Below are 72,089 nucleotides of genomic sequence, written 5' to 3' on the forward strand. Positions count from 1 at the left end.
GCACGCTCCACCACTCAGACATCATTTACAAACGAAGCATGGGTTTAGTGAGTCCCTCAGATCAGAGGCAGTAGGGATGACCAGGGATGTTCTCTTAATAAGTGTGTGAATTTGCTCATTTTCCTGTCCAGCTAAGCATTAAAATGTAAAGAGTACTTTAGGGTGTCAAGGAAAATGTATGGTGTAAAAAGTAAATACTTTTCTTTAGGAATGTAGTGAAGTAAAACTACTTAAGTAGTACTTTCAAGTATTTTTTACTAAAGTACTTTACAACACTGCATAGGAGCAGGTTGAGAAATTGAGTTTTATATGAAATATGTGACTCTGTGATGTGGTTTCCTCTATACTGACTTTTACTAGACATGTTTTGCTTAATTTCAAAGGTTACTGTGACACATAAGTGATTATATGGTGAAAGCAACTGTGATGAAACTACTCATCAAGCACATCACAAGGTTTGTAACAATCAAGACAACTAAAGACACAATCAAGACAACAAGGATTTAATTTCCCTTTTTATTGGTGGTAAAAACATAATCATAAAAAGTGAGGGAGCAAAGGGTCAAGCATACAGAACATTTAAGAGATATATGAATGATGAGCACCAGGGTTGGGGTCAATTCAATTTCAAATCCAGTCAATTCAGGAAGTACACTGAAATTCCAATTCTCTTCAATGCTTATCAATGATAATTTGGAATTTATATTTGGTTTACTATATGAATTGACTGGTATTGACAAAAACCCCGATGAGCACTACAGTTTGGGCACATTACAGGGACAAATCAAGACCCCTTGATAGCTGTCAAGACACAGACTAACCTGTCAGGCCAACTTAGCGCAATGATGCATACATTTTTTTGCCTTTGAAACACAGCATCCCATGTCTCTCAGTCTCAAGCTTTACACAGTACTTGTGCGCATGCCTTTACAGGGCTTTCAATATTGACAGACTAGTCGCCGGATGTCAATTTACTGAAACCGTGACAACAAACTAGTCCAGCCCTCATTCCTCCACTGTTAAAAGACAAAGAGTCAGTAGAGATCCTCCGTCATGCTGCAGTCTCACACAAGGGCTTGGTTCATACGTCTAAATGCTTCACAACAGCTGTAAATATTGTGGTCTCAGAAGGAGCTGCAGTCTCTATCGTTTATTCTCTGAGGCCAGATAAACAAAGTAGAGAATTGCTTTTATTTTCATTTATTTTATTTAACTAGGCAAGTCGGTTAAGAACAAATTCTTATTTACAATGACGGCCTACCCCAGCCAAACCCTAACGATGCTGGGTCTGTAGTGACACCTCTAGCACTGAGATGCAGTGCCTTAGACCGCTGCGCCACTAATTGTTTGTGTATTTGAGAGAAAATGTATACACCTGAGTGTCTTTGAAATGGAGAGAGTATGCATGTTTTGGCCAGAAAATGTGTGTTGGATAGACCATCTGGAAAGACATAATAGCCAGTGATTGCATGAGGTAATAAATAAATAACAGAATATACTAATATATGCATCCTAAAGACAGAGAGAAAAACAAAAACAGTTTTCCCCTAGCCTCAAAACCCACAAAACATCCTCATCACTTCTTCTTCTTCTCCTGTGTGGAGTCAAACCAGGCGTCCAGCAGCTTCTTGCTGTAGTAGATCTGCCAGGCGTGCACCTGCACCGCCACCACCATCACCAGGTACATGACGGTGACCGCCGCCCAGCCAAAGATGAAGCGGTAAGCCTTGCCGTGGCGGTACAGCTGCTGGGCCTCGCCGAGCATCTCCATGGAGCCGTAGAAGAGTGGAGCGATGGAGAACAGGCCTGAGCTGATCATGGAGATCACCAGGTAGCTGATGTTGTTCTTGGGCAGCGACAGGCTGCCGGTGACCAGTGGAAAGAGACTGATCAGGTAGGGGTACTCCCATCTGTAGGGCTCAGCCACTGTATCGCTTGGCACCAGGTCAAGTTTGCTGACGATCACCTGGGCCGCCACCAGGAGCCAGAGCAGCAGGTGGACAAAGTTGAGTTTCCGGATCTCAGACTTTAGCGAGGCGCTGGAGACACAGGGAAAAGGGGGAAAGGGAGTTGAGACAGTATGGTTAATGGATAACTATAAACAATATGGTAATAGACAGGCAGGCACACTCAGACAGACAGAAAGGCAAGCGCAGACAGACAGACAGGCAGACAAACAAGCGCAGAGACAGACACAGGCATACAGCCAGCCAGCCAGCAGACAGACATGACTGATTACCTCATCTGGTAGTGTGAGGCCACCTTCTCTCTGTGTTTGAAGTCACTCCCATCAGTACCTGCAGCTCGAGGGCCCACACGAGACGTCATGGTAACAACCTGCTTACCCAAAAACCATACAACAATAATTTGTCTTATTTGACTTGTTGTACATTTTATAATTTATTTTGCCCACATCTGATTAATCAATAATGAGCATGCGTTCTTTACATGCATTTAATCCATGACAATGACAAAGAGTTGATCCATGCAGACAGACTGAGATGTGATGATCAGTCTTCTATTTCTACACTTAAACAATTGAATATTAGAAGCTCGTCTATTATTTAAGTTGTTTTATCAACCGTAATATAACATCAATAGATATGAATAGTAGCTAGTTGTATATTTCTCTGCCTCTGGCAACTGGGAAAGCTTTGCTAACGTTCGCTATTTAACGTTAGCTAGCATAACTTTCACAAGCAGTTGGTCAGGTTAGCGAGCTATGTTACGCGGATTCATTCATTGTCCTCTTGGAAAGGAGGTTACCGAGATCACACTCTCGCTGCATAAATGTCTTTGTATGCAAACATTTCACCTATTTATCGGTTCATCCATGTGTCATCCATATTTCACCTGCTAATAAATTGTAATGCTAACGTACGTTAGCAATCGCTAACTGGCTAGCGTACTGAAAATTGCCTTGAATGCAGTAATTCACCGTACAGTAGTTTAAAAATAACAATTAATTGAGGATTCTTACCGTTTGTTACTGAGATGCTGAATGAACGTAGTTAGCGAGCTACTACAGTACCTAAATATGCCTAAATGCCAAGATGAATAGAAGCTGGGTGAATAGATAGAAGCCGGCTGAATAGAGGACAAGACACACGCTTTGTGCGCACTGCGCACGCGCATCACATCAGTCGCAGCATCCTTTTTCTCTCAACATCCTTCGTGAGCCTTTCGAGACTGGTCCATTGACTATTTTTTTGTCTGCTTCGTTTTCCATCACGGAAACATAATTGTTGGTAAGACACCAGACGCGTTTCCTTTTGTGTTTTGCGGAAAAAAGAAAGCACCTCTTTAAACGACGAAATACAATAACACATTTGATTAAAATGAACATTACGTTTTGCCACACCCTCAAGTGGTACTCAATAGATGTGCCAAAAAATGTGTGATAGAAGAAGCTATAGGATGAATCCTATTTACCTTATTCATCTTTGTCTTGAGCATATGATACCATTTAATAACCATGGGCGAGTCAACTTAGAGTATCTGTCTGTCTCTGGCAGCACAGAATGCTCATCTCTTCTCAATATGGCATATCAGTCAAGAGCAATATGATCAAGACAGAGCCAGAGGATATTTACTGGCCATCCGGGGCAAGTAAAATTACTTTATTGAATTTTGACTGGTGAACTGGACTAATCTGATATGCACTTATCAGTATCACACAATAAAATTATACATGTTTTGATATATGTTAAAATAAGAATAACGCATGACCTTTTAGTTAAATCATCTTTATTTAAAAAACAACATCTACAGTATAACAGTAAAAACATAAAAACGCAAGGTTTTGTTTGGTTATACTGTGTTTAGCTTGAAAATAAAAGAGAGCCGCACACTCTAGGAGCTCAGATGCAAAAATGTAATTACCAATGTTTCGACAGCCAAGCTGTCTTCATCAGGGTATAAACAATAATCTGATATGTCAGCGATGTGTCGCACAAACTCAGCCAAGTTGTCTTCATCAGGGTATAATCCTTGGCTGTCGAAACGTTGGTAATTACATTTTTGCATCTGAGCTCCTAGAGTGTGCGGCTCTCTTTTATTTTCAAGTTTTCTACTCCGCTAGCCAGCACCTCGTCTTAATAGGTGTTCATTTATTTTTCTTCTAGATTATACTGTGTTTAGCACCATTGAGTGAAATAAAGATAGAAAACAGAATTGATACCTGGAGTCAGGGGAGGGGTAGAAGGGTAGGGATGGGTAGAAAGGAAGGGTAGACTAGAGGGGTGAGGTATAGGGATATATAGGTGGGTGAGAGGTGAGAGAGGGGGCATGCAGGAAGGCATTTTCACCCTTCCCCCTCTCTCTTTTGACATTCTATTCTTTGTCTATATTCGTTGTCTATAAGTCTCCTCACTAACTTGTAACCACAAACACCTCCTCCTGGTTTATTTTGGGCATTATTCTCGCGAATTGACATCAAAGTATTTATTAACCTTCAATCTTAACCTCCACATACAGTACCTTTAACCCAATGACTTAAATTCTGTACTGCTGAACCCAGAGGGAATAGGCCTACACACCATTTTCCCCAGAGTAATTTATTCATTCAATTCTGTTTTTCAAAAGTTATTCACAATTGATTATCAATTCCTATCCTACTTCCATAACCGTATAGGCCATCTAAATGAGTGTCTATCTGTTGGTCAAACTTGTTTCATACCTCTGTCAGTATAGTACTCCTGCTTCATTCAGCTGACAACAGACACATACAGCAAGAAGGGGCTTTGTAATGAGAGCAGTGGTTTTCATTTTTGTGGGCTAGTCAGTGTCTGTTGGAGCATTACTCTTTACGTGCCACAAGAGGCATCGCTTTGAGCCAATACACCCATAATGCATTATATTCCCATCCATTTCATGCAACAAAATCACCCCTATAAACATCACAGATGATGCTTGTCTGCAAAAGTAACAGCAAAAAATAATCACACAAATCAAACAAAAACAAAACAACAAAGTTATGTAACAAACTAAAATGTCACATAAATGATAGAACCACTTTATGTGAATCTTGAACTGTCTCTATTGGTTTTCAATTGCCATTTTATAAGTACCGTAATACAAAAGTTCAGGTGCCAACATAGCTATTCATTTTATTTTCTTTAGTTTTCTTTTTAAAGTTATCCAATTTACATTCTTTGCCACAGTTTTGTTTATGGCAGCTGCCAGTTTGAATAGGAACATGTAGGGGCTGGGGAAAACACAATACTAAATATATACCTCAGATATCCCATTCTTTCTTCTACAGTCTCCACATCAGTCTGTGCTGTACTATAAATCAAACCAATATATATCACCACATTTTACAATATATGAACCCAGTTGCTGTAATGGAATATTTTAATGCAGTGTTGTTGTGACAACTTCTCAGACCAGTAAATAGATACAGCAATCTTTGTACCCCAACATAAATTGTTATTAAAAACTGCATATATGTACCCTCACACAAGCACACTCCTCTCTCAGAATTTCCCTGGGATGGTCCGACATGTCCTCCCGTCACTGTCGATCTCAACAGCGTCAATCTCAGCAGATAATTGATGTTTTTAAAACAACATATCAATTTAAAGAATTCTATAATCAATGTTTACATTTCTCCAACATTCTCTCTCTTTGTGACCATCTCTTCTTCTCTGGAGGTTGGTGTTCTTACATGGGGTACAACAAGTACCCAGAGAAGGAGGAGTGGACATATTGGCCAGCGTATAGTCCTGCGGCCTGGTCCGAGGGTAGCTGGAGGTACACAGTGTCCCCGGGCTGTAGAGGCAACACTGCGCTCCCCGATGCCTGATCCAGGAAGCCCTTTTTATACTCATCATATGTGTACATCACAGGCTCATCGTTCCTCATCAGCGCCACCCACACGTTGGCCCCTTTGCAGCTGATGTGGTAGGCAAAGTAGTAGATCCCGGGCATGTCGCAGGTGAACACGCCTGTCTGGGGGTTGTAGTTCTGACGGCCGTTGTACAGGATTTTGTCAAACACCACAGCCGTGCCCACAGGTGGGAAGGGCGTGGTCACCAGAGCCGTGAACGCGGGCATCTCCAGGCCGTTGGGGCCCATCACTTCTCCTCCGTTTCCTCCATATTTTCCCTTCTTGCCATAACCGGCAGTCTTGACTCCGTCCAGCTCAGGAGGAAAACCCATCTCAGGGAGGACTGCTCCCATGTCAGTGGGTCCGGGAGGCCCTGGGGGACCAGGTGGACCTGGCTGGCCTGGGCTTCCCGGTGGTCCTCCAGGACCTTCTTTACCTGGAGGTCCAAGAGGACCAGGGACACCTGGGTTTCCCTTACCATCAACGCCGGGAAGACCAGGAGGTCCGCTGTCACCTTTAGACCCAGGAGCACCAGGAGGTCCGATCGGCCCACCTGCACCTCCCAGACCTGGAATGCCCTTAGGACCTTGGGGACCCTTCTCGCCTGGAAGTCCTCCCTCTCCCTTTGGCCCAGGTAGGCCTGGAATGCCAGGGGCGCCTGGTAACCCTTTGTATCCGCCTTCCCCTTGGGGTCCTACAGGCCCAGTGGGACCCCTTGGCCCAGGCTCTCCTCCCTCTCCAGGGAAGCCATTCTGACCAGTCAGTCCAGTAGGACCAGGCTCCCCTTGCCCACCAGGCAACCCCTTATGACCTCCTTCTCCAGCCTCGCCTTTTGGCCCTGGTTGACCCAGACCTCCAGGGGGTCCCATAGGGCCAAGGGGACCAGCTGGTCCAATTGATCCAGGCTGTCCTAGGATACCAGGCAGTCCTCCATGGCCCTTGTCTCCCTTTGGTCCTGGGCCTCCAGGCATCCCACCCATCCCCTTATCTCCTTTGGGTCCTGGGAATCCTGGTTTTCCGAATCCAGGCAATCCAGGCTTCCCTGGAAAACCTGGAGGGCCTGGGTGCCCTTTCCCACCGGGCATTCCTGGTTGTCCTGGCAGACCATTCTGGCCAGGTTTTCCCTGCCCTGGCAGCCCTGGTGGACCGGGCTCTCCGCCCTCTCCTGCTGGTCCAGCCAGCCCCTGCTCTCCAGGGAGGCCTGGTTTCCCTGGTCCTCCTGGTGGCCCTGACATGCCATTCATTCCAGGCTTGCCCACACCAGGCATCCCTCCCTGTCCTGGAGGTCCAGGAGGTCCTGCTAGTCCTTTGTGGCCTGGCTGTCCTGGCTGTCCAATCCCCTTGTCACCCTTGGGTCCTGGTAATCCTGGTAGTCCCGGCAGGCCTTTGTGTCCTGGCTCTCCTCTGGATCCTGGTTGTCCTGGCAACCCCCCAGCCCCTAGTTTTCCTATCCCTGGAAGACCTGAAGGACCAGGGGACCCCTGAGGCCCTGGCTGCCCCATCGGACCCTCCCTCCCACTGGGGCCCAATTCTCCAGGTACTCCTGGCTCTCCCATGCTGCCTGGCTTGCCTGGAATTCCTGGGAGTCCTGGTTTTCCTACTCCAGGGAATCCTGGGGGACCAGCGTGGCCTGGTTTTCCTTCCCCTCCTGGCTGTCCTTCCCCGGGAGGTCCTGGAGGCCCAGAGGGACCCTCAGGTCCGGGAGGCCCAGCTGGGCCCTGCTCTCCTGGCAGACCCCCAGGGAGACCTCCCACTGCCCCACTGGGGATGGTTTGACCTGTGGGGGATAAGATGTCCATTCAGTCTAAACATTCCAAGATGGCAGAGTGTGTGTGTCCTAACTCGAGTTAGGTTAAGGTAATAAACATTGAAGATTGACATAATTTTAATATAAGTAACATACTACTGGCCTACTTTTGACCCGAGTCACATGTCATTTGAGATTGCCCTTCGGTCTCACCTTTATCCTGTCCACTGTTGACTACTCCACCCTTGTGGGGGTTCGTCTTGCCCATGTGCATGGACATCTGTGGGATCTCTTTTCTGTACTGGGGGTACTGCATGTGTGGCATCTCTTTTCCCGGCCAATGCTGCTGAGGGTGCTGCTCCTTACCCCCTATGCCCATGTGGGACAGGTGTGGCGTGGGCTGATGCTGCTGTGGGTGCTGCTTGTGTCTGTAGTACGCCCCCGCGTGGACAAGAGGTAGTACTGCAAGCTGAAGCAGAGCCACTAGGAGAGGGAGGGGGGCGGAGAAGGGAGGTACAACCATGGCCTAGGGAAGTCACCAGAGGAGAAGTCTGTTAGTTGATCAATTGATCACAAAGTCAATCAGTTAATAAAGTGAATATAATTCACAATGCAAACAATCAAACATTCAAACATGGCGATAAAATCCATAGGCCTGTGACTGGTACTATGATTCATACCCTGGTAGATCTTTGCATTGCTCTGCCTTCACCTGCTGGACACTAACGTGTAATGCATCCAACATGCATTATATAAACCACCACCAGCACTGGTGGAAAAAGTACACAATTGTCATACTTGAGTAAAAGTTAAGAAGTATATGTTTATTGAGTCTGCCAGAACATAGGCAGTAGGGATGACCACGTTCTCTTGCTAAGTGTGAGTTTCACAATTTTCCAGTTCTACTAAACATTCAAAATGTAACGAGGACTTTGGGTTGTCAGGGAAAATGAATGGAGTAAAAAGTATAATAGTAAAAGTACAATGGTAAAAGTAGAAGTTGTCAAAAATATAAATAGTAAATTAAAGTACAGATACCCCAAAAAACGACTGAAGTAGTACTTTCAAGTATTTTTACTTAATTACTATACACCACTGACCACCAGTCACGCAACACTCAACAAAGGTGCCATCCTTTTTAAACAATGGAAAGTGAAAAAGGAGATTATGTTGCAGGATATTCTTTTTAAACATGCTCAATCTTACAACAACACTGCTGACTGACTACACTTTTCCTTGGATTTCAAACAGCAGAGGAAGCAACATGAGAAAATGACAAATAGCCATTTTACTCAAGATAGGGAGGCGGTAGAAAGTCTTGTCTGTTATTTCTCTTAACATGTTGTTTCTTTGATAAAATAATGAACAATACAATGAGGCTGATTTTGGCTGGGCTTTTACTGTGAACCTCCCGGATCTTCCTATGAGGGCGCTCGATCACAGGAGGTTAGTGGCACCTTAATTGCAGAGGACGGGGTCGTGGTAATGGCTGGAGCGTAATTGGTGGAATGGTATCAAATACATGTTTTCCATGTGTTTGATGCCCTTCCATTCTCTCCATTCAAGCTATTATTATGAGCCCCTCAGCAGCCTCCGCTGTGCTCCATTAAGACCCAGCTACACTATGACATAGACAGACAGTAGATAGTCCTCAAACTGGGAGTTGTTGTATCTTGGCTTAGGCCCTTTTTCGTGTTACTGTAGTCGAGTAAGTTTCTATCAAAACACATTTAAAATTCCATGCTAATGTTTGGGTTTGACTCTAATAATGAGGATTGTGTGAGAAGTAATACTGACTGATTGGTATGAAGGTTATTATAATTTTGTGTTTTTCTGTTATATTTATATATATATTTTTATTTGAAATTATGTTTAGTTTCAGTTAGTTTTTAGTTTCAGTTTTAATGTTAGGGGCAGAAAGCATGCTTGGGAAGTTAGGAGCACTTGGTTGGCATAGTTTCTGTGTGTCTTCTGTGATGTCACTTTAAAGGGATAGTTTGAGATTTTGAATTTCAGATTAACTTGTGGATACCATGTTTATATATCTGCATCCAGTATGAAGGAAGTTAGAGGTAGTTTTGTGAGCCAATGCTAACTAGCGTTAGCGCAAAGCAATTGCACAGTTTCTTGTCAGCAACTTCCTTCAAACTGCACACAGATACATCAAAATGAGTTCATCTGAATCTGTGGAAGTAGATAAAGGGATTCATTGCCAAAAGTCAATCTCAATGTGACTTAGATTTAAAAGGAATAGAGCCAAGACTGGTGCAAAACAATGTGTTGGAAAGAAACTCTGTTTACACCAGTTCGATGCGTTTTAACTTTAGTAGTACATGTAAGAAGAATCAAGTTAGCAACCTAGATGTGTTGTTCACATACCCATGGTTAGCAGATATTATTGTTCACATACCCATGGTTAGCAGATATTATTGTTCACATACCCATGGTTAGCAGATATTATTGTTCACATACCCATGGTTAGCAGATATTATTGTTCACATACCCATGGTTAGCAGATATTATTGTTCACATACCCATGGTTAGCAGATATTATTGTTCACATACCCATGGTTAGCAGATATTATTGTTCACATACCCATGGTTAGCAGATATTATTGTTCACATACCCATGGTTAGCAGATATTATTGTTCACATACCCATGGTTAGCAGATATTATTGTTCACATACCCATGGTTAGCAGATATTATTGTTCACATACCCATGGTTAGCAGATATTATTGTTCACATACACATGGTTAGCAGATATTATTGTTCACATACCCATGGTTAGCAGATATTATTGTTCACATACCCATGGTTAGCAGATATTATTGTTCACATACCCAGATATTATTGTTCACATACCCATGGTTAGCAGATATTATTGTTCACATACCCATGGTTAGCAGATATTATTGTTCACATACCCATGGTTAGCAGATATTATTGTTCACATACCCATGGTTATACCCATGGTTAGCAGATATTGTTCACATACCCATGGTTAGCAGATATTATTGTTCACATACCCATGGTTAGCAGATATTATTGTTCACATACCCATGGTTAGCAGATATTATTGTTCACATACACATGGTTAGCAGATATTATTGTTCACATACACATGGTTAGCAGATATTATTGTTCACATACCCAGATATTATTGTTCACATACCCATGGTTAGCAGATATTATTGTTCACATACCCATGGTTAGCAGATATTATTGTTCACATACCCATGGTTAGCAGATATTATTGTTCACATACACATGGTTAGCAGATATTATTGTTCACATACCATGGTTGGTTAGCAGATATTATTGTTCACATACCCATGGTTAGCAGATATTATTGTTCACATACCCATGGTTCAGATATTATTGTTCACATACCCATGGTTAGCAGATATTGTTATTGTTCAGATATTATTGTTCACATACCCATGGTTAGCAGATATTATTGTTCACATACCCATGGTTAGCAGATATTATTGTTCACATACACATGGTTAGCAGATATTATTGTTCACATACCCATGGTTAGCAGATATTATTGTTCACATACCCATGGTTAGCAGATATTATTGTTCACATACACATGGTTAGCAGATATTATTGTTCACATACCCATGGTTAGCAGATATTATTGTTCACATACACAGATATTATTGTTCATGGTTATTGCAGCAGATATTATTGTTCACATACACATGGTTAGCAGATATTATTGTTCACATACACATGGTTAGCAGATATTATTGTTCACATACACATGGTTAGCAGATATTATTGTTCACATACACATGGCAGATATTATTGTTCACATACACATGGTTGTTCACATACCCATGGTTAGCAGATATTATTGTTCACATACACATGGTTAGCAGATATTATTGTTCACATACCCATGGTTAGCAGATATTATTGTTCACATACCCATGGTTAGCAGATATTATTGTTCACATACCCATGGTTAGCAGATATTATTGTTCACATACCCATGGTTAGCAGATATTATTGTTCACATACCCATGGTTAGCAGATATTATTGGTTAGCAGATATATTGTTCACATACCCATGGTTCAGATATATTGTTCACATACCCATGGTTAGCAGATATTATTGTTCACATACACATGGTTAGCAGATATTATTGTTCATATACACATGGTTAGCAGATATTATTGTTCACATACCCATGGTTAGCAGATATTATTGTTCACATACACATGGTTAGCAGATATTATTGTTCATATACACATGGTTAGCAGATATTATTGTTCACATACACGTGGTTAGCAGATATTATTGTTCACATACACATGGTTAGCAGATATTATTGCGAGTGTAGTGAAATGCTTGTGCTTCTAGTTCCGATAGTACAGTAATATCTAACAAGTAGTCTAAAAACTCCACAACAACCACCTAATACACACACATCTAAGTAAAGGAATGGAATAAGAATATATACATATAAATATATGGATGAGCAATAACAGAGCAGCATAGGCAAGATGCAATAGATGGTATAAAATACAGTAAATACATATGAGATGAGTAATGCAAGATATGTAAACATTATTAAAGTGGCATTAATTAAGTGATAGTGGCATACTCTCCATACTGATGGAAGGATGGAGAGGCTATTATTCATTTCCAATGGTATTTATCGCAACCTGTTCACCAATTGCTGTGTGTGTTTGTACACCTCTCTCTCTCTCTCTCTCTCTCTCTCTCTCTCTAACTCTCAGTCCTTCTCCGCAGGTATTTTACCTGTGTGTGTGTGTGTGTGTGTGTGTGTGTGATGTTATATTTAACCTAGACCCTGTGTGTCAGTGGGAGGAGGATTGTGACATTTTCCAGGGTGAATGAGTCTGTAGGAGTCTCCCCAGGCTAAATCGAACGCACCTGCACTAACACCTCTCAGCCACCAGGGGGACACACAGGATATGGCATGGCTCTTTCTCTTTAGCCTGGTTTCAGCAATACCCTACATTCCAGGTTGTTTCTGTCTATTCCGGTGTTGGATAGTAGTGAGCTACATTAGTAGTGAACACCTAATTCAACTAGTAATATAACTACAATTTTCAGTAGCTTGGTGGTAGTTGAACTAAATTAAAATCTGTAGTGGCTGTAGTGTAGCAGGTTGAGAGCTTCAAGTTCTTTGGTGCACATCACCAACAAACTAGAATGGGCCAAACACGCCAAGACAGTTATGAAGAGGGCACAACAAAGGCTATTCCCCCTCAGGAAACTAAAAAGATTTGGCATGGGTCCTGAGATCCTCAAAAGGTTCTACAGCTGCAACATCGAGGGCACTGGTTGCATCACTCCCTGGTACGGTAATTGCTCGGCCTCTGACCACAAGGCACCACATAGGGTCGTGCGTACGGCCCAGTACATCACTGGGGCTAAGCTGCCTGCCATCCAGGACCTCTACACCAGGCGGTGTCAGAGGAAGACCCTAAAAATTGTCGTACCAGGGAATTGTCCCAACCACCCCAGTCATAGACTGTTCTCTCTACTACCGCATGGCAAGCAGTACCAGAGTGCCAAGTCTAGGACAAAAAGGCTTCTCAACAGTTTTTACCAGCAAGCCATAAGACTCCTGAACAGGTAATATTTGCACTGTGTGCCCCCTCCCCCACCCAACCCCTCTTTTACACTGCTGCTACTCTCTGTTTATCATATATGCACAGTCACTTTAACTATACATCCATGTACATACTACCTCAATTGGCCCGATCAACCAGTGCTCCCGCACATTGGCTAACCGGGCTATCTGCATTGTGTCCCACCACCCTCCAACCCCTCTTTTACGCTACTGCTACTCTCTGTTCATCATATATGCATTGTCACTTTAACCATATCTACATGTACATACTACCTCAATCAGCCTGACTAACCGGTGTCTGTATGTAGCCTCAATACTTTTATAGCCTCTCTACTGTATATACACCTGTTGTATTCGGCGCACGTGACAAATAAACTTTGATTTGATTTGATGCAGTGTAGCTAATTACTGGAACTACACACTACATTTCTGACAGTTTGCCTAATTCTCACTTTTTGTGTTTAATAGGCTGAATTACACATTCTGTTAATTAACATATACAGTCGGGTCAGAAATTATTGACACCGGATGAGCAATAATGACTGTATACATTTTTTTTTAAATTTATTTTATTTATTTTACCTTTATTTAACCAGGTAAGCAAGTTGAGAACAAGTTCTCATTTACAATTGCGACCTGGCCAAGATAAAGCAAAGCAGTTCGACAGATACAACGACACAGAGTTACACATGGAGTAAAACAAACATACAGTCAATAATACAGTATAAACAAGTCTATATACAATGTGAGCAAATGAGGTGAGAAGGGAGGTAAAGGCAAAAAAGGCCATGGTGGCAAAGTAAATACAATATAGCAAGTAAAACACTGGAATGGTAGTTTTGCAATGGAAGAATGTGCAAAGTAGAAATAAAAATAATGGGGTGCAAAGGAGCAAAATAAATAAATAAATTAAAATTAAATACAGTTGGGAAAGAGGTAGTTGTTTGGGCTAAATTATAGGTGGGCTATGTACAGGTGCAGTAATCTGTGAGCTGCTCTGACAGTTGGTGCTTAAAGCTAGTGAGGGAGATAAGTGTTTCCAGTTTCAGAGATTTTTGTAGTTCGTTCCAGTCATTGGCAGCAGAGAAAATAAATCATACTGAGCTACAATTTCTCAGAGAAAGAGATTTTGTTTAACAAATAAATAAATAAATTAATTACAGAGTTTACATGGTGAGTGCAAAAGTTACAGAGGGTCAAAGATCACACCACAGAGACATTCTAACCTCTCACCAATACCAATAACAGGGGAGGTTAGCATGTCCTGGGGGTATGATCTTTGACCCTCTGTAATTTTTGCACTCACCATTATTCAAGATTCATTCAGGATTATCCATAACAAACTTTTGGTAAAGGATGCAGTGATGAGTAATACAATTGTCTCCTGTGATAAAACGAAGGGTGCTATGATAAATGGAATCCAGGGGTTTAAGAGTAGTGACAACAAATGCAACCAAGTGCCTATGCAAAGCCCTCCCTCGGTCAATCAGAATTTCTTCCACTGTCTGCCTGTCACCTGAATATCTTTGCCAGTGTGTGTGCGCGTGTAGGCTACCTGTCCATCCCCCTCCGACGCATAGCTGTAGCCTACTGAAGTTACTAGCCCCTCCCCCTCCAAAGCATAGCTGTAGCCTACTGAAGTTACAAGCCCCGCCCCCTCCAAAGCATAGCTGTAGTCTACTGAAGTTACAAGCCCCTCCCCCTCCAAAGCATAGCTGTAGCCTACTGAAGTTACAAGCCCCCTCCAAAGCATAACTTTAGCCTACTGAAGTTACAAGCCCCTCCCCCTCCAAAGCATAGCTGTCGCCTCCTGAAGATACAAGCCCCGCCCCCTCCAAAGCATAGCTGTAGCCTACTGAAGTTACAAGCCCCACCCCCTCCAAAGCATAGCTGTAGCCTAAAGAAGTTACAAGCCCCGCCCCCTCCAAAGCATAGCTGTAGCCTAATGAAGTTACAAGCCCCACCCCTCCAAAGCATAGCTGTAGCCTAAAGAAGTTACAAGCCCCGCCCCCTCCAAAGCATAGCTGTAGCCTAATGAAGTTACAAGCCCAGCCCCTCCACAGCATAACTGTAGCCTACTGAAGTTACAAGCCCCGCCCCCTCCAAAGCATAGCTGTAGCCTAATGAAGTTACAAGCCCTGCCCCCCTCCAAAGCATAGCTGTAGCGTTGTGACGTGATTCAGAAGATAGGGAGAGAGATTTTTAATTAGAGAAGAATGCATTAACTTTTTAAATGCTAGTTATGGATACTATAGTTATTACATTTTACATTGGATTTATTATCTACAAAAATCTAAGATGTGTCCATAGAAGCCGCTCCTCCGTAGGTATAATTCTGTGGGCCTAATTCAGACAATGAATGTCATCACAAGATGCCAGTGCTTCAAGCCAAGCCTCCTCCTCCTCCCTCTCTCCCCACCCGAAACATTTCAAATGCATCTCGAGCCCTACTCGTCTTGTTCTTCGTCTATGATATGGCGGTTCGCAAACAATGTTAGAGGTGCATGCCGCCACCTACTGGATGGGCTGAAAACTTATCAACATGAATGCTAAATAATAGGGAGAAGAGAAGGGTGAAAAAATATACTTCTAATATTCAAAAGTTTTTAAAAAATAACTAAAAGTACTCCAGTTAGATTCAAATGTCTACTCAGATCCCTACATAGGCTCAGGAACCTGGGAGGAGGAACCTCTTCATTCCCTATTCCCTGCAACATATAGGCTGTAAAGTCCTGGAGATCCAGAAATCTTTTTGCCACCTTCACAATGTCTAGTTTCTTAGATTTTATATCAGTTTGTCCAGTGCATTTCATCACTTGCGCAATAAATGCAACAAAGTCCACCTACTTCACTGTTAATGTTTCAGGATCCTTCTCCTGAATGGCATTTACTGCATGCTGTGGGCCATCCACTACCATCTCATCTACACTCACTCCTTCAGCTATTTTCACTGCCTCCACATAGGAGACCTGCTGGATAGCCCTGATCCTAGCTACTGCAACCTCCTTCCTCTTTACTGGGCACTCCGGGAACTCAGGAACGTGATTCCCATCACAATTACAGCAACGTGCTTCATCTTCAACTACGACATATTTATTCCTTTGACAAACACTTGCCACGTGTCCATACTTTTTACAATTGTAACACTGCAGTGTCTTCTGTACATATGGTCTCGCTGCAAATATCACATACCCAAGTTTCACGAGTCAGAAGAAACTCTTGATCAAACGACAACAAAACCGATAGGATTTCCTCTTTTTTTCGATCTATAATTCAAGTCAGTAGACATGTGTCTACCACTTCTGGCATGTTCTTCCAAAGCCACGAAGCCTCGATATCCTTCAAAACGCCAAAATAAAATGCCTTTAATTGGTGTCCTACTCTGAAAATCATAGCTTTCCACATCATATGTTGATCTTTGTAGAGCCACAACGCTTCCTCCTTTTGTTCTTTTGACTCAGACAAAATCTCCATTCCCTCAAGCCCTTGTCCTTGTTCTTCCAGCTCTCCATGCGCCCTACACTTGTCTTTCCATCACGTACAGAGGCCAGAAAAAGTATGTGAAAACCTTTGGAATTACCTGGACTTCTTTATAAATTGGTCATCAAATTTGATCTGATCTTCATCTAAGTCACAACAATAGACAAACACAGTGTGCTTAAACTAATGACACACAAATTATTGTATTTTTCTTGTCTATATTGAATACATCATTTAAACATTCACAGTGTAGGTTGGAAAAAGTATGTGAACCCCTAGGCTAATGACTTCTCCAAAAGCTAATTGGAGTCAGGAATCAGCTAAGCTGGAGTCCAATCAATGAGATGAAATTGGAGATGTTGGTTAGAGCTGCCTTGCCCTATAAAAACATTCACAAAATGTGTGTTTGCTATTCACAAGAAGCATTGCCTGATGTGAACCATTCCTCGAACAAAAGAGATCACAGAAGACCTAAGATTAAGAATTGTTAACTTGCATAAAGCTGGAAAGGGTTACAAAAGTATCTCTAAAAGCCTTGATGTTCATCAGTCCACAGTAAGAAATGGAGAAACACAGCACTGTTGCTACTCTCCCTAGGAGTGGCCAACCTGCAAAGATGACTGCAAGAGCACAGCGCATAATGCTTAACGAGGTTAAGAAGAATTCTATAGTGTCAGCTAAAGACTTACAGAAATCTCTTGAACATGCTAACATCTCTGTTGACGAGTCTACTATACGTAAAACACTAAACAAGAATGGTGTTCATGGGAGGACACCACGGAAGAAGCCACTGCTATCCCAAAAAAACATTGCTGCACGTCTGAAGTTTGCAAAAGAGCATCTGGATGTTCCACAGCCCTACTGGCAAAATATTCTGTGGACAGATGAAACTATAGTTGAGTTGTTTAGATGGAACACACAACACTATGTGTGGAGAAAAAAAGGCACAGCACACCAACATCAAAACCTCATCCCAACTGTAAAGTATGGTGGAGGGAGCATCATGGTTTGGGGCTGCGTTGCTGCCTCAGGGCCTGGACAGCTTGCTATCATTGACGGAAAAATTAATTCCCTAGTTTATCAAGACATTTTGCAGGAGTATGTTAGGCTACCTGTCCGCCAATTGAAGCCCAACAAAAGTTAGGTGATGCAACATGACAACAACCCAAAACACAGAAGTAAATCAACAACAGAATGGCTTCAACAGAAGAAAATATGCCTTCTGGAGAGACCCAGTCAGAGTCCTGACCTCAATCCAATTGAGATGCTGTGGCATGACCTCAAGAGAGCAGTTCACACCAGACATCCCAAGAATATTGCGTAACTGAAACAGTTTTGTAAAGCGGAATGGTCCAAAATTCCTCCTGACCGTTGTGCAAGTCTGATCCGCAACTACAGAAAACGTTTGGTTGAGGTTATTGCTGCCAAAGGAGGGTCAACCAGTTATTAAATCCAAGGGTTCACATACTTTTCCCACCCTGCACTGTGTATGTTTATACTGTGTGTTCAATTAAGACATGAAAACATATAATTGTTAGTGTTATTAGTTTAAGCAGACTGTGTTTGTCTATTGTTGTGACCTAGACAAAGATCAGATCAAATTTGATGACAAATTCATGCAGAAATCCAGGTATTTCCAAATGGTTCACATACATTTTCTTGCCAATGTACACAACTCACTGAGCTATAGCTTGCCGGTTCTATAGCAAGCTGCTCTGTCTGCACTGCATGATTGGTGAAGTAATTTAATGTTGAGCTAAAAGTAAAAAAATATTTCAGAGATTTTTGAAAGGGACAACATAAACCAGTACTTTTTTGGGTTTGAACCGGTTCAGAACTTTATTTTGCTGGTCGGAACCAAAAACAAATAATTGCACTCTTCAGAACGAAACAATTGGAAAATAATTTTGTTTCAAACCCCTGGCACACACTGGTTGAATCAACATTGTTTCCACGTCATTTCAATGAAATTACGTTGAACCAACGTTGAATTGACATCTGTGCCCAGTTAGTAGTAGCTTGTTAAACTACTGTATATTTTCAGAGTAGCTTCCCCAACACTGGTCTATTCATAGTTCAAACGTTCTGAAGAGAAATACAAAATAATTGCTTTTTTTCTGAGGTTTTTTGGTGTTTACAGTAGGGTTCCTGCAAAGCCTTTGAACCGCAGAAGCTTTATTTATAAGCGTATCATTTTAGAATAACTAGGCTAGTACTTCAAAATACTAATTGACCGAAGGCAACTCGGAAGGGATATCCCTGGTCACTTCACATGTTAGGGAAAAACACCTAGGCTAACGTAAGTCCTTTTAGGTGACCCTAGAAGTCCACCAAAAAGAGTGTCCACCTGATCTGTGTGTTTTTCAGGTGTGTGTGTGTGTGGTGCATAGATAAAAGAGTGTGTGTGTTAGCATGTATCAGGTTGTGTACTGCGTGTCAATCATTGGTCATTTTACAGTAGTGAGAGGTATTTTTCTCACCTTAAAGCCAAGTGGAAATAAAAACACTTCAGTGCCCACAACCTTCGACCCCATCACTCTCTGATCTTGAGATGCTTTCTTCTCCTAGAGGTATCTGTTTGAGGCTGCTGTGTGTACATGAGAGGAACTAGAATGCATGCGTGCGTGCATGCGTGCGTGCATGCGTGCGTGCGTACGTGTGTGTGTGCGTGCGTGTGAGCACATGTATCCAGTATGGCGTAGACAGAACATTCTAGACTCTGATCCAGTAGAGGTGGACTGAGGACATGCTCTGTTAGCTGGTACAGCAGAATTGAGAGATTATTGCTGATGCGTCTGTTTATTTTCTTCTCATTTTCACTCACATCCACGACCCAGAAGTGGCGTCCAACAAGCAGAGCTCGGGTCAAACAGACAGAAGAATGGTCCAAGGAGTCAGTCCTGCAGACCACCACCTAGTCTTATAGTCATGTTCACCCTCCTGTGCGTTCCCCTCTGAAGGTCAGTAACACAGACAGACTTTTGAGTTTTCTTTGGTTTAGTTTAGTTTATTAACTCAACCATTTAAAAAAAACAAGCAAACATAAAAATGTAATATGTCTTACATGCACATGAGTTAAATCATGGAGGATAACACACAAGAAAGTCTGGGACTTATTTACATTGTTAAATCATGGAGAATAACACACAATACAGTCTGGGACTTATTTACATTGTTAAATCATGGAGAATAACACACAATACAGTCTGGGACTTATTTACATTGTTAAATCATGGAGAATAACACACAATACAGTCTGGGACTTATTTACATTGATAAATCATGGAGAATAACACACAATACAGTCTGGGACTTATTTACATTGTTAAATCATGGAGAATAACACACAATACAGTCTGGGACTTATTTACATTGATAAATCATGGAGGACAACACACAATACAGTCTGGGATTTATTTACATTGTTAAATCATGGAGAATAACACACAATACAGTCTGGGACTTATTTACATTGTTAAATCATGGAGAATAACACACAATACAGTCTGGGACTTATTTACATTGATAAATCATGGAGGATAACACACAATACAGTCTGGGACTTATTTACATTGTTAAATCATGGAGGATAACACACAAGAAAGTCTAGGTAGGTAGCCTGGTGGGTAGGAGCGTTGGGACAGTAACCGAAAAGTTGCTGGATCAAATCGCTGAGCTGATAGATTTTTAAAAAATCGTTCATTCTGCACCTAACCAAGTCAGTTAACCTACTGTTCCCTGGGTGCTGATGACATGGAGGTCAATTAAGGCAGCCTTCCCCACCTCTCTGATTCAGAAGGGTTGGGTGAAATGCGGAAGATGCATTCAGTTGTACAACTGATAAGGTATTCCCCTTTCCAAGTACAGTTAAAAAATGTGATCTTATTTCCTGTGGTCCTCTGATGGTCCTCTGATGCAGCTAGGGTAGGACTGTGTGTGTGTTTCTTGTGTGTGTGTCTTTTTCTATTTGAGCTTGAAACAAAGGCAGTCCTGATCCTGTCTAGATGGGCCAGAGGGACGGGATTCTGCTCTGTGGTTGGGTCTGGGTCAGGCCGACTGGTTCTGGGAGAGCTGGTAATGCTTTATTTTGCATTATTATTTTTATTTCTAAGAAAAAAGGCTTCCAAAAGGGTTCTTCGACTGCCCCCATTGGATAACCCTTTTAGATTCCAGGTAAAACTATTTCTGGTTCCATGTAAAAACCTCTCTGGAAAGGGTTCTACATGGAAGCCAAAATGGTTCTACTTGGAACCAAAGGGTTCTACCTGGAACGAGAAAGGGTTCTTCAAAGGTTTCTCCTATGGGGACAGCCGAAGAACCCTTTAGGTTCTAGATAGCACTTTTCTTTCTAAGAGTGAACTGGTATATAGTATTAACTAAGAGATTGTGGGTTCTAGTCCCATGCCATCCAACCTCTGTACACCAACACCAGCTCCATTCCAAGCCCTAGCCCCAGCTCCAGCCATATACCTATGCCACAGGAGGCTGGTGAGGGGTGGATGGCTCATAATAATGTCTGGAATGGAGTAAATGGAACGGTATCGAACACATGGAAACCATGTGTGGGATGTACTTGATACCATTCCATTTGTTATATTCCTGCTACTTCTCTGACCCAGTCCTCCCAAATTAAGGTTCCACCAGCCACCTGTGACCTATACCCATATCCCATCCCCTCTCTCCTAGTTCCAGTTGCAACCCTTTTCCCCCACAACCAACACTCAGCCACAGACTCAGCCTCATGCCCTACCCCTACCCCTACCCCAGCCCCTAGACCTACCCCAGCCCCAGGCCCTAGCCCTACCCCAGCCTCAGCCCTACCCCTACCCCAGCCCCAGGCCCTAGCTCTACTCCAGCCCCTAGCCCTAGCTCTACCCAAGCCCCAGACCGTAGCCCTACCCCAGCCCCAGCCCCCAGCCCTACCCCAGCCCTACCCCAGGCCCTAACCCAGCCCCAGGCCCCAGCCCTACCCCAGCCCCAGCCCCATCCCTACCCTAGCCCTACCCAAGCCCTACTCCAGCCCCAGCCCCTAGCCCTACCCCAGCCCTACCCCAGCCCCAGCCCTACCCTACCCTAGCCCCAGCCCTACCCCAGCCCTAGCCCTACCCCAGCCCCAGGCCCTACTCCAGCCCCAGCCTCAGCCCTACCCCTAGCCCAGCCCCAGGCCCTAGCCCTACCCCAGCCCCAGAACCTAGCCCTACCCCAGCCCTACCCCTGCCCCAGCTCCAGCCCCAGACCCTAGCCCTACCCCAGCCATACCCAGCCCTAGCCCTACCCCAGCTCTAGCCCTACCCCTAGCCGTGCCCCAGCCCTACCCTTACCCCAGCCCCAGCCTCAGCCCTACCCCTAGCCATGCCACAGCCCTACCCCTACACCAGCCTCAGACCTAACCCTAGTCCTACCCCAGCCTCCGCCTCAGCCCTACCCCTAGTCCTACCCCAGCCCCAGCCCCAGCCTCAGCCCTACCCTATCCCTAGCTCTACTCCAGACCCAGCCCCAGCCCTAACCCTACCCCTACCCCAGACCTACCCCAGCCTCAGCCTCAGCCCTACCCCTACCCCAGCCCCAGGCCCTAGCCCTACCCCAGCCCCTAGCCCTATCACTACCTCAGCCCCAGACCCTAGCCCTACCCCAGCCTCAGCCCTACCCCAGCCCTACCTCAGACCCCAGCCCTAACCCAGACCTACCCTTACCCCAGCCTCAGCCTCAGCCCTACCCCAGCCTCAGCCCTACCCCAGACCCAGCCCCAGCCCTACCCCTACCACAGCCTCAGCCCTACCCCAGCCCCAGCTCTATACACTAGCTCACCTATGATGGATGACAACCAAGTTGACCCTTGACCTTTTCTCAGGCGGCTGGCGATTCTAACGTGGCTGTGCCAGCCTCTCTCCCCCCATGGGAGCCGGCCATCTCCTGCCTTTGAATGGGGCCCGTCTCGTTTCTGTGGCAATGGGAGCCAGACTTGCCAAAGAGCCCTCACTCTACATCCTTATTTCTTTCTTGGCTCTCAACGCCTGCGATATGGAAATAGATCCATCAAACAACCAAAACATAGAGTGGGAGAAGTGGGGGGGCAGTGGTGATCTCACTGCAAACTGTGACTTCACACGTTTGTCCACAGAATGGATCTACCACCCACATGCATCCGCAAATTAATACGTACACGACCCATATGGGGGTCCCGAGTGGCGCCGCGGTCTGAGGCATTGTATCTCAGTGCTAGACGTGTCACTACAAACCCTGGTTTGATCCCAGGTTGCATCACAACCGGCCATGATTGGGAGTCCCATATGGTGGTGCACAATTTGGCCCAGCGTCATCTGGGATAGGGTTTGGCTGGGTTAGATACTGTGTGTGTGTGTAAGTGAGTGTGTGTGAGTGTGTGTGAGTGTGTGTGTGTGTGTGTGTGTGTGTGTGTGTGTGTGTGTGTGTGTGTGTGTGTGTGTGTGTGTGTGTGCGTGTGCGTGCTCGTGTGTGTGAGCACATGTATCCAGTATGGCGTAGACAGAACATTCTAAACTCTGGTCCAGTAGAGGTGGACTGAGGTTATGCTCTGTTATAGCAGAATTGAGAGATTATAGATCATGTATGTTATGTTCAGTTTTGGCCATCCATGCCTGGCTTGGGTCGCATTGCTAATGACGCAGATGTCTTTTATGATGCAGTTACATCTAAGCCATTTAACAGACTCTTGTATGCATATTGATTTGGAGTGTGTATTCAAGTAAGAAAGTCGGAACTGAAACATAATACCATCCTTATTGTAGCTTTCCAGGACCAGGTTTGGGACAAATGTCTAGGTGCTGATACATTCCACAGGTCACTTTAATTGTCACACACACTTCCGTCACCAAATTGCAACTCAGAGAGTAAATAGATTCAGCTGACGTCTTTAAGAGTGGGAATGTGTTTGGGGGATTTGTGGGGTAGGTGGCTGTCTATTATTAGTATGCCATGTGCAGTGACAGACTGAGCTCGTCGCCTCATTTTAACAAAGGATCAACTGTACGAGAACAGCTAGAGTACATACCATCTGACAGAAAGCATTAAGATGACCCAAAGTGATACACATTTCTACAGTATATTATGGCCATCATTAACTTAAACCATAGTGTATGTGTGTGTATATCTGCATATTGTATGTGTGTGCATATGTGCGTGTGTGTGTATGTGTGTGTATGCCCGCGTGTGTGTGTGTGTGAGCGTGTGTATGTGTTTGTCACGGGCCACACTCGGGAGGGTGGGAAACATTTTGACAGAACATAACAGATACAGAACATGATTTCTGTTTAGTGTCAGACAAGTCCTGTTGTCATGGAGATGCCATGACAAGTCAGAGTTTGGACACAGATAGAACAATGAGACAGGTATGTCTCCCGGATGCAAAAGCTAATTGAGTTCACAGAGTAGGTGTTCCCTAACGGAAATATGCAGATAATAGGATCTCGCGCCAGTAGAATCTCGCTAGCTTGTGCTTGGCTCTGCCCACCTTCTTGCTTGTTCTGCCCACTATGACTCATTTGTTCCCATTTGAAATGACAAGCTGTGGACTTTCTTGGTTTAGTTGTAAAAAATCTTTGGTTTAGATGAGCAGCGAAGGCAACCATAACAATTGGATTTCACAGAGTTCCCCCTAGCTGTCAGACATGTGTAGACCTACATTATGCGAGTCCTGCTGTATTAAGGAAGGTGTAGGGTAGGCAACCTCAAGACATGATGCAGCTTGGTTCCGAAAAGTATAGGCTACGCTATGCAACACACCTGTCATTCACTGGCATTGTATTTAGCTACAGGATCCACTGAATAAGGTCCTTTCAAACTGCTTCCATGAAATCTATGTACAGAAATGTCAGTTTGGCTTAGAGTAGCCTCGGACACCAAGGCTTCGCTGACGTAGTCAAGTCAACGAGACGCGATTTGTAAGGAAGGCCCCTTGTGACTATAGGGTTTCGAAGGAAGTGCCGCCATCTTGGTCACACAGACCTACTATTAGCTAGTCATTAGACAAGATGACATTGTTCCTAACCTATAGCCCCCTCAGTTTGACTCTGTCTGAATGATTACGTGGTGAGTTCAGGGTGGAAATGTCTTCATGAGATCCTCCTCACCCTCACAGAGGATCCCACACTCAGTCACACACTCACACAGTCAGTCACACAGTCAGTCAGTCACACAGTCAATCAGTCAGTCAGTCAGTCAGTCACACAGTCACACAGTCAGTCAGTCAGTCACACAGTCAATCAGTCAGTCAGTCAGTCAGTCACACAGTCAGTCAGTCAGTCAATCAGTCAGTCAGTCACACAGTCAGTCAGTCAGTCACACAGTCACACAGTCAGTCAGTCAGTCACACAGTCACACAGTCAGTCAGTCACACAGTCAATCAGTCAGTCAGTCAGTCACACAGTCAGTCAGTCACACAGTCACACAGTCAGTCAGTCAGTCAGTCACACAGTCACACAGTCAGTCAGTCAGTCACACAGTCAGTCAGTCAGTCTGTCAGTCACACAGTCACACAGTCAGTCAGTCAGTCAGCCACTCAGTCAGTCACTCAGTCAGTCACTCAGTCAGTCACTCAGTCAGTCAGTCAGTCAGTCACTCAGTCAGTCAATCAGTCACTCACTCACTCACTCACTCACTCACTCACTCACTCACTCACTCACTCACTCACTCACTCACTCACTCACTCACTCAGTAACTCACTCAGTCTGTGGTCCTGCCCATTAACCACATGTGGTTGGCCACACGCCACAGTGATTTCAGCTGCCCTGCCTGCCCAAGACTCACAAAACAATTATTCAAAGCTGTCTGATGTTTGCATGGGTGAGTGTGTGTGGGTGAGTGTGTGTGTGTGTGGGTGAGTGTGTGTGGTTGAGTGTGGGTGGGTGAGTGTGTGTGTGTGAGTGTGTGTGTGTGAGTGTGTGTGGGTGAGTGTGTGTGGGTGAGTGATCCAGTGTCTCTTTAGCCCTTTACTGCACCGGGCGAAATCATGGTCACACAGAGTGTTTCTTGGTAGTCTTAAACAAATCTACTTTGAAACGAAAGTATACACCTCACACACCTGGTTATGGGCTTAAAAAGAAGAAGACACCTGTACCATGTCAGATATAGAGTTGAAATGTATTACATTTTCAGTTTGTATCACAATATTTCACTTTATATACACCACAGAAGACTGAAATATAACCAAATTGTTTGACATCGAAACACCAGATTTGTAGTTCTTTTGTAAATAACATTGGTTAATGATGAAATGATGAAAATGATGAAGAACATTCCAGCCATGAGGCCACTACGGGGTGATTTGGTCTTTTGACTGCAGGAAAGGGCTACCAGGGTTGTTCAGGGTTGCATCAGTTACACAAGTCAGAATGGCTGTTTACAACTGGGATGCTTTTATTTCTGTAAACATTGACAGCGTCACTCTCTCTTCCACATAAGATGTGTTTCCGTTGTTTAAAAAGGATAAACAATCTGCAACAATGACGCAGTACAGTCTGACATGCACAAGATGTGTTTTACAAAGAATGCTAAAAGTGTAAGCTATTGCAATATGAACTTTGTTAGTGTATAGTCAAAACATGCATGATCTAATTGTTTGCAATGCCAACAGCTGTAAAAACCGAAGAAGTGACCTATGGGGGAAGAAGAGTGGGAGAAGAAGGAGAAGAAGAGGGAGGAGAGGGAGGAGAAGAAGAGAGAGGAGAGGGAGGAGAAGAAGAGAGAGGAGAGAGAGGAGAAGAAGAGAGAGGAGAGGGAGGAGAAGAAGAGAGAGGAGAGAGAGGAGAAGAAGAGAGAGGAGGGGGAGGAGAAGAAGAGAGGGGGAGGAGAAGAAGAGAGAGGAGAGGGTGGAGAAGAAGAGAGAGGAGAGGGAGGAGAAGAAGAGAGAGGAGAGGGAGGAGAAGAAGAGAGAGGAGAGAGAGGAGAAGAAGAGAGAGGAGGGGGAGGAGAAGAAGAGAGGGGGAGGAGAAGAAGAGAGAGGAGAGGGTGGAGAAGAAGAGAGAAGAGAGGGAGGAGAAGAAGAGAGGAGAGGGAGGAGAAGAAGAGAGAGGAGGGGGAGGAGAAGAAGAGAGAGGAGGGGGAGGAGAAGAAGAGAGGGGGAGGAGAAGAAGAGAGAGGAGAGGGAGGAGAAGAAGAGAGAGGAGGGGGAGGAGAAGAAGAGAGAGGAGGGGGAGGAGAAGAAGTGAGAGGAGGGGGAGGAGAAGAAGAGAGAGGAGAGGGAGGAGAAGAAGAGAGAGGAGAGGGAGGAGAAGAAGAGAGAGGAGAGGGAGGAGAAGAAGAGAGAGGAGAGGGAGGAGAAGAAGAGAGAGGAGGGGGAGGAGAAGAAGAGAGAGGAGAGGGAGGAGAAGAAGAGAGAGGAGAGGGAGGAGAAGAAGAGAGAGGAAGGGGAGGAGAAGAAGAGAGAGGAGAGGGAGGAGAAGAAGAGAGAGTAGAGGGAGGAGAAGAAGAGAGAGGAGAGGGAGGAGAAGAAGAGAGAGGGGGAGGAGAAGAAGAGAGAGGAGAGGGAGGAGAAGAAGAGGGGGGGAGAAGAAGAAGAGGGGGGAGGAGAAGAAGAGAGAGGAGGGGGAGGAGAAGAAGAGAGAGGAGGGGGAGGAGAAGAAGAGAGAGGAGAGGGAGGAAAAGAAGAGAGAGGAGGGGGAGGAGAAGAAGAGAGAGGAGGGGGGAGGAGAAGAAGAGAGGGGGGGAGGAAGAAGAAGAGAGAGGAGAGGGAGGAGAAGAAGAGAGAGGAGGGGGAGGAGAAGAAGAGAAAGGTGTGGGGGAAGTGTGTAAATGTGTGTGTGTGTGTGTGTGTGTGTGTGTGTGTGTGTGTGTGTTAGTGTGTGTGTGTTAGTGAATGTGTGTGTCAGTGAATGTGTGTGTTAGTGAGTGTGTGTGTGTGTTAGTGAGTGTGTGTGTGCTAGTGAGTGTGTGAGTTAGTCAGTGTGTGTGTGTGTGTGTGTGTGTGTGTGTGTGTGTGTGTTAGTGAGTGTGTGTGTTAGTGAGTGTGTGTGTGTGTGTGTGTGTGTGTGTGTGTGTGTGTGTGTGTGTGTGTGTGTGTGTGTGTGTGTGTGTGTGTGTGTGCTAGTGAGTGTGTGAGTTAGTCAGTGTGTGTGTGTGTGTGTGTGTGTGTGTGTGTGTGTGTGTGTGTGTGTGTGTGTGTGTGTGTGTGTGTGAGTGTGTGTGTGTGTGTGTGTGTGTGTGTGTGTGTGTGTGTGTGTGTGTGTGTGTGTGTGTGTGTGTGTTGTGTGTGTGTGTGTGTGCGTTAGTGAATGTGTGTGTGTGTGAGTGTGTGTTAGTGAGTGTGTGTTAGAGTGTTTGTGTTGCATTTTATAGATGTCCATTTATAAATGGCCCCCCTTGCATGAGTGTTTGTGCGTGCACACACACACACACACACACACACACACACACACACACACACACACAAGAGCCAAGTACAAAGCTGAGCACTATAAACACTCTCCATCCAAAACATCTTTCTTCCTCCAGAAAAAGACAGAAATATCTCAATCTACTCCTCCTCCTCTTCCTCTTCCTCTACCTTACCTTTAGACACATCTGTCTGTTCTCCTCCCTCCTTCCTTTTGTCTTCCACTCTTCCTCCACAGATATCTTTCTCTTCTCATCTTTGTCTTCCCTGTCTCCTATTCTTCCTCTCTATCTAAATGAGCAAATACGTCTATTCCCCTCTTTTTTCCATGGAGAGAGGGGCAGAGGAGGGAGAGGGGAAGAAGAGAGAGCAGCAGAGAGAGGGTGAGAGGGAAAAAAGAGGAAGAGAGGCAGGCTGGTGTGGGAGGTGAGAGAGGGTGTGAGAGGAGGAAATGAGAGGAGCAAAGAGTAATGAAAGGGAGAGACGTACGCACAGAGACGTATGTGTAGAGTATAGGTATGAGTACCGTATGAGTACAGTATGAGTACAGTATGAGTACAGGTATGAGTACAGGTATGAGTACAGTATGAGTATAGGTATGAGTACAGGTATGAGTACAGTATGAGTATAGGTATGAGTACAGGTATGAGTACAGTATGAGTATAGGTATGAGTACAGGTATGAGTACAGTATGAGCACAGGTATGAGTACAGTATGAGTATAGGTATGAGTACAGGTATGAGTACAGTATGAGTACAGGTATGAGTACAGTATGAGTATAGGTATGAGTACAGTATGAGTACAGTATGAGTGCAGGTATGAGTACAGGTATGAGTACGGTATGAGTACAGGTATGAGTACAGGTATGAGTACAGTATGAGTACAGGTATGAGTACAGTATGAGTATAGGTATGAGTACAGGTATGAGTACAGGTATGAGTACAGTATGAGTGCAGGTATGCGTACAGTGTGAGTACAGTGTGAGTACAGTATGAGTACAGTATGAGTACAGGTATGAGTACAGTATGAGTACAGCTATGAGTACAGTATGAGTACAGTATGAGAACAGTATGAGTACAGTATGAGTACAGTATGAGTACAGGTATGAGTACAGGAATGAGGCACGCAGAATTGATCCCTGTACAGGCCTTTCCTCTGACAACACTGTTGGATCCTACTGGATGTTAAAAACACTAACTGGGGAACGACTGTCAAAGCCTACTGAGCATGTCCAAAAAAACACTGGGCCTTCCAATTCCACTCCCCACCACACACACACACACACACACACACACACACACACTGGCCCCGTTAGACACAGCTGTGCTGCTAAGCAACCAAACTATGTTTACAGATTCTCTCACTCCCTTTGTCAGTCTCTCGCTCTCACATTCTCATCTGAATGCAGTGAATTCCTTTAGTTTAAAATCTCTTAACACTAAGTTAGAGGTGTATGGTCACACAAACATGCCCTTTATCCACCACACACACACACACGCACACGCACACGCACACACACACACACACACACACACACGATCTGATCTGCAGTGTCGGAGGGGTCATCATCATCTTAGAACACTCTTTGACCTTTCTGTTCTTAGTCGGCCTTCCTGACCCTGTACCTCCTGTGTCCACTTGAAGGGAGGGGGTATGCATAATGTGTTTTTAGTTGATTTGTTCAACTATAGGTGGGTATATACCTGTGCACAGCGAGGTGTCCCACTGGGAAAAAAACTGGTTGAATCAGCGTTGTTTCCACATCATTTCAACCCAAAGAATCTACGTGTCGACATTGAATCAACGTGGAAAACCGATTGGATTTGCACATGTAATGACATGGTGACTTGTTGTTGCCTCACAGAATAAGAGCATAACTGGACATTCACTTTTAATGACTGACCAATGGACCGATGAGCTTTCCAGTGAGAGAACACCATCCATTTCAACCAATGAGCTGTCATTTTCCCAGAGAGAAATAGCTCTTGTCAGCCAGTGACAGTGTTTGACCTGCGCTCTTTTCACACCAAACTGCTGCTCCTGCCCCCATCACACAGACCTGACAGTTTGGCTTCATCTCTCTGCCATGCACACATCTCACAGCCTACACATAGACATGTACGTTCACTCACACACACACATGCACACACACATTCTCCTGCATACACACACACACACACGCCTTCCACACAAGCAATCTTTCACAGATACCCACATTCCATTTCCTGGGGATGGCAACTTTTAGCAGAAGAAGAGAATCGAGCTAACCCAGAAGGGGGCACTGTCACGACATACACCAACTACCCGCTGCCCAGGCTTCCCCCAGCTCACACTCTGTCCACCAATAATACTATGATCTACTTCACTGTTCATCGCTTTGGTAGCATCCTCTGCCAGTAAGAGTGTGAGCTGGGGGAAGCCTGGGCAGCGGGTAGTTGGTGTATGTCGTGACAGTGCCCCCTTCTGGGTTAGCTCGATTCTCTTCTTCTGCTAAAAGTAGACATGTACTGTATGACAACAAAACATATTTGACTTGAATGTAAAATGCATCACAGAAGTCTCAGTGACCTCTGCATGTGAAGCAGCCACAGTAAACACAGACAACACTTAATGGTACTTAAGCTTTACACGGAAAACCAACCCGAATTGTTCAAACAGTCTAGCTGATTGATTCCCATTTATTCCAAACTGCCAAGATACCCAATAACATCCAAGAACAACTACATTTGAAGTGAACCAAAGTTTATTGGTGCTACCCCAAAAATATTTAGTTTCAATGAAATCCAAAGGAAGACTTGGATTTTACTGAACTATTTAAAGTGCCTTTAGAAATGATTCACACCCCTTGACTTTTTCCACATTTTGTTGTGCTAAAAAAAGTTATTACATTTAGATTTGGTGTCACTGGCCCACACACAATACCAAAGTGGAATGATGTTATTAGAAATTTTTACTAATTAATAAAAAATGAAAAGCTGAAATGTCTTGAGTCAATAAGTAAGTATTCAATCCCTTTGTCACAGCAAGCATAAGTAAGTTCAGGAGTAAAAATGGGCTTAACAAATCGCAAAATAAGTTGCATGGACATAGTTTTTGAATGACAACCCCATCTCTGTACCTCACACATACAACCATCTGTAACGTCTCTCAGTCGAGCGGTACATTTTAAACACAGATTCAACCACAAAGACCAAGGAGAGTTTCCAATGTCTCACAAAGAAGGGATCCTATTGGTAGATGGGTTTAAAAAAAAGCAGATATTCAATATCCCTTTGAACATGGTGAAGTTCTTAATTACACTTTGGATGGAGTAGCAATGCACCCAGCCACTACAAAGATTGACTACTACATTGTAGTTACTCCACAATACTAACCTAAATGACAGAGTGAAGAAAAGGAAGCTTGTACAGAATAAAAGGAAAGGAATTTACTCAATGTCCTGAATACAATGTTTTCAAGCATGGTGGTGGCTGCATCATGTTAAGGGTATGCTTGTCATCAGCAAGGACTATGTCATTATTTAGGGTAAAAAGTAACGGAATAGAGCTAGGCACAGGCAAAATTCTAGAGAAAAACCTGGTTCACTCTGCTTTCCAACACTCACTGGGAGATGAATTCTCCATTCAACAGGATAATAACCTAAAACACAAGGCCAAAGATAAACTGGAGTAGCTTACCAAGATGACATTGAATGTTCCTGAGTGGCCAAGATACAGTTTTGATTTAAATCAGCTTGGAAATCTATGACTTGAACATGTCTCTCTAGCAATGATCAACAACCAACTTGACAGAGCTCGAAGAGTTCAAACATTATAATTAAGTGCAAGTATTGTACAATCTAGGTCTGCAAAGCTCTTAGATTTACCCAGAAAGACTCACAGCTGTAATCACTACCACTGGTGATTTTAACATGCATTGACTCAAGGATACTTATGTAAATTAGATATTTATGTATTTCATTTTGTATACATTTTCTAAAAACATGTTTTCACTTTGTTATTATGGGGTATTGTGTGTATATGGGTGAGAACAATGTTATCCATTTTGAATTGAGGCTGTAACAGAACAAAATGTGGAATAAGTCAAGGGTATTAATCATTTCAGAAGGCACTGTACAATCGTGTAAAACCAGCCCTGATATGAAAAACTCACTGAGAAAATATTATGGATATCATCACAGAGCATCAAAAAACAATGACAAGGAACACCACTCTATACAAAGACTTGTCTACAACTCTGGTTCTGATCATTCCAAAATACACTCAAAGGCAATCAACCTGTCAACTGTTCCTAAATGACCAGTGCTGATTGAACAAATACAAACACATTGCATATACAGACACATAAACCAAGTGCCAAGATGTCAACCTGAATTTAACTATATTTTTTGTTGTTTTACATGCATCTGAAAAAGCTTCATTTATTACAGCATTCAGCCTTGTAATCTGACATTATGAAAAAGATGCTAAGGCTGGAGAATTGGAAGGTTCCTTACCTTTCTCTGTGAGTGGCTGCTTAAAGGGGGAATAATCACTGCAGTCAGACAGATGGAGAGACAGACAGATGGATGTACTGAGACAACCCTGGGTTATGAGCTCCGAACAGCATCAAGGCATGGACCTGTCTTATATCTACTACTGGGAGGAGTCAGGGGAAGAAGAGTGCAGAGAGAGGGAGCGAGAGAGGGGGAGGGCAAGAGAGGGGGGGGCAAGAGAGGGGGAAAGAGAGTGAGGGGGAGAGGGCACGAGAAAGAGAGTGAGAGGGCAAGAGACAGAGAGAGGGAGGAGGGATGGAAACAGAATGAGAGGGGGGAACGGGCAAGAGAGAAAGAATGGGGAAAGAGAGTAGAGAGAAAGAGGGGTGAAAGAAAGTGAGAAAAGGGTGGAAGAGTCCAGACTTCAATAAGAATAATGGATGGAAGAGTCCAGACTTCAATAAGAATAATGGATGGAAGAGTCCAGACTTCAATAAGAATAATGGGTGGAAGAGTCCAGACTTCAACAAGAATAATGGGTGGAAGAGTCCAGACTTCAATAAGAATAATGGATGGAAGAGTCCAGACTTCAATAAGAATAATGGATGGAAGAGTCCAGACTTCAATAAGAATAATGGGTGGAAGAGTCCAGACTTCAACAAGAATAATGGGTGGAAGAGTCCAGACTTCAATAAGAATAATGGATGGAAGAGTCCAGACTTCAACAAGAATAATGGGTGGAAGAGTCCAGACTTCAACAAGAATAATGGGTGGAAGAGTCCAGACTTCAATAAGAATAATGGGTGGAAGAGTCCAGACTTCAACAAGAATAATGGGTGGAAGAGTCCAGACTTCAACAAGAATAATGGATGGAAGAGTCCAGACTTCAACAAGAATAATGGATGGAAGAGTCCAGACTTCAACAAGAATAATGGATGGAAGAGTCCAGACTTCAACAAGAATAATGGATGGAAGAGTCCAGACTTCAACAAGAATAATGGATGGAAGAGTCCAGACTTCAACAAGAATAATGGGTGGAAGAGTCCAGACTTCAACAAGAATAATGGATGGAAGAGTCCAGACTTCAACAAGAATAATGGATGGAAGAGTCCAGACTTCAACAAGAATAATGGATGGAAGAGTCCAGACTTCAACAAGAATAATGGATGGAAGAGTCCAGACTTCAACAAGAATAATGGATGGAAGAGTCCAGACTTCAACAAGAATAATGGGTGGAAGAGTCCAGACTTCAACAAGAATAATGGATGGAAGAGTCCAGACTTCAATAAGAATAATAGATGGAAGAGTCCAGACTTCAACAAGAATAATGGGTGGAAGAGTCCAGACTTCAACAAGAATAATGGGTGGAAGAGTCCAGACTTCAACAAGAATAATGGGTGGAAGAGTCCAGACTTCAACAAGAATAATGGGTGGAAGAGTCCAGACTTCAACAAGAATAATGGGTGGAAGAGTCCAGACTTCAACAAGAATAATGGGTGGAAGAGTCCAGACTTCAATAAGAATAATGGGTGGAAGAGTCCAGACTTCAATAAGAATAATGGGTGGAAGAGTCCAGACTTCAATAAGAATAATGGGTGGAAGATTTGGGATTATTAGTTGTGAATTAGCTGCTCCTAGCCACCTGGTCCAGTTCAAACTGTGGGTCAGCTGCTGAGTCAGGGGCTTCCACAATAGGCCATCACTGGATATCATCACCCCTTAAACACACTTACTGCATTCACCCAAACCCACCCACACAAACATACACGAGTCGGGAGTCCTAAAAGCAAGAACATGACAGTGTTCTTCAAGGCCAGTTCTGACACCTGTCCTCAACTCTCTACCCCACCTGACTCACTCATTTTGTGGTCTCCAGAGAGTGTCTGTACGTACACACCACCATGTGTCCACCCCTCCACTACCAGAGCCTGTACTCTGCCCTCAGGGTCTTAGTGAATGGAAAGAGAGCAGTGTGTCTCTCCCGTAGGTGGATGAATGCAGTAAGTGTGTATGGGGGGACCAAGGTGACAGAGGGGAGGGAAAAGGTGGATGTCCTGTCCTGTCTTCCACAGGCAAACGTCAGCTCTGCCAGCCTTGGCCAACTCTCCTCTGAGGGGACTGTGTGTCTGAGGGAGGAGGGATTGTTACCTTAGACATCACCAGCCATGTCCAGCCAGTCAACTACTGATGACTAATGATTCATTACGAATAACATATGATTAATAACTAACAATGAATGACTAATGATAAATGACGAATGATCGATAATTAATGACTGATGATTCATGACTAATGACGTACGTGTAACGTCAAGTAGTTAAAAACAGCTGAGTAGCCTCAATGTTGCAGTGGTTCTCAACTGCTGTCCAACGCATTGCACTTTTGTTGTCCTAGCCTGGCACTAACACACCTGTGCATTCATGTGGGCAGGACTGGAGTCAACCACTTAAACACTGTTCTAGTGTGCTTTGTTTTCAGTAGGTGGAGTTGAACTGTTTTATTGGCAAGGATTCCCTGTCATTCTCTGAAAGTGGGCTGTGGGCATTCAGCCTGATAGAGCTCTACTTTAAACACACACTTTGAGTGGCGGTGTGAAAGGAACATGTTAGCCAGGCTGTAATGAGACCATGTGTTTGTCCCTGGCCTTCAATTCTCTTCCTGTTCCTTTAATGAAGCCTCAATAAGCCTCAGTCACCTCCCATTGTTTGTGTGTTTGTGTGTGTGTGTTTGTATGTGTGTGTTTGTACAGTTGAAGTCGGAAGTTTACATACACCTTAGCCAAACACATTTAAACTCAGTTTTTCACAATTCCTGACATTTAATCCTAGTAAAAATTCCCTGTCTCAGGTCAGTTAGGATCACCACTTAATTTTAAGAATGTGAAATGTCAGAATAATAGTAGAGAAAATTATTTATTTGAGCTTTTATTTCTTTCATCGCATTCCCTGTGGGTCAGAAGTTTACATACACTCAAATAGTATTTGGTAGCATTGCCTTTAAATTGTTTAACTTGGGTCAAATGTTTTGGGTAGCCTTCCACAAGCTTCCCACAATAAGTTGGGTGAATTTTGGCCCATTCCTCCTGACAGAGCTGGTGTAACTGAGTCAGACTTGCTCGCACACGCTTTTTCAGTTCTGCCCACAAATTATCTGTAGGATAATTATCTGTAGGATAATTTGTATTACCTGTAGGTCAGGGCTTTGTGAAGGTCACTCCAATACCTTGACTTTGTTGTCCTTAAGCCATTTTGCCACAACTTTGGAAGTATGTTTGAGGTCATTGTCCATTTGGAAGATCCATTTGCAATTTAGTGTACGTAAACTTCTGACCCACTAGAATTGTGATACAGTGAATAATAAGTGAAATAATCTGTCTGTAAACAATTGTTGGAAAAATTACTTGTGTCATTTACAAAGTAGATGTCCTAACCGACTTGCCAAAACTGTAATTTGTTAACAAGAAATTTGTGTAGCGTTTGAAAAACAGGTTTTAATTACTCCAACCTAATTGTATGAAAACTTCCGACTTCAACTGTATGTGTGTGTGTGTGTGTTCCCACTCTAAATAGTACAAACACCCATCATTTCTCCATTGTCTGCCAGTAAAACATCTGCATCTGTAGCCATCCCTGAATCTCCGGTTTATTAGGACCTGACGCCAAGCCACACAGTCCACACCACACTCATCATGACCACTTCCTTTTTGCGTTGGCTCACCATCTAGACCAGAGAGAGAGAGAGAGAGAGAGAGACACTAAAAGCATGGTGTCCAGGGGGTGGGAGTGGATGGATTTGAAGGACATTACAGGAGGTTTCAGCACCTTATTATCTCATTACAGAGCTGGGCTGGTGCTGTGGGTCTCCCACATGCCCCCTCCCCCCTTTACTGCATTCCCTCCCTGCCTTGAGAATGTGTGTGTGCGCACGTGCACATGTGTGTGTGAGTCATACAGCAGATACACAGTTAAGGGGAATCCTATAGGTATTCATTTATACTGAGACATTATTCAATTGGTGTGCTTGCCCTTTAAACATCCTCCACCTCCCTGTAACTATAACATCCAGCTTACTGTTTACCAGGAGAGGAGAGGAGAGGAGGAGACTCTAAACCAACCACCCTTTTAGGTTACTGTTTTATTACAGCTATTACTGTGGGAGTTGAGAGGCTGAGCCTGTCACCATGGTAACGATGGGTCAACCATCTCTCCTTTACGGTTCCACAGCCATCAGGGCTCTATATCTGATTGGTTGACACAGCTTAACTTTGCAAAACTCCCACATTACCACATTCTTCCTTACGTTCCCGTTCTCCGTGTGGCAACACCGGAATTCCGTGGGTAAACAGAGGAGTCAACATACCAACACTACTGTCACACCATCCCATTGGGACAGAGAGGCATCCAGATGATCTAGGCTGGGCCATGTTGGTTTCTCAGCACTTGGCACAGTGAAAACATGGGTCTGACTTTAAAGAGAGGGCTCCTTCAGAACAGTTCTCTACACAGTGACAAGTATTAATCACCCTCAACTCAGGCCTCACGCATGGCTTAAAACAAGGTCATCCGTGGTATAGGTCACCATTAGGGCTGTGGCGATCACACAATTTTGTCAGTCGGTGATTGAACAAGCAAATAACGGTTGGTCTCACGGTAATTTACCTATAATTAGCATTGACACATTTAGCATCTTCTGGCTTCCATACATAGCCTACAAGCCACTTATGCAGACATTTGGAACATCTACATATTAAAAAGTATAATAAATCCATGTAATATAACTTACACCTTCACAATAAATCCATTATTTATTTTAGACAGCTCTAAAGAAACATGACATGAAGAAAATGTGGTCTATTTCAGAAGAACAGAATAGCATAATCTGAGTTGTCCTTTTTTTAGGTCCTGATCTGGCTACGCTAAATGGCTGGGCTACACTAGTTCATTTAGCAGACAAGATTTGCTTATAATTCCATGGTATTATTTAATATTATTTTATAGTATGAAGAATACAATTGAACAAAGCTAAATAAAATAGAAAGGATATTTTCTCCAAATGATTTGAGGGAGTGCGCACATGCAGCTATTCTTTGATGAGTGGTTAACAAAGAAATAAACTCAGCAAAAAAAGAAACGTCCCTTTTTCAGAACCCTGTCTTTCAAAGATAATTCGTAAAAATCCAAGTAACTTCACAGATCTTCATTGTAAAGGGTTTAAACACTGTTTCCCATGCTTGTTCAATGAACCATCAACAATTAATGAACATACACCTGTGGAACGGTTGTTAAGACACTAACAGCTTACAGACGGTAGGCAATTACAGTTATGAAAACTTAGGACACTAAAAAGGCCTTTCTACTGACTCTGAAAAACACCAAAAGAAAGATGCTCAGGGTCCCTGCTCATCGGCTTGAACGTACCTTAGGCATGTTGCAAGGCGGCATGAGGACTGCAGATGTGGCCAGGGCAATAAATTGCAATGTCCGTACTGTGAGACGCCTACAGGGAGACAGGACGGACAGCTGATCGTCCTCACAGCGGCAGACCACGTTTAAAAACAGCTGCACAGGATTGGTACAACCGAACATCACACCTGCTGGACCAAACAGAACTGGCAAAAAGTGCTCTTCACTGATGAGTTGCGGTTTTGTCTCACCAGGGGTGATAGTCGGATTCGCGTTTATAGTTGAAGGAATGATCGTTACACCGAGGTCTGTACTCTGGAGCGGGATCTATTTGGAGGTGGAGTCATGGTCTGGGGCAGTGTGTCACAGCATCATCGGACTGAGCTTGTTGTCATTGCAGGCAATCTCAATGCTGTGCATTACAGGGAAGACATCCTCCTCCCTCATGTGTTATCCTTCCTGCAGGCTCATCCTGACATGACCCTCCAGCATGACAATGCCACCAGCCATTCTGCTCGTCCTGTGCGTGATTTCCTGTAAGACAGGAATGTCAGTGTTCTGCCATGGCCAGCGAAGAGCCCAGATCTCAATCCCATTGAGCACATCTGGGACCTGTTGGATCAGAGGGTGAGGGCTAGGGCCATTCCCCCCAGAAATGTCTGCGAACTTGCAGGTGCCTTGATGGAAGAGCGGGGTAACATCTCACAGCAAGAACTGGCAAATCTGGTGCAGTCCATGAGGAGGAAATGCACTGCAGTACTTAATGCAGCTGGTGGCCACACCAGATACTGACTGTTACTTTAGATTTTGACAATGTCTCAGTTGTTGAATCTTGTTATGTTCATACAAATACTTACACATGTTAAGTTCACTGAAAATAAACGCAATTGACAGTGAGAGGACATTTCTTTTTTTGCTGAGATTAGGTACTCCTATATGCTTCATTTAGAGTTATTAATGTAACTTTAGTTGTTGTACAAATGTTGGGCTATATGTTTTGTTTTTAATACTTTGTAAGGCGACCTGATGAGACTCTAATGAGGATTTGAAAAAAGTCACTTGAAAGGCATGAGCTCTGCTTAGTTTTTTTGAGCGGTCTGGACACACTTCATCAGTCTCTCATTCACAATTTGACAAGCACTTGATAATGCATCGGATTTCACAGCGGCATCCACTTTGTGTGGCTGTAATGCACACTAAAAAATCGAAGCATTTTGTGACCAGCAGCTGTTCCAGAGTGCTACATGTCACTTCTCCCTGAGTGCTACATGTCACTTCTCCCTGAGTGCTACATGTCACTTCTCCCTGAGTGCTGCATGTCACTTCTCCCTGAGTGCTACATGTCACTTCTCCCTGAGTGCTGCATGTCACTTCTCCCTGAGTGCTACATGTCACTTCTCCCTGAGTGCTACATGTCACTTCTCCCTGAGTGCTACATGTCACTTCTCCCTTTGTGCTACATGTCACTTCTCCCTGAGTGCTACATGTCACTACTCCCTGAGTGCTGCATGTCACTTCTCCCTGAGTGCTGCATGTCACTTCTCCCTGAGTGCTGCATGTCACTTCTCCCTGAGTGCTGCATGTCACTTCTCCCTGAGTGCTGCATGTCACTTCTCCCTGAGTGCTGCATGTCACTTCTCCCTGAGTGCTGCGTGCTCTGAACCACTTCTCACTCACACGCCTCTCCATCACTTGATCGGGTCTTTCTCACAGGCTACAAATTAAGACAGACACGTCGGTGACACAACTGAGCTCCTCCTCATCCAATTCTGTGGTGCATATTGAAGATATTGGAAGAACTGTCCACGTTTACTTTTTGTCACCTGATGAACAGCAAAAGCACTAGCCTATGTCAATCTACTATCCCCCATAGTACAAAAGTCAACCTATTCTGTGCGAGAAATAAATATTCTAAACATAGTCTGGGACAGTTGTGGGATGCGATAGATCCTAAATTAATACAACCACTAGCATGAAAAAGCTATGGTTTGATTTATAATGGACCATTATCATGCATCTGGAAACAGGGGCAGGGGGAAAAATACATGTCATCTATGTACTTCAATAGCGAAGGGAGGACTGCTTTTCCCCATTGTTCATTTTTATGCCAGCCAGGTAGGCTATTAGGAAAGTAGAGAAATAAATATAGCTGGCCTAGCCTATAGAAAGCTTCTTAATAAAGGCCATCACTCTGTTTTCTTGCGGAATTGCATAGCCTATAGAAATATAGCGCAAAATGAGCTCATGGGCTCTCATGAAGTGTTTGATTAGATTTTTTTATCATGTTTGCATTAATGTCAGAGTGATTAGAGGGACAATAGAGTGCTGAGAACAAGCAGTTAACAAGTTTGGTAGACCACTAATGACAATCAGCAGCATCAGAGCTTGGAGAAGCCTAATTACCATGACTAAATTGTCAAGTGGATTCATGACTTGTGTGACGGTAATGCGGTCACTGCAACAGCCCTAGTCACTGTCGCTAATCCTGAGTCTGGAGAGCTTTAACAAAAAATAATCCTGGACCTGGAGAACTACAACAGTGGTCACCAACCCTGGTCCTGTAGAACTACAACAGTGGTCACCATCCTTGGTCCTGGGGAACTACAACAGTGGTCACCAACCCTGGTCCTGGAGAACTACAACAGTGGTCACCATCCTTGGTCCTGGGGAACTACAACAGTGGTCACCATCCTTGGTCCTGGGGAACTATAACAGTGGTCACCATCCTTGGTCCTGGGGAACTGTAACAGTGGTCACCATCCTTGGTCCTGGGGAACTATAACAGTGGTCACCATCCTTGGTCCTGGGGAACTATAACAGTGGTCACCAACCCTGGTCCTGGAGAACTACAACAGTGGTCACCAACCCTGGTCCTGGGGAACTATAACAGTGGTCACCATCCTTGGTCCTGGGGAACTATAACAGTGGTCACCATCCTTGGTCCTGGGGAACTGTAACAGTGGTCACCATCCTTGGTCCTGGAGAACTACAACAGTGGTCACCAACCCTGGTCCTGGAGAACTACAACAGTGGTCTCCAACCCTCGTCCTGGGGAACTATAACAGTGGTCACCAACCCTGGTCCTGGGGAACTATAACAGTGGTCACCATCCTTGGTCCTGGGGAACTATAACAGTGGTCACCATCCTTGGTCCTGGGGAACTGTAACAGTGGTCACCATCCTTGGTCCTGGAGAACTACAACAGTGGTCACCAACCCTGGTCCTGGAGAACTACAACAGTGGTCTCCAACCCTCGTCCTGGGGAACTATAACAGTGGTCACCATCCTTGGTCCTGGAGAACTATAATAGTGGTCACCCACCCTGGTCCTGGGGAATTATAATAGTGGTCACCAACCCTGGTCCTGGAGAACTATAACAGTGGTCACCAACCCTGGTCCTGGAGAAGTACATGGTATGCTGGCTTTTTATTTATTTTTTATTTTTTACAGCTCAGCACAAAGACATCTGATTCATTTATATCAGGGAAATTAAGTATTTCAAACTATTTGAAACTCGTGCTCCCTGTTTGTGCTTGGCTGCAAATGAATGTTTGCACACCATTTTGCTCTCCGAACCAGCAGTGGGACAAGGGTAAGATGGTCGGATGAATGTGGGATTCACAAAGTTCATCTGACCCTACTCGTGAGGGTGTCCCATCCTGGTCTTGAAGGGACCTTTCCCCCCTGTCCCTCCCCTGGTTCTCGGCTTGGTTGTTAGGGGCACGTCGTCACACTTCACATCCCACACCTGCTACACCCAGGGCGGGTAGGAACCACTACCCTACCCCCCTACCTCCAACCCTAGGACAGCGGGTAAATCAGTCAAGGTATAAATTTAAGAGCCCCAAGTGCCACGTTAAAAGTGCCACTCTCAACACCAGCAAGGCCCAACATTTGTTTGATTGTTTTTGTAAAAACAACCCTGTTGCTTGTTCACTGGGGGCCAGCATGACTTCAACATTCCCCTCTCCCACACACACACACACACACACACACACACACACACACACACACACACACACACACACACTAGAGTTGGTGTCAATTTTATTTACATTTCAGTCAATTCAGAAAGTGTGGTGGGGTAGGAGAGTTCAAAATCCCATAACCTCAGCATATCTTAGAAATGTGAGTGTGTGAAGTATCGTAATTTCACAGTCACTTAGTTCACATAGCTATGCTACTACCCTCCTAAAGCTAACTGCATAATGGGTCCATTACTACAGACTCTGATGATTCAGGTTCTCCTAAAGACACCCTCCTCACCCCAGTCAGCTAATAGTCCCGTGCCCAGACTATGGAGGAAAGGGAACTAGCTTGGTGTCACTATTCCATAAGTTTAGCTTACTGTATCTCCAAATCGTCGAAATGAGGACCACAAACTAGAGCATAAGTGAAGCGTGTACTATGTATTTCCCATCATGCTCTATTGCAGGTTGATTTTTAGAATTGTTTGTTTCAATATCTATGTTTTGATTGATTAATACATCTTACGCTAGTCAAATACAAATAACATACAGTGACTTCGAAAAGTATTCAAACCCCTTGACTTTTTCCACTTATATTACAGCCTTATTCTAAAATGGATTAAATAAGAACATTTCTGAGCAATCTACACACAATACCCAATAATGACAAAGCGAAAACAGGTTGAGATTTTTTTAAACAAATGTATTAAAAATAAAAAACAGAAATACCTTATTTCCATAAGTATTCAGACCCTTTGCTATGAGACTCAAAATGGATCTCCGGTGCATCCTGTTTCCATTGATTATCCTCGAGATGTTTCTACAACTTCATTAGAGTCCACCTGTGTGTCACGACTTCTACCGAAGTCGATCCCTCTCCTTGTTCGGGCGGTGTTCGGAGGTCAACGTCACCGACCTTCTAGCCATCACTGATCCATTTTTCATTGTCCATTGGTTTTGTCTCATCTTCCTTCACACCTGGTTCCAATCCCATCAATTACATGTTGTGTATTTAACCCTCTGTTTCCCCTCATGTCCTTGTCGGAGATTGTTTTGTTTGTATGTGATGTGCATTTTAGTGTTGGTGTGCGGCGGGTTTTTGTACCCACTTGTTATTTTGTACATTTTGGTTGTTTTGGAGTTTTGTCAGCATTTATTAAACAACTCCGTTTATACCAAGTTCGTTCTCCTGCGCCTGACTTCCCTGCCACCAACACGCACCCCTTACACTGTGGTAGATTCAATTGATTGGACATGATTTGGAAAGGCACACACCTGTCTGTGTAAGGTCAAACAGTTGACAGTGCATGTCAGAGCAAAAAACCAAGCCATGAGGTCAAAGAAATTGTCCACAGAGCTTCGAGACAGGATTGTGTCGAGGCACAGACCTAGGGAAGGGTACCAAAACATTTCTGTAGCATTGAAGAGCCCCAAGAACGCAGTGACCTCCATCATTCTTAAATTGAAGAAGTTTGGAACCACCAAGACACTTCCTAGAGCTGGCCGCCCAGCCAAACTGAGCAATTGGGGGAGAAGGGCCTTGGTCAGGGAGGTGACCAAGAACCAGATGGTGACTTTGACCGAGCTCTAGAGTTCCTCTGTGGAGATGGGAGAACCTTCCAGAAGGACAACCATCTCTGCAGCACTCCACCAATCAGGCCTTTATGGTTGAGTGGCCAGACGGAAGCCACATGACAGCCCACTTGGAGTTTGCCATAAGGTACATAAAGACTAAGACCATGAGAAACAAGATTATCTTGTCTGATGAAGCCAAGATTGAAGTCTTTGGAGTGAATGCCAAGTGTCACGTCTGGAGGAAACCTGGCACCATCCCTATGGTGAAGCATGGTGGTGGCAGCATCATGCTGTGGGGATGTTTTTCAGCAGCACGGACTGGGAGTCTAGTCAGGATCGAGGCAAAAATTAACTGAGCAAAGTACGGTGTGATCCTTGATGAAAACCTTCTCCAGAGCGCTCAGGAACCCAGACTGGGGTGAAGGTTCACCTTCCAACCGGACAACGTACCCAAAGCAAACCTTAAACCAGAAGACGCTGGGCCAATTGTGCACTGCTCTATGGGACACCCAGTCATGGCTGGTCGTGATACAGCCTGGAATCGAATCAAGGTGTGTAGTGACGTCTCTAGCACTGAGATGCAGTGCCTTAGACCTCTGTCACTAGCAAACACAGTCATGGTCGGTACTGGTATCTATAAAATCCACTCGAAAGGTCTTGGAGGGCCAAAACAATTCTGGTTTTGGATTTTTTTACGTTTCTTCAAAGAACCATCCCATTTATGGTTCTTCAGGGACCTCAAAATAGTTCCCCTATGGCATCACTCTCAATAACCTTATTTGATTCCAACTTTGGGAGTTTACTGTGAATGTATAGGCTGTCCACCCCCCATACACAGCTGGCCCGTACACAAAGGCCAGGCTTCACACTGCAGTGTCGCAGTAAAGTCCCCCTTCACACAAACATAAGCACACACGCAAACACATAGGCAAACACACACACGCACACACACACACACACACACACACACACACACACACACACACACACACACACACACACACACACACACACACACACACACACACACACACACACACTATTCATGCCACTTGACAGGGCCCGTCCCATAATCCCTTGCCTCAATCAACAGACTGTAACATTCCTGCCTCTCGCCCAGGGCTGCCAACAGATGACATCACCATCAGTGAGGGGTTTACAAGGTTTAGGGCTGGGGGGCACAGGGGGCTTGGTAGGGCGACCCCAGTTCAAAAGAGTGCTTGTCCCATGGGTGGACATCAAAACAGCATTGTATCCAACTGACAGGTTTTATAGGCCATTGAACATAAACAGAATGAGTCAATTTTGTGAATGACTTGGGCGTCATGCCTGTAAACGAATGTATGTATGTGTGTCTGTGTTAATTTGACACGTGCTGAATACAACAGATGTAGACCTTACCGTGAAATGCTTACTTACAAGCCCTTAACCAACAATATAGAGTTTTTAAAAAGAAAGTAAGAAAAATTTGCTATGCTAAAGGAAAAATAGTAACACAACAAAATAACAATAACGAGGTTATATACAAGGGTGTACCGGTACCGAGTTAATGTGCAGGGGTACGGGTTAGTCAAAGTAATTGAGGTAATATGTACAGTACCAGTAAAAAGTTTGGACACACCTACTCATTCAAAGGTTTTTCTTTATTTTTACTATTTTCTACATTGTAGAATAATAGTGAAGACATAAAAACTATGAAATAACACACGTGGAGTCTTGTAGTAACCAAAAAATGGTTAAACAAATCAAAATCAATTTTATATTTGAGATTCTTCAAAGTAGCCACCATTTGCTTTAATGACAGCTTTTCACACTCTTGGCCTTCTCTCAACCAGCTTCACTTGGAATGCATTTCAGTTAACAGGTGTGCCTTGTTAAAAGTACATTTGTGGAATGTCTTTCCTTGTTAATACGTTTGAGCCAATCAGATGTGTTGTGACAAGGTATAGTTTGGTAAAAGACCAAGTCCATATTATGGCAAGAACAGCTCAAAGAACATTCATTGTCCTGTTGAAAAACAAATGATAGTCCCACTTAGCGCAAACCAGATGGGATGTCTTTGAACATTTTTAGGGCCTTCCTCTGACACCCCCTGGTATAGAGGTCCTGGATGGTAGGAAACTCAGCCCCAGTGATGTACTGGGCCGTTCGCATTACCCTCTGTAGCATCTTGCCGTCAGATACCGAGCAGTTGCCATACGTAGCGGTGATGCAACCAGGATGCTCTTGATGGTGCAGCTGTAGAACTTCTTGAAGATATGAGGTCCCATGCTAAATCTTTTCAGCCTCCTTAGGGGAATAGGCATTGTCATGCCCTCTTCACTGCTGTCTTGGTGTGTTTGGACCATGATAGCACTTTGTGATGTTGACACCAAGGAACTTGAAGCTCTCGACCCGCTCCACTACAGCCCTGTCAACGTTAATGGTGACATGCTCGGCCCTCCTTTTACTGTAGTCCACGTTCAGTTCATTTTTCTTGCTCACGTTAAGGGAGTGGTTGTTGTCCTGGCACCACACTGCCAGGTCTCTGACCTCCTTCCTATAGGCTGTCTCATTGTAGTCTGTGATCAGGCTGTCGTGTCGTCAGCAGTCTTAATGATGGTGTTGAAGTCGTGCCTGGCCACACAGTTGTGCGTGAACAGGGAGTACAGAATGGGACTAAGCATGCACTCCTGAGATGCCCCCGTGTTGAGGGTCAACATGGCGGATGTGTTGTTGTCTACCCTCACCACCTAAGAGTGGCCCGTCAGGAAGTCCAGATTCCAGTTGCAGTGGGAAGTGTTCAGTCCCAGGGTCCTTAGCTTACTAATGAGGTCAGAGGGCACTATGGTGTTGAACGCTGAGCTGTCGTCAATGAACAGCATTCTCACATAGGTTTTCCTTTTGTCCAGGTGGGAAAGGGCAGTGTGGAGTGCAATAGACATTGTATAATCTGTGGATATGTTGGGGCGGTATGTGAATTGGAGTGGTTCTAGGGTTTCTGGGATGATGGTGTTGATGTGAGTCATGACCAGATTTTCAAAGAATTTCATGGATACAGATGTAATGTATGTAAGCGCAACAGGGAAGTCGTCTGGGACAGCTGGTGCTCTCATGCATGGTTCAGTGTTGATTGCCTCGAAGCAAGCTTAGAAATATTTATTTTGTCTGTTATGCTCGTGTCACTGGGCAGATCTCGGCTGGATTTCCCTTTGTAATCGATTTTAATTTGCCAACTCTGCCACAACCGACAAGCATCAGAGCCGGTGTAGTAGGATTCTATCTTAGTCCTGTATTGAAGCTTTGTCTGTTTGGTGGTTGATCGGAGGGCATAGCAGAATTTCGTATAAGTGTCCGGATTAGTGTCCCACTCCTTGAAATTGGCAGCTCTAGCCTGTAGCTCAGTGTATATGTTGCCTGGAATCCATGGCTTCTGGTTGGGATATGTATGTATGGTCACTTTGGGGACAACGTTGTTAATACACTTATGAATGAAGCTGGTGACTGATCTGGTATAGTCCTCAATGCCATGGGATGAATCCCAAAACATATTCCAATGTGTGCTAAGGAAACAATCCTGTAGCTTAGCATCTGCATCATTGGACCACTTCTGTATTGAGAGCGTTACTGGTACTTCCTGTTAGATTTTTTGCTTGTAAGCAGGAATCAGGAGGATACAGTTATGGACAGATTTGCCATAACTGTATTTGTACACGTCTGTGTGTGTTGAATAAAGGTGATGTAGACTTTTTGTAATATGTTTGTAGAAATGAGTTAAAACGGATTTCAGTTTTCCTGCATAACGTCCTTGGCCACTAGGAGCACCGCCTCTGGATGAGAATTTTATTGTTTGCTTATGGCCTTATACAGCTCGTTGTGTGTGTGTAGTTGTGTGTGTGAGGGTGTGTGCGTTCACATTTGAGACCCCTATGGCCCTTTCCAGTTGAGACAAGCCTACCTCAGAAAGTAAACTAATTGTATATTACCCCAAAACACACCCCATTGCATCCTTATGTGGTGCCATCTTCACTCTGACAATGTACACTGAGTGTACAAAACATTAGGAACACTCTTTCCATGACATAGACTCTGTCCATTACCTAGGCTGACATGAAATGTTCCCTCTAAGCTGCGCGTGTGGGACTGCCGCACAGAAGAAATATCCGCCTATGCAGAGAAGGACGAGATTGAACTTCACTCAACTTTCTAGAGTTTTCCACCTTAGTTAACACTATCAGCATTTCCCTTTACTGTGGGAATTGTGATCGAATCAACACAATATAAGTCACTTTGAATGCAACACACTGAAACAAAATGAACGATGCAAGACTTAGTATGCAAAACTAACTATGCAAGAGCACGGCATAACCAATCAGCGGTGCAGTAGGCCTATATGCAAATAGACCATTGCCATATATGGATCTGTGCCATTCACTTCGAACTGGACTGTTTACAGCATGAGCGGTTGTGAGTAGATTTGCTTGTTTTGAGATCAAAGAGAGTGCTGCATGTGTGCACATTTGTACATATCCTTTGCTAGTTATTGAGTTATTAGCACAGTTATAGATCATTTGTAATCAGCAATGAGGGAGTGATTGCTTCCTACAAGAGCACAAAACATTACATTTCTACATTTTTAAAAAGAGCTTTTATTTTTTCTCTTAGAGTGTTGTATTTTCAGACAGGCCTGAATAAGCTCAATAGCCAATAGGCAGAGGGTAGCATAATGTGTCTGATTCTCTGTAATAATGGTATGGGAATAACAATGCATTTTATTTTGTCAAGTGGTTTCTTGCATCAAACAACACAACAACATTTTCAGTCACCTCCTTGTCTGAAGGACAAGTGGATAAACAGGTTAATGTCAAGCCCTGCATGTTTTATTCAAAAGTCTCATGGGATGTAGATCTACATTGAACACTACACATTGGCTGCTACTGTAGACTGAATGATAGAACAGCTATTTCCATGTTAAAACATTATGGGATGCATTTTCTCCATTGTTTTTGATGGTTAGGCCACTCTGGTAGACTTACATTATGATCAAATAGCCACAGTAGCCTACTTGACCACTGTCTGAAACTGTAACTTAAAGCGGGTACAGCCTCATTGTTCACAGAACACACGCACTGGGAGTTGCACAAATTTTTCACAACGTTAAAGTTTGTGTCCAGCACACCTGAAATTTGCTCAGTGCCCAAAAAATGTTTAGGGAACATTCCTGACCAGGTGAATCCAGATGAAATCAATGATCCCTCATTGATGTCACTTGTTAAATCCACTTCAATCAATGTAGAAGGGGAGCAGACGGGTTAAAGAAGGATTTTTAAGCCATGAGACAATTGATGCATGGATTGTGTGTGTGCCATTCAGAGGGTGTATGGGTAAGAATTAAGTGCCTTTGAACGAGGTATGGTAGTAGGTGCCAGGTACACCGCTTTGAGTGTGTCAAGAACTGCAACACTGCTGGGTTTTTCATGCTCAACAGTTTCCCGTGTCCGCCACCCAAAGGACATCCAGTCAACTTGACACAACTGTGGGAAGCATCGGAGTCAACATGGGCCAGCATCCCTGTGGAATGATTGACACCTTGTAGAGTCCATGCACTGACGAATTGAGGTTGTTCTGAAGGCAAAAAGGGGTGCAACTCCATATTAAGACGGTTATCCTAATGTTTTCTACATTCAGTGTATGTATGTCTGTGAGTGACCCAAAAACACCCTCTCCCCCATTTCGCCATTTTGTGATGACAACCTTTCCCCAGCCCACCAGCCTTCTGACATCCAGAGCATCATATATATGATGTGAGGTAAAAAAAAAAAAGTAAAGATAGAGAGAGGAGCCAGGATGTTTGGGACTGAGATAGATATGGCTGCGAAGCAGGCTTGCTCTCAAGGAGTAAACACTAGGACCCTCACTGACTGCATTAAACACCAGGCTGCCCAGGGCCAACAGCCCAGCCCTGTTCAACACCTAGTGTTACTGGGCCTCTGTCCAACAGGGGGACCAATCAGAGAACAGGGAACAGGAGTAGAATTGCGATTGGGACAAGAGTAGTACAGGGTAACGGGAGTGAGAAGTGATGCGTTAGTGGTTGAAACTAGGATTGAGGTTTCACCAGAATGTGGACATGCTAGGGTTAGTGTTCTGGTTGAGACTAGGATTGAGGTTTCACCAGAATGTGGACATGCTAGGGTTAGTGTTCTGGTTGAGACTAGGATTGAGGTTTCACCAGAATGTGGACATGCTAGGGTTAGTGTTCTGGTTGAGACTAGGTTTGAGGTTTCACCAGAATGTGGACATGCAGGGTTAGTGTTCTGGTTGAGACTAGGATTAAGGTTGCACCAGAATGTGGACATGCTAGGGTTAGTGTTCTGGTTGAGACTAGGATTGAGGTTTCACCAGAATGTGGACATGCAGGGTTAGTGTTCTGGTTGAGACTAGGTTTGAGGATGCACCAGAATGTGGACATGCTAGGGTTAGTGTTCTGGTTGAGACTAGGATTAAGGTTTCAACAGAATGTGGACATGCAGGGTTAGTGTTCTGGTTGAGACTAGGATTGAGGTTGCACCAGAATGTGGACATGCAGGTTTAGTGTTCTGGTTGAGACTAGGATTAAGGTTTCACCAGAATGTGGACATGCTAGGGTTAGTGTTCTGGTTGAGACTAGGATTGAGGTTTCACCAGAATGTGGACATGCAGGGTTAGTGTTCTGGTTGAGACTAGGATTAAGGATGCACCAGAATGTGGACATGCTAGGGTTAGTGTTCTGGTTGAGACTAGGATTAAGGTTTCACCAGAATGTGGACATGCAGGGTTAGTGTTCTGGTTGAGACTAGGATTAAGGTTGCACCAGAATGTGGACATGCTAGGTTAGTGTTCTGGTTGAGACTAGGAGTAAGGTTTCACCAGAATGTGGACATGTTAGGGTTAGTGTTCTGGTTGAGACTAGGATTAAGGTTTCACCAGAATGTGGACATGCAGGGTTAGTGTTCTGGTTGAGACTAGGATTAAGGTTGCACCCGGATGTGTACATTAAGATAGTGTTAAGGTTAGGATTGTAGATGAGGATAGGGGTGAGCCAGGATGTGGACATCAAGCTAGGGTTAGGGCTAGGTTTAGGATTGGGGTTGAGGCTAGGGTTAGAGTTGAACCGAGATGTGGACAATGAGTTAGGGTTAGGGTTGAGGCTAGGGTCATGATTCGTTTTCAAAGGTAAAATGTTTAGGGGAGAAGGAGAGAGCTCAGTGGCTACAGAGGTGAGGGTTGGGAGTGTGTTGGGACAGGACATGGTGTGTGTGGGGGGAAAGGGGGCACTGTGACGAGTTGTGGACAAGCTTCATTTAGTGAAAACAGACCCCCTTTCTACAAAACCAAAGCACCCAGCAGTATTACCCCACTCTACATCTCCCTGTTCTCCTCTCTTTCTATCTCCCTCCTCCCCACCCAATCTGACTTTCTGTCTGTCTGTCTCTCTCTCTCTCTCTCTCTCTCTCTCGCATGCACACACACACACCATGCGGAAGACTCATTATATTGCATTGTTTGAGCATGACTCATTCAGTGTAGGTGAGTGGTTCTGTGTGTGTTCTATACGGTTCTATGGCCAGTATCCTCTAGGGTGAACCTGAACCATCTAACCCCTTCTCTCTCAGTGGCCTTGAGGTCCACCATATCGTTGCCTTGTTTTCTTCCCTGCCATGATACCATCCATCAGAGTTTCACCAGCAGCTGAGCAGTCTGAACCCACATACCTGAATTCTTTGGTCAGTAGACCTGATTCATGTTCTTGAGTGAGATCTTGTGTTTCCATCTTGTCTTCTTGTTTTGTCTGCCTGATATACAGGAAGCCCACCTTACCGTAGCGGCAGCCAGCAGCACAATTTGTGGCATCTTTCCCCTCTAAGTCTCATTAACCCCCAGATTTGAGTAATATGTGGATGTGTTGTTCAGCTGCAGAAATGCAGTATGGCTTCATTCAAACCTTCCGTACCCATCCCTGTAATTCTGCAGCCTTTTCTTGTAAATCCTCTTCAAATCCTTCTCTCCTCTGTCTCATTTTTCTCTGCCTTGGTCCATACACACGCGCACACACACAAACACTGACGTCACAGGACTATACCTAAGTGTTTGCCCTGTCCAGGTGATTCACAGCTTTCATAGCCTCCTGACAATTCTTACGTTTTGACGCTATGTGAGAATCGATTTCACCTCTCCCAGTGGACCATATTTTCTTTGTCTGGCGACAGACCTCACATAATTATGTCATGATTATGGACTGTTTGAAAGGGTATATTTATCTTCCTGCCTTAGAGTGAGGAGACTTTTACAGCGATTTCTATGTGTTTTATATTCCACATAGGTTTCTGGCACTTGCTAACCATGTCCTGGCTGAAAGTAAGGTCAGGATGACTGTAGAGGGAGGCAGGGAGACATTTATCAGTTAGGAGGGAGACATCTATCAGTTAGGAGGGAGACATCTATCAGTTAGGAGATAGACATCTATCAGTTAGGAGATAGACATCTATCAGTTAGGAGGGAGACATCTATCAGTTAGGAGGGAGACATTTATCAGTTAGGAGGGAGACATCTATCAGTTAGGAGGGAGACATCTATCAGTTCAGGAGGTATGGATCTATCAGTTAGGAGGAGACATCTATCAGTTAGGAGGAGACATCTATCAGTTAGGAGGAGACATCTGTCAGTTAGGAGGGAGACATTTCAGTTAGGAGGGAGTTATCGAGTTAGGAGGGAGACATCTATCAGTTAGAGAGGAGACATTTACGAGTTACCAGTTAAGAGGGAGACATCTGTCAGTTAGGAGGGAGACATTTACGAGTTACGAGTTAGGAGGGAGACATCTATCAGTTAGGAGGGAGACATTTACGAGTTAGGAGGGAGACATCTATCAGTTAGAGATAGACATCTATCAGTTCGGAGGTATGGATCTATCAGTTAGGGGAGACATTTATCGAGTTAGGAGGAGACATCTATCAGTTAGGAGATAGACATCTATCAGTTAGGGGTGAGACATCTATCAGTTAGGAGGAGACATCTATCAGTTAGGAGGGAGACATCTATCAGTTAGGAGGAGACATCTATCAGTTAGGGAGGAGGATAGACATCTATCAGTTAGGAGGAGACATCTATCAGTTAGGAGGAGAGGAGGGAGACATCTATCAGTTAGGGGAGACATCTGTCAGTTAGGAGGGAGACATCTATCAGTTCGGAGGTATGGATCTATCAGTTAGGAGGAGACATCTATCAGTTAGGAGGAGACATCTATCAGTTAGGGAGACATCTATCAGTTAGGAGGGAGACATCTGTCCGTTAGGAGGTATGGATCTATCAGTTAGGAGGGAGACATCTATCAGTTAGGGGAGACATCTATCAGTTAGGAGGAGACATATATCAGTTAGGAGGAGACATTTATCAGTTAGGAGGGAGACATCTATCAGTTAGGAGGGAGACATCTATCAGTTAGGAGGGAGACATCTATCAGTTAGGAGGAGACATCTATCAGTTAGGAGGGAGACATCTGTCCGTTAGGAGGTATGGATCTATCAGTTAGAGGGAGACATCTATCAGTTAGGAGGGAGACATCTATCAGTTAGGGTGAGACATCTATCAGTTAGGAGGGAGACATCTATCAGTTAGGAGGGAGACATCTATCAGTTAGGAGGGAGACATCTATCAGTTAGGAGGGAGACATCTATCAGTTAGGAGGTAGACATCTATCAGTTAGGAGGGAGACATCTATCAGTTAGGAGGGAGACATCTATCAGTTAGGAGGTAGACATCTATCAGTTAGGAGGGAGACATCTATCAGTTAGGAGGGAGACATCTATCAGTTAGGAGGGAGACATCTGTCAGTTAGGAGGTATGGATCTATCAGTTAGGAGGGAGACATCTATCAGTTAGGGGAGACATCTATCAGTTAGGAGGGAGACATCTATCAGTTAGGGGTGAGACATCTATCAGTTAGGAGGTAGACATCTATCAGTTAGGAGGAGACATCTATCAGTTAGGAGGAGACATCTATCAGTTAGGAGGAGACATCTGTCCGTTAGGAGGTATGGATCTATCAGTTAGAGAGAGACATCTATCAGTTAGGGGGAGACATCTATCAGTTAGGAGGGAGACATCTATCAGTTAGGGGTGAGACATCTATCAGTTAGGAGGTAGACGTTAGGAGGAGACTATCTATCAGTTAGGAGGTAGACATCTATCAGTTAGGGGAGGCATCTATCAGTTAGGAGGGAGACATCTATCAGTTAGGTAGACATCTATCAGGGAGACATCTATCAGTTAGGAGGGAGACATCTATCAGTTAGGAGGAGACATCTATCAGTTAGGAGGTAGACATCTATCAGTTAGGAGGAGACATCTATCAGTTAGGAGGTAGACATCTATCAGTTAGGAGGTAGACATCTATCAGTTAGGAGGTAGACATCTATCAGTTAGGAGGGAGACATCTATCAGTTAGGAGGGAGACATCTATCAGTTAGGAGGTAGACATCTATCAGTTAGGAGGTAGACATCTATCAGTTAGGAGGTAGACATCTATCAGTTAGGGGGAGACATCTATCAGTTAGGAGGGAGACATCTATCAGTTAGGAGGGAGACATCTATCAGTTAGGAGGTAGACATCTATCAGTTAGGAGGTAGACATCTATCAGTTAGGAGGTAGACATCTATCAGTTAGGAGGTAGACATCTATCAGTTAGGGGGAGACATCTATCAGTTAGGAGGGAGACATCTATCAGTTCAGAGGGAGACATCTATCAGTTATCAGTTGATTGGAGACCACTTGTGGTAAATTGAATTGATTGGACGTGATTTTGGGAGGCACACACCTGTCTATATAAGTTGACAGTGCATCTCAGAGGAAAAAACAAGACATGATGTTGAAGGAATTGTCCGTAGAGCTCCGAGAACTAATTGTATCGAGGCACTTCAGAGCAAAAAACCAAGACATGAGGTCGAAGGAATTGTCTGTAGAGCCCTGAGAACTAATTGTAACTAATTGTATATCATTTCCTGTAGAGCTATGAGACAGGACCGTGTCGAGGCACAGATATTGCAAAGGGTACCAAAACATTTCTGCAACATTGAAGGTCCCCAAGAACACAGTGGCCTCCATTCTTAAATGGAATACGTTTGTAAATCACCAAGACTCTTCCTAGAGCTGGCCTCCCAGCCAAACTGAGCAATCGGGGGAGAAGAGCCTTGGTCAGGAAGGTGACCAAGAACCCGTTGGTCACTCTCTAGAGGAACTCTAGAGTTCCTCTGTGGAGATGGGTGAACCTTCCATAAAGACAACCATCTCTGCAGCACTCTACCAATCAGGCCTTTATGGTTAGTGGCAAGACAGAAGCCACCCCTCAGTGAAAGGCAAATGACAGCCCGCTTGGAGTTTACCAAAAGGAACCTAAAGCACTGTCAGACCATGAGTAACAAGGCTGATGAAAACAAGATTGAACTCTTTGGCCTGAATGTCAAGCATTATGTCAGGAGGAAACCTGGCACCATCCCTAAGGTAAAGCGTTGTGGCTGCGTCATGCTGTTTTTCATCTGCAGGGACTGGGAGAGTAGTCAGGATTGAGGGAAAGATGAATGGATCAAATTACAGATCCTTGATGAAAACCTGCTCCTGAGCGCTCAGGACCTCAGACTGGGGCGAAGGTTTTACCTTCCAACAGGACAACGACCCTAAGCACACAGCCAAGGCAACACAGGAGTGGCTTCGAGACAAGTCTCCAAATGTCCTTGAGTTTCCCAGCCAGATTCCGGATTTGAACTCGATCGAACATCTCTAGAAAGACCTGAAAAAACTGTGCAGCAACGCTCACCAACCAACCTGACAGAGCTTGAGAGGATCTGCAGAGAAGAATGGGAGAAAATCCCCAAATACAGGGGTGCCAATCTTGTAGCGTCATACCCAAGAAGACTCAAGGCTGTAATCGCTGCCAAAGGTGCTTGAAGCAAAGTACTGAGTAAAGGGTCTGAATACATATGTGAATTTTATATTCCTGTTTTTTATGGGGTATTAAATGTAGATTGATGAGGGGAAAAAACGAAATAATCAATTTTAGAATAAGACATTAACGTAACAAAATGTGGAAAATGTCAAGGGGTCTGCTTTCCAAACTGCACTGTATATTCAAAATTATGTGGACACCCCTTTAAATTAGTGGATTTAGCTTCATTAAATGGGTTTTCATGGTATAAGAACCTTTTACAAAAGTACAAGTTCACCATGCGCAATGCCAAGCGTCGGCTGGAGTGGTATAAAGCTCGCCGACATTGGAGTGGAAACATGTTGGCAGTACGACAGACAAATTTGGGTTCGGCGGATGCCAGGAGAACGCTACCTGCCTCAACGCATAGTGTTGACTGTAAAGTTTGGGGGAGTAGAAATATTGGTCTTGAGCTGTTTTTCATGGTTCGGGCTATGCCCCTTAGTCCAGTGAAGTGAAATCTTACCACTACAGCATACAATGACATTCTAGACGATTCTGTGCTTCCACCTTAGTGGCAACAATTTGGGGAAGGCCCTTTCCTGTTTCCGCATGACAATGCCCCATGCACAAAACCAGAAATAGTTTGTTGAGATCGATGTGGAAGAACTTGACTGGCCGGCACAGAGCCCTGACCTCATCCCCATCGAACACCTTTGGGATGAATTGGAACAATGACTGCGAGCCAGGCCAAATCGCCCAACATCAGTGCCCGACCTCACTAATGCTCTTGTAGCTGAATGGAAGCAAGTCCCTGCAGCAATGTTCATTCCACATCAAGTGGAAAGCCTTCCCAGAAGAGTGGAGGCTGTTGTGGCAGCAGAGCGGGGACCAACTCCATATTAATGCCGTGATTATCAAATAAAAATTTATTTTTCTCACATGCGCCGAATACAACAGGTGTAGGTAGACCTTACAGTGAAATGATTACTTACAACCCCTTTACCAACAGTGCAGTTTTAGTAAAAAATGTAATAAAATAGAAATATAACAAATAAAGGAGCAACAATAAATTAACAGTAGCGAGGCTATGTGTGGTGGCACCGGTTAGTCAAGGTAATATGTACATATAAGTAGAGCTAAAGTGACTATGCATGAATAATAAACAGAGAGTAGCAGCAGCTTAAAAATGGGGGTGGGGTGGGGTGGGGGGTGCAAATAGTCCAGGTAGCCATTTGATTAACTGTTCAAGAGTCTTATGTCTTGGGGTAGAAGCTGTTAAGAAGCCTTTTTGACTTAGACTTGGCGCTCCGGTACCACTTGCCGTGTGGTAGCAGAGACAACAACCTATGACTAGGGTGGCTGGGGTCCTTGGCAATTTTTTGACACCGCTTGGTATAGAGTTCCTGGATGGCAGGAAGCTTGGCACCAGTGATGTACTGGGCTGTACGCACTACCCTCTGTAGTGCCTTGCGGTCAGAGGCCGAGCAGTTGCTATACCAGGTGGTGATGCTCTCAATGGTGCAGCTGGATAACTTTTTGAGGATCTGATGACCCATGACAAATCTTTTCAGTCTCCTGAGGGGGAAAAGGCATTGTTATGCCCTCTACATGACTTTTGGAATGAGATTTTGGAGTGCGATGTTCGACGAGCAGGTGTCCACATACTTTTAGTCATGTAGTGTACCTTTAAAAAAAAGGTACACTATCCAGAGCATCCCAAACATGCTCAATGGGTGACTTATCTGGTGAGTATGCAGGCCATGGAAGAACTGGGACATTTTCAGCTTCCAGGATTTGTGAACAGATCCTTGCGACATGGGGCTTGCATTATCATGCTGAAACATAAGTTGATGGTGGCGGATAAATAGCATGACAATGGGCCCCAGGATCTCGTCACGGTATCTCTGCGCATTCAAATTTCCATTTATAAAATGCGATCGTGTTTGTTGTCTATAGCTTATGTCTGCCCATATTATAACCTCACCGCCACCATGGGGCAGTCTGTTCACAACGTTGACGTCAGCAAACCGTTCGCCCACACGAAGCCACACACGATCTCTGCCATCTGCCCGGTACAGTTGAAACTGGGATTCAACCATGAAGAGCACACTTTTCCTGCGTGAAAGTGGCCATTGAAGGTGAGCATTCGCCCACTGAATTTGGTTAAGACGCTGAACTGGAGGCAAGTCAGGACCCTGGTGAGGACGACGACGAGCACGCAGATGGGACCGCTTCTGTGCAAACCCACATTTTCATCAGCTGTCCAGGTGGCTGGTCTCAGATGATCCCGCAGGTGAAGAAACCGGATGTGGAGGTCCTAGGCTGGTGTGTTTACACATGGTCTGCGGTTGTCATGCCGGTTGGACGTACTGCCAAATTCTCTAAAATGACATTGAGAGCAGCTTATAGTAGAGAAGTTACCATTACATTCTCTGGCAACAGCTCTGATGGACATTCCTGCCAATGCCAATTGCATGCTCCCTCAAAATTTGAGACATCTGTGGCATTGTGTTGTGTGAAAAGACTTCACATTTTAGAGTGGCCTTTTCTGGTCCCCAGAACAGGGTGCAACTGTGTAATGATCATGCTGTTTAATCAGCTTCTTGATATACCACACCTATCAGATGGATGGATTGTCTGGGCAAAGGAGAAATGCTCACTATCAGGGATTTAAACAAATTTGTGCACACAACTTGAGAAAGACACGCTTTGTTTAGGTATGGAACATATCAGGGATCTTTTATTTCAGCTCATGAAACATGGGACCAACCTTTACATGTTGCATTTATATTTTTGTTTAGTATATACATTCCCAGTCAGTATTGGCCCAGTAAAGAGATCCCAGCAGTGGGAGCTGTGGGGCATACATGAAGATCAAAAAAAGATATAGTATTATGCACACAGAAACATTATGTACCGAAATATTAGCAAATGTATTGAAAATGAAATACATAAATATCTAATTTACATAAGTATTCACACCCCTTTGCTATCACACTCCACATTGAGCTAGGGTACATCCAATTTCCTTTGATCATCCTTGAGATGTCACTACAACTTGATTGGAGTCCACCTGGGGCCAATCCAATTGTTTGGTCATGAAACACACCTGTCTATATAAAGTCCCAGAATTGACAGTGAATCTCAGAGCAGAAACTATACCAAGAAGTCCAAGGAAGTGTCTGTAGATCTCCGAGATAGAATTGTGATGAGGCATATATCTGGGCAAAGGTATAAAACAATTTCTAGCATTTTGAACATTTCCAAGAGCACAGTGGTCTCCATCATTGGGAAATTATGGAACTGCCCAGACTCTGCCTAGAGCTGGCCGTCCGACCAAACTGAGCAACCAGGCAAGGAGGTGACCAAGAACCCAATGATCACTCTGACAGAACTACAGAGTTCCTTGGCTGAGATGGGAGAATCTGCCAGAAGTACAACAGTCTTTACAACACTTCACCAATCTGGCCTTGATGGGAGAAAAATATAACATGACAGCAAGCCTGGAGTTTGCAAAAAGGCACTTGAAAGATTCTGTGGTCTGATGAGACAAAAATAGAACTCTTTGGCCTGAATGTCTGGAGAAAAACAGTCACAGCTCATCACCCATCTAACACCATCTCTACTGTGAAGCATGGTCGTGGCAGCATCGTGCTATGGGGATGCTTTTCAGCGGCAGGGACTGGTAGACTGGTAAGGTTGGAGAGAACAATGAATGCATGGATCTAAATACAGGCAAATCTTGGATGAAAACCTGCTTCAGAGTGCAAACAACCTTAGGCTGGGGCGAAGATTTACGCTCCAACAGGGCAATGACCCCAAAGCATACAGCTAAAGCAATGCTGGAATGGTTTCAGAACAAGACTGTGAAAGTCCTTGAGTGGCCCAGCCAAAGCCCAGACTGGAATCCCATTGAAACTCTGTGGAAAGACTTGAAGATTGCTGTTCACCGCTGCTCCCCATCTAACTTAACAAAGCTTTAAAAAGTCTGCAAGGAGGAATGGAAGTCCCCAAATCCAGACGTGCAAAGTTGATACAGATATACCCAATGTGGCTCAAAGCTGTAATCGTAGCCAACAGCACTTTTACAAAGTATTGACTCATGGATGTGAAAACTTAGGTCAATGGGATATTTCTGTATTTAATATCAATACATTTGCAAACATTTCTAAAATAATTACCATTGTGTGTTATCCATTTTGAATTCAGGCTGTAACAACAAAATGTGGAATATGTCAAGAGGTATGAATACTTTCTGAAGGCCCTGTAGAGCTGAGACAGACAGACAGGTACACACACACTCTACTACCTATAATAGTAGAGTAGTGGTTGTATTGTGATTAAACAGAGTCTTTGAGATGAGGGATGTGGTGATGAGTCTGAGAGAGAACACTGTGAACAAGTAACACAGGATATGACCAGACCATGACCATAGGATTTGACCTAACATGTGTCACTGCAGCTAGTACCTGGGTGGTCAGGGGCTCACTGAAATGCCAGGCTGGACTCCAGATGGATTCCCATCTCAATGTATAGGGAGTGTTTGGTTTACATTTAATCATAGTAACTCGTTGGGTGTCATGCTACACACACACACACACACACACACACACACACACACACACACACACACACACACACACACACACACACACACACACACACACACACACACACACACACACACACACACACACACACACACACACACACACACACACACACACACACGTTTGTTTTTACTATCCTTTTTGGGACCAAAGAAATGATTCCTATTCAAAATCATATTTTCCCTAACCCTAAACCTAATTGTAACGCTAAACCTAACCCCTAAGCCTTTTCCTTGTCTGAATGTTCCTTGTTTTACTATGCTTGTGAGGACTTCTGGTCCCCACAAGGATAGTGAAACCAAACACACATGCACACAAACAGACACACAAACAGAGAAACACACACTCAGAGTAACTAGGCGAAAGGGGAAGGTAGTGGGCCATAAACATGGCATCTATTAGCTGAAGGGGACTGTGGGTAGTGGACTCTGCAGTGAGGTGCAGCAATGTAAGGAATGCACACAGTGCTCAGTGTTGACCTGAGACATACAGAAAGCATGCTGGGATTCCTCCCGCAATGGAAGATGGGGAACTTTAATGATTGTTCTTTTTCTCCTTTCATTGGAAAGGCAGCGGCTCAATCCTATTTTCAGGAAGATGAGTGGCAACATTTACAGGGACGTTTAAAAAAAGATCAAATGCAGATATGTTACTGGAAACTAGCATTTTTAATACATGTTTTACGCCTATCTGCCATCTCGACCCTCTCAACCCACAAAAAACAAATGGGTGTGGTAGCCAACAACAAGTAATGGATGATGGAAACACAATATTTACACAAGCCTAAGTGGATTGTCAGATGACTTTGGACACATGACTATGAACACTAACCAAGTCCCATCAACAAAACGTAAAAAATATATAATAATTAAGGAGCCTGTCCTGTTCATAATAATGCTGGCTTTTAGATTTTGCATACACTCCAATAAAACATTGAAGGGGCAGGGTAGGAACTAAGAAGTGTGCCACATGGTGGTCAATGAACATAACGATACATTAATTTGCTTCATTCACATCTCTATTCATTTACAACTAGAAGTCATGTGTTTCATTTCCCTGCCCGCCAACCCCCTCAGTAAATGTTTTATATCAGCCACACACAGGTACTACCGCCTGAGAAACCAACGTCTTGACCACTAGACCAAGAGGAAAAACACTGATTTTGAAGTTGCAGGTGGGGCTACCTCATCACGTGACCATGAGCAACCATGACCGACTGATGTCCACGACATAAGGGAAGATGATTGTACGTGTGTGTAGCATGTGTGTTTGCAAGTTTTTCTGCGTCTCTCAGTGTAAATTTTTCTGTGTCTGTATAATAGGGTATAATAGGGTTGGGTTAAATGCTGAAGACACATTTTGGTTGAATTCATGGACGTTTGCTACACCACCCAAATAACTTTTATGTACAGTAGAACTATAGGTTGTATGATAGTTCTAGGGAACTGCATCTCTCTCTCTCTCTCTCTCTCTCTCTCTCTCTACCTAGATAAAATAATGTACTTTTTACTCCATACATTTTCCCTGACACCAAAAGTACTCATACATTTTGAATGCTTAACAGGACAGGAAAATGGTCCAATTGAAACACTTTGTGCAAGCATTTCGCTACACCCGCAATAACATCTGCTAAACACGTGTATGTGACCAATACAAGTTTATTTGTTTTGTTTCGTCAAGAGAACATCCCTGGTCATATTGTCTCTGATCTGGCAGACTCACTAAATGCACATGCTTCATTTGTAAATTATGTCTGAGAGTTGGAGTGTGCCAAAAAAAACACAAAAAGTGTGCCGTCTGGTTTGCCTAATATAAGAAATTGAAAATGATTCATACTTTTACTTCTGATACTTAAGTATATTTAAAGCCAAATACTTTTAGACTTATACTCAATAAGTATTTTACTGGGTGACTTTCACTTTTACTTTAAGTTATCTTTATCTTCACTCAAGAATGACAATTGGGTACTTTTTCCACCACTGCACGTGGCCATAAGCAACCATGACTAACTCATGCCCGCTACATTTTAACTGGTGGGAAATTCACCTGTGTCTATCGCGGGAGAAACCAACGTCTTGACCACTAGACCAAGAGGAAAAACACTGATTTTGAAGTTGCAGGTGGGGCTACCTCATCACGTGACCATGAGCAACCATGATCGACTCACGTCCACGACATAAGGGAAGACGATTGTACGTGTGTGTAGCATGTGTGTTTGCAAATTTTTCTGCGTCTCTCTGTGTACATTTTTCTGTGTCTGTATATATAGGTATGTATAACGAATCTCCTAAGGATCGAACCAATATGCAGCGTGATAAGTGTCCGTCATAATTTATTGACTGAACGCACAAAAACAAAATAACAAACTGAAATGGAAGACAGGAAACAGTTCTGTAAGGTGACATACACTAAACAGAAAATAAACACCCACAACCTGAGCTACCTAAGTATGATTCTCAATCAGAGACAACGAACGACACCTGCCTCTGATTGAGAACCATACTAGGCCAAACACATAGAAATATAACATAGAAAAAAGAACATAGACTACCCACCCCCAACTCACGCCCTGACCAACCTAACACAAAGACATAAAAAAGGAACTAAGGTCAGAACATGACAGTACCCTCCCCCAAAGGTTCGGACTCCGGCCACAAAACCTGAACCCATAGGGGAGGGTCTGGGTGGGCGTCTGTCCGCGGTTGCGGCTCTGGCGCGGGACATGGACCCGACTCCACCATAGTCTTTGGAGCGGCGACCCTCGCCGCCGACCTCGGACTGGGGACCCTTGCAGCGGGCCCCGAAGAGATGAGAGACTCCGGCAGCGCCGGACAGACGGGAAACTCTGGCAGCGCCGGACAGACGGGAGACTCTGGCAGCGCCGTAGTGAAGGGCGACTCCGGCAGCTCCTGACCGATGGGCGGCTCCGGCAGCTCCTGACCGACGGGCGGCTCCGGCAGCTCAGGACAGACGGGCGGCTCCGGCAGCTCAGGACAGACGGGCGGCTCTGGCAGCTCAGGACAGACAGGTGGCTCCGGCAGCTCAGGACAGACGGGCGGCTCTGGTAGCTCAGGTCAGACGGGCGGCTCCGGCAGCTCAGGACAGACGGGGGCGGCTCTGGTAGCTCAGGACAGACGGGCGGCTCTGGTAGCTCAGGACAGACGGGCGGCTCTGGCAGCTCAGGACAGACTGGTGGCTCTGGCAGGTCAGGACAGACGGGCGGCTCTGGTAGCTCAGGACCGACGGGCGAACCTGGAGGGAGGAGACGGAGAGACAGCCTAGTGCATGGAGCTGCCACAGGACCCACCAGGCTGGGGAGACCTACAGGATGCCTGGTGCGTGGAGGAGGCACCGGATGGACCGGGCTGTGGGGGAGAACTGGAGCTCTGGTGCGCAGCCTTGGTACCACTCCTCCAGGCTAGATGACCACTTTAGCCCGGACCCTCCAGAGTGCAGGCACAGGTTGAACCGGGCTGTGGGTGAGCACTGGAGATCTGGTGCATACCACTCACACCTCTCCCTTGGGCTCAATACCCACATTCGCCCGGCACAGGTGGAGCGCAGGCATAGGACGCACTGCTACCTCCCAGCGCCCCGGAGACACAGCACGCAGCGCCGGCGCAGGATACCCTGGGCCGAAACGGCGTACCGGAGACCAAACATGCTGGGCCGGCACAATACGCCCTGGCTGGATGCCTACACTCGCATGGCACTTGCAGGGGGCTGGCCTATAGCACACCGGGCTATGAGCGCATACTGGTGACACTGTGCGCTTGACCGCATAACACGGTGCCTGACCAGTACTGCGCTTCTTCCGGTAAGCACGGGGAGTGGACTCAGGTCTCCAACCTGACTCCGCCACACTCCCCGTGTTACCCCCCCAAAAAAACATTTTTGGGGCTGCCTCTCGTGCCTGTCGCGCTGCCATGCTACCTCCTCATATCGCCGCCGCTCAGCTCTTGCTGCCTCCAGTTCTTCCTGGGGCGGCGATATTCCCCAGCCTGTGCCCAGGGTCCCTTACCGTCTAAAATCTCCTCCCATGTCCTTGAGTCCAGAGAACGCTGCTGCTCGATACCACGCTGCTTGGTCCTTGGTTGGTGGGTGTTTCTGTAATGAATCTCCTCTTCGTCTGAGGAAGAGTAAGAAGGATCAATATGCAGCGTGGTAAGTGTCCGTCATCATTTATTGACTGAACACATAAAAACAAAATAACAAATTGAAATGTAGACACGAAACAGTTCTGTAAGGTGACATACACTAAACAGAAAATAAACACCTACAACCTGAGCTACCTAAGTATGATTCTCAATCAGAGACAACAAACGACACCTGCCTCTGATTGAGAACCATACTAGGCTAAACTAATAGAAATATAACATAGAAAAAAGAACATAGACTACCCACCCCCAACTCACGCCCTGACCAACCTAACACAAAGACATAAAAAGGAACTAAGGTCAGAACAGTGGTTCTGGGCTGCAGCCTTGAAGCCTTGACGAGTATGACTGTCGTTTGTTTTGGACGGGGAAGCTCAGGTTCGGTAGCAGCAAATCAACCAATTTAGGAAAACACCCAAAGGGGCCAGCCTCAAATGAGTGGAGTCATCATAGGCCAACAGTCTGGTCTGCATCCGAGTGAAACGGGGACACTTTGTGTATCCGCTGCCATGCCTGTCTATGACATATAAGACGGCTACCCCAGTTGTGCTCCAACCATAACACCAAGCACACCGAGGCAGAGTGTTCTTTCTACTCCATACAGTAGCACTGTAAGAGGAACCATAGTCATTACTCAAAGAATGGCCCAGCTAGTCATTGTAAACATCTGTATGTGGAACCGTAGTTGCTATGGAGCATGTCTGTAAACCTCAGGTCTCAGAGAGGTGTCTGTGGCTTGTCACATCCATGACTCCTCTAGAACTGGGTGGGACTCAAAGTCATGATCAAGGGTCCGTTTGCTTTCCGTTTAAAAATACTGCACCTGCACTTGTTTGTATGTATGAGGGGTGGGGGTAGCTGAAGGAACTGTTTTGTTTCTTGTTTTTCTTCTTGGATGAATTAGTTGGTTATACTTAGTTTCCTCTGGGGAAGTGGAAAGTTCACTACACCTTTGAGAACAGGCCTATGCATGGCAGACTAGCGGAAGGAGTAGGTTCCCTATACTGAGGGCAGACAAAGGACTTTCTTCAATCCAAACTGTTACTTTATGAGAGGGATAAGTGATTGTGGAAGTTGTTTTCTGGTTAGAACAGATTTTCAATCATATTTAATCAAAAGGTAGCTGCTTTTATTGGTGATACATTAGCTATTCTTTACTGTTTTCCCCCCAAAAAATCCTGATAGCTAAAAACACATTAAACCGCTCATCTATATACATTTTGCACTGAGCACAGACATTGATTTTACAGTCTAGATTTTCATACTCCTGTCTCCATGTAGCTTTGTTAGAAAGTTAACAAAACATTTTCTCCCACTGAATTCCCTGAAAGGCACCTCTGGTCAACAGGTGTGGCAACTTTAATACATAAGTGTTAAGACTGGGGGGAAGAGTTTGCTTGTAGCAACTATTTCACATACTTCTGGCTCTAAATCTTGGCTGCATGACTTCCTGAGCTCTGTATCCACATGAGTTGGTCTACAGAATTTTAAAATATAATTGGTCAGAAGTAGGGGAGAAAAGGTTGTTTGATAGATTTTCTGAGGTAAATTCCTACTGTTGTAACTTTGGACCAGGAAGGACAATTTTGAAGATAAATGCTAATGTTGCCTTGGAGAATGTGACATACTGTAGCTTCTTGACACAAGCTGACCAGTGACACAAGTGTGTTGGGGCACAGGGAATGTGTGTGTGTGTGTGTGTGTGTGTGTGTGTGTGTGTGTGTGTGTGTGTGTGTGTGTGTGTGTGTGTGTGTGTGTGTGTGTGTGTGTGTGTGTGTGTGTGCGTTTAGCCCTGGCTAACTGACAGTGCTAAATATAGTCTTTGTGATACAGAAAGGTGAAATTCCTCCAATGTTCACTGCTTACATCTCTTAACAGTGTGAGAACACTTTGTGTGAAGGTGTACGGTGTGTGCTTTACAGTATGTGTCTAATGTGTATGTGAGCTCACAGCATGCGTGAGACAGTTTTACACCCTTCTTGTACTTCGTGGGAGACCTAGTAATAAAACCACACAGCACACACACACAAACGCATGCCCCCACACACGCACGCACGCACGCACGCACACACACACACACACACACACACACACACACACACACACACACACACACACACACACACACGTTCCCTGGGCCCCCATGAAGGCATCTTCTGCCTGTAACAACCCACTAGAAGTTGAACTCTGACCCCAGTACAGTTAGTGTTTCAATTTACACCGTTAAATACTACTGATATAAAAAAAAACATTGACGTCTCAACGACCCCATAACCTGCCAGAGCAGCTCAGTTTCAATGAATTATAGCAATACTGTGCTTCTGAGTGGAAAATCCTGACATTGCATTAATTTAGCACGATTTAAAATATCTAATGTCTCTCTATGGGTTTAATCCATGTCTATCACTATAGCTATAATGAGACTTAGTTTGACAACATATTTGTGGGTTTGTCAGTTTATTCAGAGAGTGAATGCTTGATTGAGTTGTACAGTTGGCCAGGTTTGATGCCAGGTCAGTTACATTGGTGCCGTGACTCCGATCACGAAGTTGCTGTGTATTAGCTGCTTGCGTTGCTGCAGAGATGAGGAAAAACAGGTCAAAGGTCACTTGCACGATAAGTAGCCTTTCCTGAAACTTTAAAACCTGGATTTTAGATGCCTAGACATTATCTCAGTTGATTAACAAAGTAGAATTCTGTTAAATTCCGCACATTTTCTGTCTGTGGTAGGCATTCACCTTAAGCCTCGTTTATACCTAGTGCTAACATGCACCCTTTGTCCTGATCTTGTCCGTTTACACTTAGAAGAACTAATCAAAGTCAGTTTACAATCAGTTTATAATCGTCTACACCTGTCTCATAACATAGGCACAATCAGAATGTGGATGTAATCTGGACACAGGTTGCATGCAAGCATTAGGTATAAAAAGGGTTTTAAACAACCCATTTTAAAAAAAAGACAGAATATGTTAAATGTTCCCACGTTTTATTCCCTGGCCTTCTAGGGCAATATCCAAAATCTCCATTTCACTTTAAATGCTGCTGTTTACGGTAGATACAGTAGATATTAAACATTTTATGAAGTATTTAGGTAATGTATGCATTTGGTCTTTGGGGTTTACATGGGGACTCACGCAGGGTGGAAATGAAAATACACAGCACCTGGAGCAGGAATGTGAGAGGGGATCCCAGAGAGGATCCTGGACAGACATTTACCCCCACCCCTAAGAATTCAGAGGGTACATAGTTACACACCCACCCCCAGGGGTTCAGAGGGTACATAGTTACACACCCACCCCCAGGGGTTCAGAGGGTACACAGTTACACCACCACAGGTTCAGAGGGTACATAGTTACACACCCACCCCCAGGGATTCAGAGGGTACATAGTTACACACCCACCCCCAGGGGTTCAGAGGGTACACAGTTACACCACCACAGGTTCAGAGGGTACACAGTTACACCCCCAGGGATTCAGAGGGTACACAGTTAGATACCCAGACTAAGGTTCACAGGGTACACAGTTATACAACTACAAAGCTACATACAAGATGACACCGAAGAACATCTCTGACGTTTTACATTCTCCCAACCAATTGTCCTATTTTGTTAGTTTATTTTGCATAACTTATTTTTTTTACTTATTGTGCACATAATGTTGATGATACCGTCTCTTATGACAGAAAATAACTTCTGGATATCAGAACAGTGATTACTCACCGCGGACGGGAAGAAACAGATGCGTGATGTCTAACATTAAAGAAGTCTCGAGGTATTGCTCGCCTGAGGTAGAGTACCTTTTGATAAGCTGTAGACCACACTATCTACAGTTGAAGTCAGAAGTTAACATAGACCTTAGCCAAATACATTTAAACTCAGTTTTTCACAATTCCTGACATTTAATCCTAGTAACAAATCTCTGTTTTAGGTCAGTTAAGATAACCACTTTATTTTAAGAATGTGAAATGGCAGAATAATGGCAGAGAGAATGTCACGGGCGTCGTAAGAGGTGGACCAAAGTGCAGCGTGGTAGGCGTACATTTTCCTTTTATTTAAAATGTCGCCAACAAAACAACAAATGAAGAAACAACCGTGAAGCTCGCAGGGCTATAGTGCCACTAACAAAAGTCAACTACCCACAAATACAACAAGGAAAGAAGGCTGCCTAAGTATGATTCCCAATCAGAGACAACGATAGACAGCTGTCCCTGATTGAGAACCATACCCGGCCAAAACAAAGAAATACAAAAACATAGAAAATAAAACATAGAATTCCCACCCAAATCACACCCTGACTAATCCAAAATAGAGACATAAAAAGGCTCTATCAGGTCAGGGTGTGACAGAGAATGATTTATTTCAGCTTTAATTTCTTTCATCACATTTCCAGTGGGTCAGAAGTTTACAAACACTCGATTAGTATTTGGTATCATTGCCTTTAAATTGTTTAACTTGGGTCAAACGTTTTGGGTAGCCTCCCACAAGCTCCCCACAATAAGTTGGGTGAATTTTGGCTCATTCCTCCTGACAGAGCTAGTGTAACTGAGTCAGGTTTGTAGGCCTCCTTGCTCGCACACGTTTTTTTAGATGTTCTATAGGATTGAGGTCAGAGCTTTGTGATGGCCACTCCACTACCTTGACTTTGCTGTCCTTAAGTCATTTGCCACAGCTTTGGAAGTATGCTTGGGGTCAAAGTCCATTTGGAAGACCCATTTGCGACCAAGCTTTAACTTCCTGACTGATGTCTTGAGATGTTGCTTCAATATATACAAATAATTTTCCTTTCTCATGAAGCCATCTATTTTGTGAAGTGCACCAGTCTCTCCTGCAGCAAAGCACCCTCACACCGTGATGCTGCCAGCCCCATGCTTCACGGTTGGGACGGTGATCTCTGGCTTGCAAGCCTCCCCCTTGTGACCAAACAGTTCTATTTTTGTTTCATCAGACTAGAGGACATTTCTCCAAAAAGTACAATCTTTGTCCCCATGTGCAGTTGTAAACCGTAGTCTGGCTTTTTTATAGCGGTTTTGGAGCAGTGGCTTCTTAATTGCTGAACAGTCTTTCAGGTTAAGTCGATATAGGACTCGTTTTACTGTGGATATAGATACTTTTGTACCTGTTTCCTCCAGCATCTTCACAAGGTCCTTTGCTGTTGTTCTGGAATTGATTTGCACTTTTCGCACCAAAGTACGTTCATCTCTACGAGACAGAATGCGTATCCTTCCTGAGCAATATGACGGATGCATGGTCCCATGGTGTTTATACTTGCTTACTATTGTTTGTACAGATGAACGCGGTACCTTCAGATGTTTGGAAATTGCTCCCAAGGATAACCAGACTTGTGGAAGTCTACAGTTCTTTTTTCTGAGGTCTTGGCTGATTTCTTTTGAGTTTCCCATGATGTCAAGAAAAGAGGCACTGAGTTTGAAGGTAGGCCTTGAAATACATCCACAGGTACATCTCCAATTGACTCAAATTATGTCAATTAGCCTATCAGAAGCTTGTAAAGCCATGACATAATTTTCTGGAATTTTCCAACCTGTTTAAAAACTTCTTAGGGCTGAGATCCTGCTCATTGGATCATGTGACAACAGCCAGTGAAAGTGCAGGGCACCAAATTCAAAATAACAGAAATCCCATAATTAAAATTCCTCAAACATAGAAGTATTTCACACCATTTTAAAGATACACTTCTTGTTAATCCCACCACCGTGTCGTATTTCAAATAGGCTTTACGGCGAAAGCAACACAAACGATTATGTTAGGTCAGAGCCAAGTCACAGAAAAACACAGCCATTTTTCCAGCCAAAGAGAGGAGTCACAAAAATCAGAAATAGAGATAGAATTAATCACTAACCTTGACACTTATAGGACTTCATATTACATAATACATGTATGTTTTGTTCGGTAAAGTTCATATTTATATAAAAAAATCTCAGTATACATTGGCGCGTTATGTTCAGTAGTTCCAAAAACATCTGGTAATTTTGCAGAGAGCCACATCAATTTACAGAAATACTCATAATAAATGTTGATGAAAATACAAGTGTTGTACATGGAACTTTAGATACACTTCTCTTTAATACAACCACTGTGTCAGATTTCAAAAAAGTTTTACGGAAAAAGTAAACCATGCAATAATCTGAGTACGGCGCTCAGAGACCAAACAGGACAAAAAGATATCCGCCATATTGTGCAGTCAACAGAAGTCAGAAATAACATGATAAATATTCACTTACCTTTGATGATCTTCATCCGAATGCACTCCCAGGAATCCCCGTTCCACAATAAATGTTTGTTTTGTTCGATAATGTCCATCATTTATGTCCAAATAGCTACTTTTGTTAGCGCGTTTTGTAAACAAATCCAAACTCACGAAGCGCGTTCACCAGGAGCAGACGAAATGTCAAAAAGTTCCATTACAGTCCGTAGGAACATGTCAAACGATGTACAGAATCCATCTTTAGGATGTTTTTAACATAAATCTTCAATAATGTTCCAACTGGAGAATTCCGTTGTCTATAGAATTGCGATGGAACAGAGCTCGCTCTCACGTGAATGAGCGTCACGAGCTCAAGGCATTCTGGCAGACCTCTGACTCATTCCCCTTTCATTTGCCCCCACTTCACAGTAGAAGCATCAGACATGGTCCTAAAGACCGTTGACATCTAGTGGAAGCCTTAGGACGTGCAACATTACCAATATCCCACTATCTTCAATAGGGAATGCGTTGAAAAATGACCAACCTCAGATTTCTCACTTCCTGGTTGGATTTTTTCTCAGGTTTTTGCCTGCCATATGAGTTCTGTTATACTCACAGACATCATTCAAACAATTTCAGAAACTGCAGTGTGTTTTCTATCCAAATATACTAATAATATGCATATATTAGCAACTGGGACTGAGTAGCGGGCAGTTTACTCTGGACACCTCTGGGCACCTTATTCATCAAAGCTACTCAATACTGCCCCCAGCCATAAGAAGTTAATTAAAGGCACAGTCAACTTAGTGTATGGAAACTTCTGACCCACTGGAATTGTGATACAGTGAATTATGTCTGTGTCTGTAAACAATTGTTGGAAAAATTACTTGGGTCATGCACAAAGTAGATGTCCTAACCGACTCTCCAAAACTATACAGTGGGGCAAAAAAGTATTTAGTCAGCCACCAATTGTGCAAGTTCTCCCACTTAAAAAGATGAGAGAGGCCTGTAATTTTCATCATAGGTACACTTCAACTATGACAGACAAAATGAGGGAAAAAAATCCAGAAAATCACATTGTAGGATTTTTAATGAATTTATTTGCAAATTATGGTGGAAAATAAGTATTTGGACAATAACAAAAGTTTATCTCAATACTTTGTTATATACCCTTTGTTGGCGATGACAGAGGTCAAACGTTTTCTGTAAGCCTTCACAAGGTTTTCACACACTGTTGCTGGTATTTTGGCCCATTCCTCCATGCAGATCTCCTCTAGAGCAGTGATGTTTTGGGGCTGTTGCTGGGCAACACGGACTTTCAACTCCCTCCAAAGATTTTCTATGGGGTTGAGATCTGGAGACTGGCTAGGCCACTCCAGGACCTTGAAATGTTTCTTGCGAAGCCACTCCTTCGTTGCCCGGGCGGTGTGTTTGGGATCATTGTCATGCTGAAAGACCCAGCCACATTTCATCTTCAATGCACTTGCTGATGGAAGGAGGTTTTCACTCAAAATCTCACGATACATGGCCCCATTCATTCTTTCCTTTACACGGATCAGTCGTCCTGGTCCCTTTGCAGAAAAACAGCCCCAAAGCATGATGTTTCCACCCCAGTGCTTCACAGTAGGTATAGTGTTCTTTGGGATGCAACTCAGCATTCTTTGTCGTCCAAACATGACGAGTTGAGTTTTTACCAAAAAGTTATATTTTGGTTTCATCTGACCATATGACATTCTC

At 44.1% G+C, this 72,089-nt stretch overlaps 2 protein-coding genes across 2 annotated transcripts; both read right to left on the minus strand.

The window, feature by feature from the left end:
- Nucleotides 1-487: 487 nt before the first annotated feature.
- LOC112234682 (protein jagunal homolog 1-A) lies at nt 488-3,175 on the minus strand. The gene is made up of 3 exons (XM_024402934.2): nt 2,981-3,175; nt 2,240-2,337; nt 488-2,039 (listed from the first exon to the last, which is right to left on the minus strand). Exons 2-3 carry the CDS (start codon nt 2,326-2,328, stop codon nt 1,577-1,579), a joined length of 552 nt encoding a protein of 183 aa, XP_024258702.1. The 5' UTR covers nt 2,329-2,337; nt 2,981-3,175; the 3' UTR covers nt 488-1,576.
- A 561-nt stretch (nt 3,176-3,736) lies between these two features.
- LOC112247088 (collagen alpha-1(VIII) chain-like) lies at nt 3,737-32,605 on the minus strand. Its single transcript, XM_024415747.2, has 3 exons — nt 32,519-32,605; nt 7,791-8,103; nt 3,737-7,607 (listed from the first exon to the last, which is right to left on the minus strand). Exons 2-3 carry the CDS (start codon nt 8,098-8,100, stop codon nt 5,665-5,667), a joined length of 2,253 nt encoding a protein of 750 aa, XP_024271515.1. The 5' UTR covers nt 8,101-8,103; nt 32,519-32,605; the 3' UTR covers nt 3,737-5,664.
- Nucleotides 32,606-72,089: the final 39,484 nt, after the last annotated feature.

The sequence above is a fragment of the Oncorhynchus tshawytscha genome, linkage group LG03 (genome assembly GCF_018296145.1).
Source record: "Oncorhynchus tshawytscha isolate Ot180627B linkage group LG03, Otsh_v2.0, whole genome shotgun sequence".
NCBI classification, from domain to species: Eukaryota; Metazoa; Chordata; class Actinopteri; order Salmoniformes; family Salmonidae; genus Oncorhynchus; species Oncorhynchus tshawytscha.

Excerpts from the sequence above, each read along its gene's own strand:
- LOC112234682 (XM_024402934.2), bottom strand. The coding sequence starts at position 2,328 with ATGACGTCTCGTGTGGGCCCTCGAGCTGCAGGTACTGATGGGAGTGAC. Across the intron at positions 2,040-2,239 it reads GCCTCACACTACCAGATGAG|CGCCTCGCTAAAGTCTGAGA; the intron begins GTAATCAGTCAT and ends CTGTGTCTCCAG.
- LOC112247088 (XM_024415747.2), bottom strand. The coding sequence starts at position 8,100 with ATGGTTGTACCTCCCTTCTCCGCCCCCCTCCCTCTCCTAGTGGCTCTG. Across the intron at positions 7,608-7,790 it reads CAACAGTGGACAGGATAAAG|GTCAAACCATCCCCAGTGGG; the intron begins GTGAGACCGAAG and ends TATCCCCCACAG.